Source organism: Numida meleagris, chromosome 1, assembly GCF_002078875.1.
Source record: "Numida meleagris isolate 19003 breed g44 Domestic line chromosome 1, NumMel1.0, whole genome shotgun sequence".
Lineage (NCBI taxonomy): Eukaryota > Metazoa > Chordata > Aves > Galliformes > Numididae > Numida > Numida meleagris.
This window is the reverse complement of record NC_034409.1, coordinates 192,843,412-192,897,208: the sequence shown is the minus strand read 5'-3', so window position 1 is coordinate 192,897,208 and position 53,797 is coordinate 192,843,412. Positions and strand designations below refer to the sequence as shown.

Below are 53,797 nucleotides of genomic sequence, written 5' to 3'. Positions count from 1 at the left end.
CCTTCCTTCCTTCCTTCCTTCCTTCCTTCCTTCCTTCCTTCCTTCCTTCCTTCCTTCCTTCCTTCTTCATCTGTTGGACCATTTGTGGTAAAAGCAACCAAAGGAGTCTGAAGTGAGAGCATCATACACATCCTCTCCGATAAGCCTTAGGTGAGGGCAGCTGGAGAGGGCGGATGCCAGGAGAATCTTGCAGAGATGCAAATCCAGGTCTTGGGATGAGGGCGTGGATGCTGAAGCTGAGCAGAGCTTCTCTGCCCCTGTGTCCTTCAGCCCTGGGTCCTGGATCTGTTATAAGAACACAGGGAAGAGCAAAATATAAAACTCACAGACATAGAATCATAGAATCACAGAATGATGAAGGCTGGAAAGACCTCTATGACCCCCACGCCCAACCCCAGCCCACCCCACAGTGCCCACTGCCCATGTCCCTCAGTGCCACAACCCCATGGGTCTGGACACCTCCAGGGACGGTGACCCCTCACTCCCTGGGCAGCCTGTGCCAGTGCCGGGCTGCTCTTTGGGAGAATAAATGGTTCCTAATATTCAGCCTGAACCTCCACTGGCACCACTTGAGGCCACTGTCTCCCGTCCTAACGTGACCCATGAGCTGGGGAAGCCAAAGCACTTGGGTCAGCGTGGATTTCCAGCTCAATCTCACTGAGACAGCACCCTGATGGACAGGGCCACCAAGGCTTCCAGGGGGACAGATGGAGAGGACACAGCTCTGACTAGCAGGTGGCAGCTCGGTGCTCATCAGTGCTACCCAGACTCTGTGCAGCAGGCAGTGCTGGGCTTGGGTGGGATCTGCTGTGCCAAGTGATGCTTTGCTTGTGCGCAGACTTTTCTTCGCTTGTTCCCCTGCCAAAACACAGGGCATGAGGGAGGCAGGAGGTAGAGGACAAAGCTGAGTACTGACTGGAAACAACTCAGGAAGGTCTTTAATGACTTGGGAAAGTCCCAAGTTATTAATGACTTCGGGAACGAAATAGAGCGTGCCTATAAAATCTGTGATGACACCATGTCGGAAAGACTGAAAATCCTCTACTGGTCAGGATTAAAGTGAACCCAAGCAGAGGAGGAGAAGGTCCAGAATCAATAACAAAAAAAAAAAAAATCAATAAGGAGTAAAATTCTTCTATATGGGGAGATGAAAAATTAAAAATCATGGACGGTAATTCAAAATGAGGAAACAGAGAGGTCCATCGGCCTTGAGGGAAGAGGTGGACGTGGTGGTCCTTGGAGAAAGGGATGGTTCCCAGTGGTTGGGGTCAAGCTGCTCTCCGGGTTCCTGGGGCAGATGGGAAAGAAATCACTCGTTTGCATCCAAATTGCCCTCACTCTGATACAATAATCCTACAGTGAGCCCAGGGAAGGCTTGGGCTCCATCCCGTGGCTGCATAGAACAGGTCCCTCCAGGTGAGCTGTCCCCCTCCCACCGCCCTGACCGCTCACCACCTGGCTTTTCTCCCAGCACAGTGCTGCATAGCTGCTTTCATCGGCCTCCTCTTCACACGGTTTTGGCTGCTCAGCGTCCTCTACGCCACGTGGTGGTTCATAGACAGGGAAGCACCGCTCAGGGGTGGGCGACGGATCCACATCGTGCGGAACAGCGTGGTCTGGAGGCACATGAGGGACTACTTCCCCGTCACGGTAAGCATGCTTGGTCCCCTCCGCTCTTACATTGCAGGGATCATCCTGCTGAGGGCCAACCCCAGCACCTCAGCTGTGCAATGCTGAAGGCAGGATGGTCTTCCCAGCTCTTAGAATTACTGGGTGACCCAGTGTTTCCCCAACTCATCCTTTAATCATCTGCCTTATGGGCACCCATTGAACCTCACTGCATAGATAGGGCCACCTCCCCTTGCACATTTCCCATGATATGTTGCAATGCTCCTGCTCTTCTGGCTGCCTAGCATTAACCCGGTGAACACAGAGCCACATTTTAACCAAAAATCTAAGAGATTCTGTTTTCCTGCAAGGTCAGCATCCCTTTCCACTGGATGGGTAAAGCTGAGGGTGCTCAAGGCAGTCTCACAGAGATGCTGTTCCCCTGAGAAGGACTTTCGTGGCATTTCCTCTTTATTTTAATGCATGTGGCAGGCCTTTGCCCTTGATCTCTGTTTAGTTTCCTATTGGCTTGATGTGACTGCATGGACCAGTACAAAGACCCGCCTCAGAGCCATCACAGTTCCACGCAAATCTGAGCAATGCAGCAGGAGCATTCATGAGCCGTGCAGCAGAGTGATTTTCTAGGGTAGATGAAGCTGAGCATCACTCTGGGGATTTGCACACTCTTTAATGCACCCCAGGTCCCATTGGCCTTCTTGCCACAGGGCACCCTGCTGGCTCATGGTCACCTGTTGTCCACCAGGACTCCCAGGTGCTCCTCCGCAGAGCTCCTCTCCAGCAGCTCAGCATCAACCTGTACTGATGCTGAGGTTGTTCCTCCCCAGGTTCAGGACCGTACACTTGCTCACGTTAAACCTCATCAGGTTTCCCTCTGCCCAGCTCTCATCCTGCCCAGGTCTTGTTGAATGGCAGCACGGCCTTCTGGGCTGTCAGCCACTCCTCTTGGCTTTGTTCCATCAGCAAACTTATTTCGTGGCTAATTTCAGAGTTGGACTCTGTAGAAAGCTATTGAAAATGTGCTGAGCAAGCCATCCTTCACCTTTCTGGCTGCTCTCTTGCCTTGTCCAGAGCCTTTTGCAGTGATTTAAGGGCTCCTGGCCAACCTTCAAAGCAAGTCCCCCAAAATGTGTATCATAGTCTCCTGGGGAGGAATGGGAGCACAACCCAGGAGAGCTCCTGGTGGGTTTTACCGTAAGAGACAGATAATATTACATGAAATTCAACAGCAAACACCAGATGGATTCCCAAGTCATTATTCTCAAGGTTGCTGCAGAAAACACTAGAAATGGTCTGCACTGTTTATGTGACTGTAAAGATTATATGTCATATATGTTCTGTAATTTATGTCTGGCCATAAACCACAGCTTGAACAGTGTCAGACCGCTCTCTCAGCTAAAACATAGGTGCCAGCTAAGCCCAAAGACACCTCCTTGCCTGCCCCATGTGTACTCCCTCCTGAGCAGCACCCTGGGCTCTCCGTCTGTCCTGGAGATGGGTTGATGATGGTTGGGGATGGGTTGATGCTTGGGGATGGGTTGATGGTTGGACTAGATGGTCTCAGTGATCTTTTCCAACCTGATTGTATGATTCCCTCCCAGGTGGCACTGCCAGGCAGGAAGACCAGCAGAGGGAGCATAGCTACTGGTGTTGGTTGCAGCGTACTGGTACTGGGGTGCGCAGGGAGGGTTTGGTGCAGCCTTTGTCCTTGCTGGTCTGGGAGAAGTCATGCATTTCCCTTGCTTGAAAGGCTTTTCATTTCACATCCTTCGAGCACGGGCTCGAATAAATTATTGGGGAATGAGAAATTATTTGTTCCTAGCAGCGTAGATGTTAAGCACTGCAAATACTGCTTTTGCCATGCTGTAAGCTCACAACAAGCAGAGCTAAGCTGAGCTTTTGGTCTGAGCCACACACTCCTGCTTGCCCAAAATCCCAACCAGAATGGAGATAAATGGGGAGCGGGATCTGGGGGACATGGATCCAGCGCCACGGGCTGCATTTGTGTGTAGACTGAGTTCGTTCAGCCCCGGGGGATTAGTTATTCTGGGAAGATTAAATGTGGCTCCTAATCCTCCCAGATCCCTGCTGCAAACTTACTGTGGTCAAACGTCAGTGTTGGGAGGTGGGGAGGCAGCAAGAGCTGCCTGCACTGCTCTGCCCTCTAGTATTTCAGGAAAGGGATTTAAATGCTGCTGCTATGGGATCCCTGGGCATGTTTACTACACCAGGAGCAACGAGAGATTGGGATGAGCATCTGCTTTCCGGAGATCTGGGCAGAGTGAATTTGCACTTTGCTGCAGCGAGGATCTGCCATGCAGGAGCACTCGGGCTCCCAGCGTGTGCGAGGAGCACCCTCTGCTGATCCCAGTCGTGCAGAAGAATTGCTTTGCTCTTTGCTTCTGCCCTTATTTTAGTTAGGGGATTGCTAGGACCTGAGTGAGTTTGGGTGATTGTAAAAGGTGGATGAGCACTGGGATCCCAGGCATTTTCCCAGGAACATCTTTCCCAGGAATGTTTTTTTTTTTTCTGTATTTCACTCATATTCTCATCTTTATTTTTACATGACCATGATAGGCCTGCAAACTATGCTGAGTTCAGCTGTGCCTTAGAAGTGGGGAGAATATCCCCAAAAATGTACAGTGTATCTCTCTGGGCTGTCCGTGGTTGAGCAGATATCCCATGATGTCTGCTGGGGTTGATGATACCTCCAAGAGAGATTTTGGATACCGTGCATGTCTCTACCTAAGCTGTGTTCAATAAACAGTCAATAATTTGTTTGCCACTGCCAGATCTCTGCCCAAACTCTCATCTCTTTTCACACAGATCCTTCCCCACCAGAAGGAATATCTGTTATCATCATGGCATTAGCATTCCTCCATCGCTGATGGGTCAACAGTTGGAACTGATGATCTTGGTGGTCTTTTCCAACCTTTATGATTCTATGGTTCTATGAGTATTCTATGTGACCAAGAAATAGCACATCTCTACTGCTTTTCACCAGCCTTCCTCCTGCAGCCAAGGTGCTCTGGTAACCTCAGCTGAGGAGCACCACTGACATACATCAGTCAGAGCAGCCCAGTAGGCATCATCTCATCAGCTTTATTCAGGGCAACCTGAAAAATCTCTGTTCGTGTGGTGTCTGTGGTCCTCAAGGCACTGTTTTCCCCTCATGGAGAGCCACAGGACACTTTTTGCCATCCTTGGGGTTCTCTTTGAGGTCTCGATGGTTGGACTAGATGATCTTTGCTGTCTTTTCCAAACTTAATGATTCTATGGTTGTGTCAGTGCCAGTTGGATCTACAGCAGCTGGCAGAGTCCCAGCCTCTTTCATTGTGCTTGGGCTCTCGTTGGGATTCTTTTTGTTGTTGCTAGCATAACTAAGACGTGTCACTGGAGACGTAGTGGACCCCTAGGAGCTCATTCATTCTCACAATTGCATAAACCATGACGGGGGTTATTTGCGTGTGCTGCGGTTCTGGGTAAGCACAAGGCATTGCAGAGTGGAGTGGTCCAAGTGTGCGTGAACCAAGCCCTGCCAGGAATAATTTCTTACCTTTCACAGCCGAACGGTTCTGTTTGTAACTGGGGATCTTGTGCTTTGGCCCATGACGTTAAATATCATTTCTGGTTTCCAGTACTTCTGGCTATTCATTTTGCTTCCTCCTGTTGGCCAGAGGAGAGAAGAAGATTGTTCAGGCAAAAGCAGCACACAGCCCAGTGGCCCAAAGTCAACTCTCTCCCATTTTCTGAAGAGCTTCCTTGCCCTGTGACTTGGACCTCCCTTTTCTGCCCTCAAGTGACTTTGGTATTTTGGCACCTGGAGAAAACACCAGTGCCCAGAGGCATTTTCTCAAACTCCCTCCACTGCTGGGACTGGAACTCCTTTTTTTCTGAGGAGCTGCCGGCACTCGGATGTTTGCCTTTCCTTTAGTCTCCCATCACCCTCAGGTGATGTGCTGACTTCTTGGTACAGTTTCTCTTTCCTGGGGCTGGTTCCTCAGGTGCTGTCATCCCGTGGAGGACCTGGCTGCATGCTTCTTCCTGCGTGAGATGCTCTTTGGAGATGTCTGGGTGGAAAGCAAGGGACCTGAGGATTTGCTTAGGGTGAAACAGAGCAGAAGCTGATCCTATTGAAGAGCGGATTAATGATCATTGGAAGTGACTTTGGGGCCAGAGGGTGATAGAAATACAATCACAATTCAGTTTGGGAGACTAAATGAAGAAGGTGCAAGCTTTCTGACCAGCTCTCCTGACCAATCCCTGTCTCCCAGCACATGTTCCTCTGTCCCTTAGGATGTGATGACATGCAAGTCAGTGCACTCCCTGTCTGTCTGTCTGCTGGCACAGCAAACACTGTGCATTAACCAAGCTCATCTTATCTTGACTCCATCCAATTCCCCACTTAACTGCTATTAAATCCCTCCAGCCCTACAAACGAGGCTAGCTGGGGGCTGGGTGTTGCTTTGACCCCAGAATATGCTGATGTGAAACAGAATTTTGCTTTCTTTGAGCACATTTGCACCAGTTTTACATGGGGAATCACCCTTCCTCCCTTTTCCCATGGTTTGGGGTGAGATTGTCCAGCACACAGGTGATAACCAAAAACCCCAGCCACATCTCAAAGGGTGAATTAAAACTGCCTTATTAAACCAGTGCTGAAATCCTGTGCTGATACAGTCCCTTGGAAGCCCTAATTACCTTGATTCATTTGCAAAATGAAATGAAAAACAAAACAAATAACAAACGAAGGCCACTTTAATTCCAGCTAAGAGCATCTACTCGTGATGTTAATGTGGTTTAGCTAATCCAGTTTAAAATTAAATTTGCTTGAGATCCTCACCACTACATGGTCTCTTACTAGAGCCTCTAAAAGTCTGTGCATGCACTTCCCTAATGTGGCTGGTGACCATGCATGGAGCAAATCTTACCAGAGATCTGGGACATGGTTTTTCCCACGTCCTGGACCCACATTCAGGCAGACAGAGTAGGGGGAGGTTTCTGCTACCAAGAAGTCATTGGGAATGCTGAACATCTGCAGCGATGACATCCATGAAGAAGGATAAAGTAGACCCCATCCTTCAAATTCAGATTTATGAGCTGAGAGGGCCATGATAAGCCCAGATTTGGGATCCAGAGGGCTTTCTGCCCTGCTGCCAGGATTCACCACACACTGACGAGGGGTCAGGGCTGCTATGAGCAGTCAAGGCACAAGCCAGCATCCCAACCATGAGAAGGGGAAGCCCCACAAAGCCAGCACACCCATGGCTCAGCTTGGAGAGCATGGCCCCAAGCTAATAACAGCTCTTTGCTTTGGGGATGAAGGTCCTGTGCATTAATTTGTCACCCCTCTGACATGAGAAACTGGACTTGCCTTACCAAGAAAAACTTCAAGACAAGAATGTGTCTCTCTTAGCTGTTTACACACAGACCGGCTCGGCTGGACCCTCAAGTCCTTTGACAATGATTGATGTTCAGCTCACCCAGAAAGAGCAGAGCAGTAGATGCCATTCAGCAGGAGCAGAGGTGACAACCCAGCCAAGCCAGGAGGAATGAGATTCCCACCCCTTGCTCCTCAACCCCATTACACACTCTGGGGCTGGATTGCACAGAGCCTGGGCTGTGTGCTGCCAGGTGTTAGTTTTCCTGGCTGTCTGTGAAAGCTTTCTGTGCAGAGCTTCACCTCTGGCAGGAGGAGGGGAAGGAGACAACAAACAGTGGGGACGATCCAGATGGGTGGATCAAGTTGCTGTGTTAAAGTGTTTCCAGAAGGAGGAGGGTGGTTTAGCATCCAGGGACTGACCTATGGCTTAAGATACATTACCCAAGTCTCTCCTCTACTACAAATTTCCTTCCTGGTCAGCTCTTCGGTTTCTCTGTAGGCTCTGGCCAAATCATGAACCCTGTGAGAAAGACAGGGACCCTCTCTCCCTTCCTTTGCAAAACTGAAAGAGGCAATTACTTCAACAATGTCGTTAAGATGTGGTTGGTGCTGCAGGGGACAGCTCCACCTTGACCAGATCCATCAAACCTTGAGCATCAAGGCTCCTACCATCCAGTTATCCTCAGCTTGGAGCAGGGCTCTGGGTACTTAGCTCATGATTGAGCCACAAAACACATGAATGGTTCTAAAGGCCCAGTTCAGACCCAACTATGATTGGTAGGACTCCAGATTTTAGTGGCACTGAGGCCACTTGGAGATACAAGGAATCATGCATCAGAAGCAATTCCTCCTGTAAGCTCCACTGGACACTGATTTTCCATCCTCTTTCACTGAGGTGAGCAGCAAGCAGCATCTCCTAGGCAGCGTTTTTAGGGATGGGAGGTGTCCTAGCATGGCTTGTTGCAGATTGCAGGGCTGGGTGCTTGCCCAAGTCCAGTTTTCATTAGCAAGGAGGGTGGCACAACCTTGGGGTGCAGCCAGGTGCTGAGCCCGCTGCCACCCTCCCTTTTCACACAGCAGATTTAGTGGCTTGTGACGCATCCCAGCATCTCACCCTGCTTATAAATCACACAGAGATGAAAGGTTGTTTGGAAGCTGAAGATAAATGCAGGATACATTGATGCAAGCTGAGATTACTTAAAAGCGGAGCAAATCGTGGCAGGAGCTCAGCAATTCAGCCATCTGCCCCTCTTCCTGCACTGGGGTGGTGATGGGGACTTTGTTTGTCTCTTCCTCTCATTAGGAGCAGGCGCTTCAGTGGGCACATGTGTACAGTCAACAGTGCTTTAGGACAGATGGGAAATGAGCCATGATGTCAAAAAGTAAAATATAACTCAGGGCGCTGGGTGCTTCTAGGAAAACACATGCCCCATTAGCTGCTCCCTGCATATGGATAGAACCAGGGTACTCGAAGCACTGATGGGGTGAAGCACGGAGGGCTTTGTTTCTCCTTATACATAAGTGCTTTGAGCTGTCTGGAAATCCATGATGGCTTTGTAATAGGCAGCCCTGGGGCTGAGAGCATCCTCAGCACCGACCTAAGGGTTGCAAAGACATCAGCATTCGGCTTTTGGATGCTTCTGGCAGGGTTATGCACTGTCTGTACGGCACTGGGATTGCAGGATCTCCTCATTGGCACAGCTTAAGGCTGACTTGGTCCCACTGGTCCTTCCATCCCAGGTGGGCCATTGTGAGTGTAACCCACAGAAGCCAAATCTTGTTGGTTATCTATCTTTAATTGCCCCCTCTCCTGCTGGGCTGCCCATGCAGTGCTTCTCACTTTTCAAAACTGGCTGAGAATTTTGGCTTGCCCCTTAGCCAACCCTCAAGGGCCAAGCATGTGCTGCAGCCCACACTGTCCGTACCTGAAGGATGAACATGGTCAGTGGGCATGGTGGTGGTGGGCTGATTTTATGATTTCTCACTCCTGGTAAAATTGCAACAACCTTGGACAGACATCCATGGCTCCCCGATGAACCTGGAGGTTACTTTCGGTTACTAACACAGGCACAAGCTGCTGGGTTCTTGTAGGGTGGTCCACAATGTAAAGAAATCCACCATTTTTTTCCACTGGGGGTCTCACCTAATGATGCACAAAGCGTTCTTCAATTATTTGATGTGTTTCCGGACAGGGCAGTCACTACTGGGGTGGTTCTGGTTCTGGGGTGGTGATTATAAGGGGCTATATAGGGGGTTATCCCACTTTTTGTATTTTTTTTCCCATATTGTAAAATGTTCTGGAGGAGGTTTTAAATAGAGTTGGTTCCTAACAGCATCTAGGCCAGCTCAAAGCAATATGGACTTCGAGGAATGTGATCTAGTGGAAGGCGTCCCTGTCCACGGCAGCGGGGTTGGACTAGGTGATCTTTAAGGTCCCTTCCAACCCAACCCATTCTATGACTCTGTAAAGAACTATACCATTGGAAATGTCATTTTTGGGCCAAGAAATTGGGGGGAGATATAAAAACAGGCAATGAAATACATCTCAGTGAATGACGTTTGAGCTGCTCCAGTTGATCTTTCCCAGCAGAAGGTGGGATGGATGCAAGGGACCCCCTCCATTCTCCATAGCCGACGCTCCAGGCGCAGAGGTGATGGCATTAACTCCTGTCCCATCCCTTGTCCAGCTGGTGAAAACGACAGAGCTGGACCCCAGGCAGAACTACTTGGTGGGATTTCACCCCCACGGGGTCCTGGCGGTGGGAGCCTTCATCAATTTCGGCACAGAGGCGTCGGGGTTTTCCGAGATCTTCCCAGGCATCACCCCACACCTGATGATGCTCTCGTTATGGTTTCGTATCCCCTTCTTAAGGGACTACCTGATGAGTGGAGGTAAGCAGGATGGCAGCGCCGATGAGTGGTGGGATGAGTGGGTGAATTGGATGTTTTTTAGGGAGCAAAGAGGGAAAACAGGGAGGCCTGAGAAGGTGAAGGAGTCCTTTGGCCTTAATGTGTGGCATCTACAAGAGTTGGATGCGTCACCCAAAAACTCTCTGTAACAAAGCAGCTACCAATGGCAGCTCATGGTGTTGCACAATATGAGACAGGACATGAAGTAGAAAGGAAAAGGAGTAGGTAAAAATTAAGTGGAGAGAGGGGAAAGGGCTCCGGAGAGATTTTTAGAGACCTGGCCTCCATCCCTCATGGGTGGGCTTGGAGTACAGCCACTTCTCCAACTGAATCAGCTCGTGGGGTGGCTGGGGCTTAACTGCAGCTAGTGCAATGTGTTGTGATGCAGCAGAGCTCTGTGAAGGCCCCGCACCATCCTGAGGAGTTGGGCTGAGATTTCCAAAACATGGGAAAACTGATAATAAAATGTTGAGCACCTCTCTTGAGCTGGATGAAGAGGGAAAATGGGAATAAACCACAATGGTGCAGGTTTTACAGATGCTTAATGTTATTTCCTCTCTACCTCCCAGGCCTGGTGTCCTCTGATAAGGAGAGCGCGTACCATGTGCTGCAGAAGCCGGAGGGGGGGAATCTGTTGGCCATCATCGTTGGTGGGGCTCAGGAGGCTCTGGATGCCCGGCCAGGATCCTGCACCTTGCTGCTGAAGAATAGGAAGGGATTTGTCCGCGTGGCCATCGAGCGGGGGTAATGCAAAGGATGGGGCTACAGGGTGCTTGGGGAGGGATGCTCTGGTCTTCGGGTAGTCAATAGGATGTTCCTGGTGAATTTTGGAGGGTAGGGAGGGTGTTTCAGGGTTTTCCTTGCTAATCTTCGTGTCCACATGTTGGGTTCATCTCCCTGCAGCATCCCACTGGTCCCTGCCTTTTCCTTTGGGGAGAATGAGCTCTTTGACCAGGTGAGCAACCCCAAGGGCTCATGGCTGCGGTGGATCCAGCACCGGCTCCAGCAGATCATGGGCATCTCCCTTCCCCTCTTCCACGCGAGAGGCATCTTCCAGTACAGCTTCGGGCTGGTCCCCTACCGCCGGCCTATCAACACCGTGAGTAAGTCCCTCAGCAAAAGCCTGGCCAAAGCATGGTCAGGGATGGTCCCTGGGCCTTGTCTTCTTCCTGCTGAACCAAAGAGCATGAGCTGCCATGGGCTGGAAACTTGTTGGCAATGGAGCACCTCCCACTGCTCACCTGTCCCTCTCTTGGCCCTTTTTTTGCTTAAAAAAAAAAAGTTTTTTAAGAAGTCCTTGGTTCTGGGATAAGTTTCCCTAAGATAGCAAAATTACCCATCTGCAAAGAGAAAGAAAAACCTAAAAATGTAATTGGGCAAGTGTGCCTGAGTGCCCAGGCAGCCCTGGAAGCTGTGATGCGATGCACTCAGCTGAACGTGGTGTTGGAGCATCTTTGGGGCAAACAGGTGAGCACAGAGGAAGAATAACACAGGGTTCCCTGCATGCAACAGTCTGGGACTCTGGCTTGGTCATCCTGCAGAACCCAAGTGATCTGAACAGCACTGAGAAAGCCCCAGTGCAAATCTGCATGCTCCATTGCCTTCATGGGATGCATCCATCCTCAGTCCCACTACAACCAGGTTGTACAAACCCCTGTAATGGCATCAGGTTGAACTTCCAAGCCAATCCCACAAGCATAAGTAAGACAGGACCGACATGATTCGCCCAGCATCCCATGCAGATGCAGGCTCAACCCCAACCTATCTGTACATGAACAAGACAGGCTGGTTTAATTAGAGATCATGCATAAGGGAGACTGAATTTAAAGAAAGGTGTTGGTTGTGATGAAGTTCCACCTGGTTTCAACAGCTCCACGCTTGGCCCATCAGTACATCTGGTGGCCCGAATTAATGTAATTAAAAAGGCTGTTTGGAAAGGTCTGGGCTCACCCTGCTGATTAGGTTTGACAGCCAGCAATTACTTCTAATTGTTTTACAGCCTGTTTGGATTGACTCAATGGTTTTACAAGCAGCACAGTATCAGAAGGGCTCCTCATTAGTTCGATGAGGAACAGCGTTACACAATGATGAAGCTTGACAAACACAATTAGAGTCAGCGGACAGAGCAAGAGAAGTGTCCTACTGCTGGTGGCTCTGAGATAGGGAAGGGGCTGGAATCAAATTATGTAGTTTGTCCTTTCAAAGAACATCTGAGATATTAGGAGCAGCTGTAGAAGCTGCACTGGGCTGGACCTCCACCTCCCCACCTCCTTCGCTGAGCTGTATCCCAGACCCCAGAACATGACTGGTCACATCAATATGTCCTTCACCTCCTTGGAAAGGTGGGACTCTACCTCTGTGCTAACACGTGCAAAGTGTCCAGAGAGACCTGACCTAATGGTTGCTCTTGTTTTCCAGTTGGGAAGCCAATTCCTGTGCCGAAGAAGCACAAGCCGTCAGAGGAAGAAGTTGATCGAGTCCATCAGAAATACTTAGAAGAGCTGAGCAAGCTCTTTGAGGAACACAAAGCTAAATATAATGTCCCAGAAGACAGTCACCTCGAATTTATATAGAGCTCCTCGTGGAAGTTGGAACCATGGACATCAAGCTCCAGGTTTAGCTCTGTCCCTGGGACTGTTTCACTTCAGTTGTGGGTAATTCATAGCCCCATACAGGGTGGGGAGAAGGACTTGGTTTTCCCGGCGTTTTCATTACTCCTCCTTGTAGGACACATAGAAGATAATAAGCAAACAAAATCCCATCTGACCAACCCTGCACCACTGAAACTCCCCAGCATAAAGCTCCCACCTCCCACCTGGCTGCCATGCTGGTAGTTCAAGATATCTCCAGGCAGAGATGCATTATTGTTTGCTTTGTATTTAGTTCAAGTTTCATTTTCCCAGGCTAGCTGCATAAAGTTTGTGCTGGAAAAAAGTCGATTCCTCAAAGATATCTGGAAAGATATAAAGGCTTTTCCTGGAAAAAATCACTTCTCATGTGAGGAGCCCTGCTTATAACGAACCTTGGACCCCTCCAGTGGGAATGCCACAGCAGCACCAGTAGCGAGCACTTCATGTCCCAAAGGACAGCATTTCCTAAGGAGAGGGCATGGCCAGGAGATGGGAGAAGTGATTTGGGACAGGAAATATGGCTCACAAAGCCATGTTTGGCAAGTGCTCAAGGCTTTAAATAGCTGCTGCTCCTTGATATCCAGAACTTTATTAAACTCTGCGCTTAATGGGATTTTGCAGCGTGGAAGTTTTAGGTGGCAGGAAGCCATCTGCTCAGATCAGCTTTATTATACCCTTAGAGAGCCCTTATACAATTACATTCCCTCTCTCCCTTCATTTCTTTCCCTCCTTCCCATTGCAAGGAGCTGCCAGAAATCCCAGGATTTTTGTTATTGTAAGACCTGCATTGAACAAGATGAACATATAGACCTGCTCCTAAACCAGTGCTGGCAGGGCCATCACTGTGGGATTTCTGATTTTCACCTTCCCCCTGCTTCAGTCTATGTGAAGTTACTCCACCTGAATGACTGCACATCCCTCCTATTCCCAGAAAACCAGCAGCAATAGGAAAAAATTCTAGGGAGCCCTTATTGACATCTCTAACCACTCCTGTAATCCCCCACTTAATCCAGTCAAATAAAGCAGGTCACCTGTAGTGATTTCTTGCTTGTTTTCTATAAATAGACTTTTTCTTTTGTCCTTAATTAAGGGCAGAAGTGCCTGAGCAGGAGGAAAATTTATGCGCTAGGGAAAGAGCAGTAATTATCTCCCACCTTTTTCTTTTGCTGTTCACCAGCACCCAAGTGCTGTTGTTCTTTCCTGTCCTTTTCTCTGCCTTCCCTTGTGCTGGTTCTGCTATCAGCAATGCCGCTGTGACCTCCTGCAAGCAGCCTGGCAGGGGTCGGTGCTGGAGGAGAGTGCTGGGGATGACCCTGAGGATACAGATGGGGTGCTATGGGTATGGGAGAGGGCTCCAGAGGCAGGGACAAGGAGCTGGGATCTTGATGCAGTGGGAAAAGAAAAGGGGCGGAAATTACCTGTACTTGAGGGATCTGGGGAGATGCTGGATGGATGGTGGGAATGGATTGGGTGATGGTTGGATTTGGGGGATGCTGGGTGGGTGGTTGGAATGGGTTGGGTGATGGTTGGATTTGGGGGGATGCTGGGTGGGTGGTTGGAATGGGTTGGGTGATTGCTGGATTTGAGGAGATGCTGGATGGTGATATTGTGGAGATGGATTATATGGGGTGTGAGGTCTTGTTCATGGCATGGACAAGGATCACAGGTATGGGTACAGACAGAAAGGAATCTGTAGGAGCAGCATGACTTTGCCCCAGCCTGATGGAAGAGTCATATTAAAGGATGAGATCCCCAACTGTCCATCTCTTTCCCTCTGTGGATCCACCTATGTGATGCCTCTGATGCCAGAGAAGCACCTATCTGAGAGATGGGATGGTCCAGCACCTTCCCAGCCATTTATACCACCCCTGGAAATAGAAAAGGCAGAACATGGATAATCGGGAAAATATCCCAGGAGGAAATGGGGAAAAGGACACTAGAGCTGTCTGAGAGTTTGTGGGGCAGTTGGAGACACGTGAGACCCCAAGCCAGAAAACCATGGAGCTAGAGGAGAGGGGTCAGAGAAGGGCAGTGGCTATATATAATTGGCTTCGCTTGAGGTCAGTTTTATCTCCAAGGCTGGAACGTGTCCTTGATTCCTCAGGGACCTGTATAACCCAGGAGAGGCCAGTGGCCGGGGCTTGTGTTAAATATAACATGAAGAATAATAATTCACAGGCGTCCTTGCTGCTGGGAGCTGCCCTGGGGGCTCAGAGCAGTGCAGGGTCTCGACTTCTTGAGGGACCAGAGCCGCCTCTGAGCAAAATGCCGTAAGACAAGAAGCTTTTGTGCTATTTTGGCACATGTCTGGAGGATTAAAACTCTTCCAACACAACACAAGACAAGATAAACACCAAGGAAAGCCAAGAGCTCGGGTCAGTCAGAGCCCTCCCAGACTGCAGCTATGTTCAAGTTTGGGCTCTGCTGCTCAGTTTGAGGCACAAAGGGTCACCCAAGCTGTCACCCCAAAATAACCCCAAAGCAACATAGCACGTTTAAGTGCAATATTTCCACTCCCTCTTCCTGCTTTGATTTGAGAAATGAGCCCAAGGAGAAGGGCCAAACCCAGTGCCTCCCTTGCAGATTGAATAAGGTCGGAGTAATAAATTTCAGCCTTCTGGGACTTCTATGGAAATCCTGAATTCAAAAATATGGTGATATTTAGGAGTGCAGTGGCTTGGTGTTCCTCACCTGCCTCCATCCAACTCCCTTCTGATCTCTCCAGCATTTCTGTTGCGAGAGGCTCTAATCTGGATTTGCCTTACTTAGCGGGTTCAGATCACGAGGCTCAAAAAGAAAACCTCTGACAAGTGATGAATACGAAATACAGGCTAATTCCCCAAGAGGAGGAAAGCCAAGCAAAACACGGCTTGTCCTTCTGCAGCTCTTCCACTCTGACCCCACAGTAGGGCTGGGAGGTTGCTTGGTGTTGAAGAAAAAAATGGGGAAGATGGTGGTTTTACGCTCACTGAAAGACTTCCTGCCTTCAGCTCCAAATGTGGTGTGTTAAACATGCCCCCCCTCCACCACACAGCACTTCCTTTCCACAAAGAGAAATAAAATTGCAAAGGCATTTGAAACCCATCACTTTGCTTTCTAAACTAATTAAAGCACTTAGAGACCAGCCAAAAGGCGGCAGCAGGAGGAGGGAGTGGAAATGCCGCAGTTGAACACGCGATGCTGTTTTAGCTTTAAATGCACCTCATCCTGGGGTGACAGCTTGGGTGACCGTTGGGGTCCCTTTTGGGTAGGGTCCATCTAAGACAGGGTTTTGGCAGACTGCCTCGTTCAGGTTTTAAGAAATCGCCATCAGAGAAATAATCTGCAGTGACCCACGTGCTGCATGCAGGAATACTGGGAACATCTGATTCGTTTTTTAAGCCCGTGCCTACTCCTGGCCCTGCCCATTCCACAGAATCATTGATTCATTGAATCATTAAGGCTGGAAAAGACCCCTAAGATCCCCAAATCCAACCCCAACCCATCCCACCATGCCCACTCTTAGAATCGTAGGATCACAGAATCACAAAGGTTGGAAAAAACCTCCAAGATCGAGTGCAACCATCAATCCACCCCCACCACGTCCACTCATAGAATCATACAGGCTGGAAAAAGACCGTCAAGATCATCAAGTCCAACCGTCAACCCATCGCCACCATTCCCACTCATAGAATCATAGAGATATTAAGGTTGGAAATGACCCCTCAGTCCCCCACGTCCAACCCCACCCCACCCCACCGTGCCCACTGACCACAGCCCTCAGTGCCACATTCCCACGGCTCTGGAACACCCCCAGGGATGGTGACACCCCCCCAATTCCTTGGGGAGCCTGTGCCAGTGCCTGACTGCTCTTTGGAGAAGGAACTGTTCTTAATTCCCGACCTGAAACCTGGAAATGTCCAGCCCCAGCTGGCTCTGAATGGCTCGGAGGCACTGAGCCATCAAATTGCACACTAGCAACCTGCTAAAGCAGCACATCTCCAGGGTGTGCAGGGGTCCCATGCTTCAGATCGCACAAGACCTTCAATAGGAAGCATATGTTCATCAGTGGGAGAAAGTTCTGTAACAGCAGCTCGTCACAAGCCAGCATTTTGGACCTGGAGTACAAAGCAATGGCTCTGAGCTACACGGATTTGTGGTTTGTTGGACTGGGTGAGGTTGATATATGGGACTGAAAGCAGACACAGTGTTTGTGATGAGCAGCTCAGTACGAACTGGGACTTACAGACTAAAAGCACTATGGGAATGGCTTGGAAGCACTGTGGGAATGGTTTGAAAGCACTTGGATTCATGAAAGGATCGCAGAAAATGCACGTGCTAAAAACACTTTTGCAGAAAATTGTGCATGAGCAGAAAATCACGCATGCACAGAAAATATATATATATTCACCCAGGAAAAAATGCATGCACAAAAATGCAAGCATGGCAGGGAAGGCAGTCCTCTGGGCTGTTTTCATCACCTGGAATCCAAGAGGAACAAATGCAAGCAAGCAGTACTTTTATCTTCACCTCCATCGGGGTACTTGCAAGGACAGGACGCGGTGGCTGGCTGCAAGCAGACCCACGGCCAAGGGTACGTGTGGGCGCTGGAGGAATTCAGCTCCACATCACGGAGTACTTTGAACTCAGAGAACAGCCCCGTGCTGCCAGGAGCACGTAAACACAGACATAGGATCCTTCCAGCGGGGAGATACGTGAGCTCAGGATTCTCAGAAGTGTTTACGAAGTGCTTATCTTCCCCCTTCTAAAAAGCAGATCCCTTGAGCTAAGCACCTCGTTTTACTCAGATCTCCAGCGGAGAGACCCACTCTCAGCACGTGCTCCCTCACCCAAGCCACCCTGAGTCCCTCAGGTGAGGGAATGAGGGCTAAGGTTTTTCCCAGGCTGTGTTTTATACCAGGCTGTGGCATTACCTACAAATCCCACTGTACTCCTTGCTTCCAAGAGCTGCCGAGCACTTTACATGTAAATGTGACACGTCATCCCCGGAGCAGCAGCGCAGGAGCTCCTGTAACCCCAATGATGATGCTCTGAGCCTGAGCCTGCAAGCATCACAGCAGCACCACGGCCCAAATCCCTGTGTGTCAACACCCCGTCCATCTTCCCCAGGTCACAGCAACCCAGCAGCACGGGAGGAGACCTCAGGAGAATGGGATGGAAATAACAGCAACCCCAGGGATGTTCTACAGGAAGATGAGAATGGGTTTGGCATCCAAATACATGAAGAAAAGAAGCAGAGAAGTGTCCTGTGTGCCTTGATGGTCCTTTCCTGACCACATTCCCACCTGCCACCTGCACTTCTACGTTGCAGGTCTCTCCAGGGGTCAGCCACGTGGGAAGAAAATGGACCAGTGCTATGGGAATGCCAAAGAACTTGGGGCGTAAGGGAAGAGATGGACGTGTTCCTATCACAGCCCAGCTCCCAACAGCTCCTTTCTGTTGGAAGCACGCTCAGACTCATGGCAGCCCTAGTAACAGGCTGTGTTGGTAATCAAAATATAGATGCATACGTACATGTATCACAGAGGCACTGAGTAGCTTGAGTTGGGAGGGATCCCTAAAGGCCATCTGGTCCCACATAAATGTGCTATATCTGCAGAAGTGTGCATTTGGAAGTAATAATAGTGGGTAGTTGCAGAGAAGGGAATCATCTTGTGTTCACGTCCACAGTGGATGGGGGAAAAAGCAATGGGCGTGATTACCACCAGGAATCTGGTTTGGAACAGACTGGTTGGAAAGGCTGTGGCATCTTCATCACAGAGGGCCTTTAAAAGCATGTTGGCACCCTACCTGCAGGTGACACATGGCACGGGTGTATCTGAACTTCTCTTTTAAACAGAGGGAGCAGCCCTGCTGATCCCCTTAACATCCCTTCCCAGTCCTGTTGCTCTCTGTTGGCAGTCCTGGGAATGGTAACATCATCTGCATTCTCACCTCCACTGCTCTAAGAGGATTTCCCCCAGGATGTGCCTTATCTAATAGGCTTCAACAGATCTTTTGTGGGGCCAGCTTTAGCATGACCTGCTAGGAAGTGATCAATGCCCCTTCCTTCCTTCTGACACCAACACCCAACATCTTCCCCATTACTGGGTTTTGTTGCTTCTCTTGTTCTTTACTCTGACCAATATATGAGAAGCAGAAGGGGTAAGAGCCCTCCTGACCAAAATGAACCTCTCGGTGAAGATTTGTGGTTTATTTATGGATTGAGGTCCTGAATGCAGGCTCTCAGTGTGGGAGATGAAGGCACCTGGCTTCGAGGACTTGCTGCTGTCATTGGTTCTCCAGCTCTTGCCCCATGGTTTGGGTCTGTCTCAGGGTTTCTGAAGATGTGTCCTGGGCTCCGGGACTCAGCGCTGTGGGGAACTGGCTGCTGCCCAGAGCTCTTTTCTTCCTACACTGACAAGCTGCAGATGGGCCACACTGACTTATGTGCTCCTTCTCCAACACATGCAGAGCATTTCCAGCCCCAGCTCCGTCTTCACAAATCTCCTCCCAGCCACGGGTTAAAAACATGGAATAGTTTTCTATGTGTGATACCAGTAGAATTGCATCGGTTTAAGTTCTCCATTTCACAGAATTATGGAATCATGAAGGTTGGAAAAGCCCTCCAAGACCACCAAGTCCAACCCCAGCCCACCCCACCATGCCCACCGCCCATGTCCCTCAGTGTCACGTCCCCATGGTTCTAGAACACCTCCAGGGACGGTGACCCCCCCCACTCCCTGGGCAGCCTGTGCCAGTGCATTAACACTTTCTGAGAATAAATTGTTCCTAATATCCAGCCTGAACCATCTGTTTTCCCTCTTACACATGCAAGAGCAAATAGCTTCTATACGTATACTTGGCTGCAAATTGGTAGCCTGAAATCCTCCCTCAGTAATGAGAAATGGAGAAGTAGCCAAAGAAAAGTTTAATTTCCCATAGCAGAGCAAAGGGGAAAGAAGGTACCTGGGAAACAGAGGAAATCCATAGGTTTTCTGATCTTCCATATCTCACAGGCTTTCACCTTCCAACCAATTGCCCCTGGATTTAAATGTATAACGTGTATTTGTCTCTGAAGACCTTCCAGAAAGGTTTGGGAATCCCAGGAGAAAGCCACTCCCTCTGAGAACTTGGGCAGGTGGTTCCCCCTGTGACTGGATACTGGTTGAGCTGTCTGCTGGGATCCAGTAGAAAGCAGTGGGAAGCCCTAGGTCAGACTGGAGACGGTGTCCTTTCTGGGTTACCATGAAGGAGGGCATTTTCCGAGTGCGAGGGAGAGCAAACCATGGGCAGGGTGCAGAGGGAAGGCTGTGGTGGTGGGCGAGGAAAGGAGCTGAGGAGAAAAGTCCTTTCTACTAACCCAGCAGGGACTAGACCTGGGCTGAGACACAATGCTGGCTGCACTCATCCCTGTTTTATTGCTGTGCTGCTTCTCCCGCTGTTGCCTTGGCCATGCCCAGCCCTGAAGTCTGACAGTGCAGATCCATCAGTGTGGTGGGCCAGGGCAGCGCTGACCTCTGCCCTGCACAGATGATCTGAGCTAGACGTGAAATCCATCCTGCCTCAGTCCTGGTCTGGCAGATGTGGATATCCCAGACACGAGGAGCGCTGATACAACAGGACTGCAAGTTTTTACAAGGGAGCCAATGCCAACTAGTCCTGCCAATTAAAAAAAACAACAGGGGAAACAGAGGCTAACTGAGGTGACCATCACAAGAGGAAATGAAGCCATAGGGACTACAGAGCGACAGGGCTAACATGGAGAGGCCTGTTGCTTTATCCTTGTAAATATCTGTTAAATCTGGACGTCATCTCTTTATTTTTCTTTTTTAAATGAGAACATAGCAATTCTGCTTCCTTGATTTAAAATAACCAGTAATTTCAACTTGTTGACTTGTTCCTTACTAGACTGATACTCTTCTTTCTCCCTCTTCCTATATACCTATGCTTCTTCAGCCTGGTACTTGGGTTGGCCCCAAAGCAGTCTGAATGTTGGAATTGATGGTTTATGAAACTGAAACTATACTCTTCTCTTCTCTTCTCTTCTCTTCTCTTCTCTTCTCTTCTCTTCTCTTCTCTTCTCTTCTCTTCTCTTCTCTTCTCTTTCTCTTTCTCTTTCTCTTTCTCTTTCTCTTCTCTACTCTACTCAATTCTACCCTATCCTATCCTATCCTATCCTATCCTATCCTATCCTATCCTATCCTATCCTATCCTATCCTATCCTATCCTATCCTATCCTATCCCATCCTCTCCACTTTCTTAGACACCCCGGTATCACCCCAGTATCATCTCAGGATGAGACAAAGTGCCATTTAGAGGCTGCACAGGCAGTACAGAAAATCAAGACTGACCTGATCAAGTTGAGACCTCCAGCTTGCAAATGCCTGTTTTAAGAGCAATGAGTACCACTCTTTCACTAAATTTCCTGGCATGATGGTGCAACCCTGGGGTGCACAGAGATCATTTGCAGAAGCGTTCTTGCTGCAGTGAATGGGACTCCCTGGGAAAGTAAAGGGTTGCAGAATTGGGTTTCTCTGGTGTCTGCTGCCCACTTGCATCTGTGGAACAACTCCGCTGGGACCTGCAGGGGTTGTGAAATCGGGCTGGAACCTTTTCCTTGCAGACTTTGTTAATTCTGACTTGTTCTATATTTGGCAGTGATACAGCCCCCGCACTTAATACTGAGAGGGACTGCAGTCAGCCCTTCAGTCTGTAGACTTGTCCCACGCCACATGCCCTGGAATTGCAGGACTATCAGAACCATTGCAAAAATGATGTGCTTCTAATAGCACATAATTTGCAAGCTATTCAACACCACAGGAAGGCTCAGGTCATTGTTTAGATGGGCTGAGCTAGGAGCAACCAAAAACCAGCGTCCTGTGGGATGTCCACCAACCCCTTCTGCCATACAACTTGCAGAGTGCCATAGGGACAGGTTGCCCAAGGAGGTTGTGGATGCCCGATCCCCGGAGGCATTCAAGGCCAGGTTGGACGTGGCTCTGGGCAGCCTGGGCTGGTGGTTGGCGACCCTGCATACAGCAGAGGGGTTGAAACTCGATGATCTTTGAGGTCCTTTTCAACCCAGGCCATTCTAGGATTCTATGATTCATTCACCAGAAGGAGGAATTTTCAACCATGCAAGACTCAAAAAAAATGAGTACAATCAGTACAATGCTGCCTTGAAGCTGATAACAGAAGTTGCAGCCAGACTTACTCAAGTGGGAAAATCTGAAAATATAGAGAAAATATCAGATCTTTGTTAGAATTTGTGAAATTTGCTCGCATTCCAAGCCAGATCTCCAACATTCTGGGCGCTGCATGCACGAGCATCCTCGGGAAGGAGCCCTGCTGGGGCTGAGAGCCACCTGAGTCCCTGGCTGTTCCACAGCCTCTCAATGGCAGACACCATTTGGTTCAAGACCTTTGGGGGCAGCTCAGACAAACTAACCTGAAAGATCTTCTGAGATCGTCCTGAGATCCATGCTCTCTGCACCCACTGGCTGAGTATAGCCCGAGATAACTCAGGCTCGAGGAAGTGCCAGCTGTGAAATTTCTGGGCTGGGATCCCAGCACCCTCAGGAACTCCATCTTGCTGTTTCCCTTTGAGAGCCACGTGCTTGGGGTCATAGCATCATAGAATCACAGAATGGTTTGAGCTGGAGGGGACCCCTAAAGGCCATCCGGTCCCACTCCCTGCAATGCACAGGGAGACCCACAGCTCCATCCGTGCTCACAGCCCTGTGCCCTGACCTTGGGTGTCCCCAGGGACAGGGCACCACCACCTCACAAGGCAGACCTGGTCATTGACGTGTAGTTTCCATCTCCCCTCCTCTCATGGAGACAAATCCCTGGATGTGGATGTGGAAATGATCTTAACATCAAGGCCACGCCTGTTGTCCCCAAACTGTCATCTCCCCAGCATCTCTGCAGGGGTGGAGCTCTAGGGGAGGACAGCAGCAGGCTGGGGTTGAGGGAGGGTTTGCCCAGCTTTCCTCTGTGCCCACAGCACATGGCTGCGCCTCTCTGATGTTCCCAAAAGGCCTGATGGTAGCTGGCAAAATACTTCAGGGATGGAAAGCACCAGAAACGGGCCAATCCCAAGGAATGGCTCTTGGCTATGTCCATGTAAGTTCTGGCCATAGGGCCAATGTCTCCTTTTAATTAATCCATTTTTTCTTGTTATCTTGGGATGACGGATCCCACGAAGGATTCAGGGGTGGAGCAGTGGTGGCTGGGGCAATGCTGAGCCCTGGAGGGGCTGGCAAGGAGGTCAGTGCGGGGCAGGCAGCCTTGGCTAATAGCATTACAGGGACAAGCCCTGGGGACAGAAGGAATAAGAAGCTTTCATCAGGGATTCTCCCGGTGTTGAATCACATGGTGGAGGAGGCAGGAAGGCGAGCAGGAGCCCTGCTGCCCTCGGTGTGGAGCTCTCCCATCTCTCAGCAATGGGACATGCTATTTTTTCCCCACTGCATTTAACCAGATTGCCATGCCTAATGCCTCCCTAATAAAATAAGCAAATACAGTTGCAAAAAGCACCAATCCTCCCTATTTCTTGTGTGCCTGATGTGGTTCTGAAAAAGACCCTCCCAGCTGCAATGCGTTTCAAGCGGAGCCGGTTCGCTGTCTGTCACTAATTCTCCAGTGCTCATTCAGCGCAGGGACCAAAGTTCTTTAGCCTTACAGCTAATTTTTAGGTGCTCTAATTTTAGACTGTAGCTAGGCAGCTAGACCCTGACTCGCTGCCAGCATCCAAAATCTGGCTTTGCTCAGTGACGTGCATAAATCTTCCTGTCTTGCGGGGAGAAGCAAGGGTGCGGTGAGGTTTTATTATTTTTCATGCCCTTTTTTTTTTAATGCCCTCCAGCACACACTCACTAGGAAGGATCTCTTGCAGTCCAGGCCCAAACTTTGCTTCCCCTTGTGAAAAAGAGGCAGAGCACAGCTTCGGGGGTGAAGCCTCTCCTCATTTCTTTCCCTTTTTCCTGGGATCACGGATGAAAACGCCCAGGAATGAGCCTGCACATGCCCGAGGTGCCCACGTTACCTTCAGAAACCACTCCAGAGAAAAGGTTTTGCAAAGCCCTGCTATGCAAACATCCCCTTCCCAGGCAAATTCTTTGAGGGACAAACCTGATAAATACCTGTGAGATAACAGTGGGACACGGAGGTCTGGGGGAGGGTGTAAAGCACAGCTCCAGATGAAAACCAAGCCTGTGGGCTGGGGCCTGGGCAAGTCTCAGGCTGCTTGGGTGCATTCTGCTCCAGATGCAAAGGTCAACCTGTGCAATGACCTGTGCAACGACCGTGGCGGTGCTGAGACGTGTGGGTGAGGGAGGTGCTGCTCTGTGCTCACTCAGCTCTTTCTGGCTCCGGACGTGGTGCTGATGCCTTTGAACCCCGGTAAAACCTGGGATTGCTGAACTGTGCAGATGGACTTGGCCAGAGCAACTGGATGCCCCGTCCCTGGAGGTGTTCAAGGCCAGGCTGGACGTGGCTTTGGGCAGCCTGGTCTGGTGGTTGGCGACCCTGCACTCAGCAGGGGGGTTGAAACTCGATGATCTTTGAGGTCCTGCTCAACCCAGGCCATTCTATGATGCGCCCGCTCCATCATGAGCCAGAGAGGGAGTGGACAATCCGTGGTTGTTTGTGCTGCTGGTGCAGGGAGGGGTGGGATGTGCAGAGTTTGCTGGTGGGGTCAGAAACGCCCTGGATGCCACATAATGGAAATGTGGGTGGCTTCTGCCCATATGAAAAGAGCTCTCCGAGGATGGAGCATCGGGAAGGACCAGCCCAGGCTCCTGAGATCATAACATCCTCCTCAAAAGCACCCCCAGCACTGGTAATCTGGGCACTGCCATGCATCCAAGGTGACAAATTACTTCCCAACACAGATTAACAAACAGGTTCTACAGGATCACACCTTCCTCACTGTGGCTTGATCAGGTGTGATCAAGCCACAGTGAGGAAGCACAAGAGACCACGGAGAGCATTGTAGCTGATGCACTTAAGACTAAGAAAAGGGATGAAGGATAGGTGTGGAATTCCTACAGCCATCTGAATTGGCAGTACTGTCTCCAAAAGGATATGGTATGGGATATGGGATTGGTCCCACAGCTGACTGTGCCTCGGCTTACATCTCCATACACAGCATTTATGCCTCCATGCTGAGGTCTTACACAGCTTTTGCCTTTTATCTGAAGCTCTGCAGAAGCAGCTGACGTGTGTGGGTTTGGGAACGCACCTCTTCTCCCCAGCCCGGCTGTCACCCTTGGCTCAAAGTTCACGTTCATCGCTCGGGCAATGTATGAGCCAACGTCACCCTCCCGTAAGCATCACCTGGACTGCGAACTGTCGCCATCAAGGCAGGAGGAAGGATGGAGGCAAAGATAAACCCTCTCACCTGGAGGCTCAGGTTACGCCTCGGGCTGATGTCAGAAGTTCCTGGGCTCCCGTGCCCACATTTACCAGTAAAGGAAAAAGACATGAGGTCTGGAAGGGAGAGCCCAGCCCTCATGCATGACAGGTGGAAAAACAACCACTGTGAGACTTAGAAGGGTCTTTTTGCTGTTTTGTCGGCTTGGAAAGTTGATGAAGTCAACCCTCCTGCCTGGGCGACTCGGGTTCAAACTCCTCGTTAAATCCCAAATCTTATCACCTGGTTCGTCGCTCATTATGAGACTTCCACTGGCACAGGCTGCCCGGGGAGGGGGGGTCACCGTCCCTGGGGGTGCTCAGACCCATGGGTATGTGGCACTGAGGGGCATGGTCAGAGGGCACGGTGGGGTGGGCTGGGGTTGGGGATCTTAGAAGTCTTTTCCAACCTTAATCCCACTACATCCTTGTTATGAAACTTAATGACTCTATGATCCTATTTAGGGACAGGGTTTAGAGGGGATGGTGGGGATGGGTTGGGCTTGGGGATCTTTTCCAACATTAATAATTCTATGATTTGGCTGCACATCTAGTCCATACGTACAACAAAGCCCTGCTCAACACCAGGCTTTCCCTTTCCATGCACCACTCCTGAAATTCTGCAACAAGACCTGGGGAAGCCCCTTATTCCCAACCCAAACCCACTGCACTGTAGACATCAGAAAAAATACAGACCAGGCTGGACATGATCGTGGTGCCTGAGCCATGGTAGTGGTCTCAGAAGTGAACCTGAGGTCTTTTTCAGATGCTGTGGTTGAAGCCTGTGAAGGGGAAAGGGAGGCAGATCAATGGGGAAACCCTGGCAGCTATAAACCCTCCGTGTTTAACCACAGAACCAGAGAATACCCTGAGTTGGAAGGGACCCACAGCGATCACTGAGCCCAACCCCAGCCCCACACAGCACACCCAGACCCCGACCCCGTGGCAGAGCTGTGTCCCAGTGCTCCCTGAGCTCTGGCAGCTCGGGGCCGTGCCCACCACCCTGGGAGTGAGAAAGAAGAAATTAGAAATAAGAGTGTCTGGAAAGAGAGAATTTAAAAATCTGTGAGCAGAGGGCTGCCACAGCCAGGGAAATGACTCTACACTGCAAGTCAGAGAAGGAAAATTACTAAGATAGAGAAGCCCAACTTGAGCACGTGCCAAATACAGGCAGTGTCACACATACACCCAAGCATGTGGCCTTTGGATGAGGACTGAACTCTGAACCTCGCTAGGCTTTGAAAATAGGACATTTTCTGCTCCATAAGCCCATAGTAACAATGCTGCAGCAGTGTGCAGCAGCACCTGGCTCCAAGCACCGAGACCCACTCCACACCTTGCATCCCCTTCCCAAGCCCCCAGATAGAACTGGGGAGAGAAAAACAACTAGCACCCTCAAAACTTTTCCATAGGCATAACCCTAAACCAACGTGCATTACAAATGTGACTGCAAAAGGGTGCATTGCTGCTTTGCTGTGAGGTTCAGGTGCTGCTAAGCAGAAGCAGGAATAAAGGAATCCAAGGGTATTGTGAATCGTTGCTTTGTGCATGGAGCTGCCCGTGTTACTTGGTACGCAGCCCGTGTTTTTCAGGTGCAGGAGAAGCAGGGTATTTGATAGGATGTTATTGTTGAAGAGCAATCTTGCCAGACACGCGGGTTAATGGCAGACAGGGTCGCCTGCCTGCTCTGCCAAGGGAGGAATGTAAGCACCGAGCAAAACAAACCACGGGCATTTGCAAAAACAACCTTTGAACGAGCGCCGCGGTGCGCGTCTTCCCGGTGGGAAAACTTATCCCTGTGGGGAACGGAGCCAAGACGCTTCTCATCCTTCAGGATGGCTTTCTGATTTTCCCTGACCTCAAGGGGAGTGGGGAAATAAAGTCACGGGGTTCATAGCGGTGAGACGAGAGCCTGCAGGTGGCGGGGAGGCAGCCGCCGTCCCAGGGCTCGGCTGTGTCCCCATGGATCCAGGCTCGACTTCTCCTTCCTCCCAAGGACGGCGGTGTTGAAATGTGCACCTGCAAGTCACGCACCGGGCTGCTGCCCAGCCTGCTGGTAGGGATGGTGTTCCCGTGAGTCCCGCTGCTCTGAGCACTGAGGGTTTTGTCATTGCCCTTCATTGAGGTGTATTTGTGAGCTTTCCTCTGTCGTGGCCCCATTGGGATGTGGATACGTGGGTATGGATACGGAGCAAGGCAGCTATCGGGATCCATAACCTCTGTACCCCAGCTGTGCAGCAGGGTGGGTGTCCATCAGGAGAACGTTGCGGACCACCCCTCACCTTCATGACAGACAGTGGTCTCAGCACACCAGCAGCAAACCAACCCTTACCCACTGCCCCGCGCTACCACCACCCCGCAGCCTGGATTTCTGCCTGCTTTTATCTTGGTTACGATAGGAAAAGCACCACGGCCCCTGCTTTGCTCGGGGGGGACTCCAAGCCAACAGAAGACATGGACGTGCAGAGGTCGTCCCCCTTTCGCTCAGCGGTATTTCAGTGGTAATTATTTCTATTCTGGGCTCTCCTTTGGAGCTCTTATCCAAGAGCTGTTGGGCAAGACCCCTTTCTTCAGACAGGCTCTCGTAATTTTCCATTTTTATACGGGTTTCTCCAGGCTGCTCCAACTGCTGGGAGGCGCTCAGTGGCCCAATGGGAGCCCTGGTGCCAGCTCGGCTCCGAAAGAGGGGACTGAAAAAAAGAAAAATACAAAACTCTTTCACCTCCGGATCTGCAATTCGAGCTCTCCCCAGCTGAGAGCTGGCCAAAAAGGGCGACTTTTTGCGAAACACTGGTGGATTTGTTTCTTTGGGACGGCAAAAGTGGCTGTGTTGCAGCAGCAACACGGCAAGCTGCTGCCTCAGCAAGGCACGGCCCCATTCCCACCCCAAAAGCCAGGCCAAAGTTAAAGTATTTCTGAGGTGTTAGGTGGCTGTCACTGGTACAGGGAGGCCCCAGATGCTCACTGTTTTCAATAGGTTTTCCTTGTAGGATCTCAAAGCACTTCTCTGCAGACAAGATGGGACTGAGGCAGGTCAACAGCCTGCTCCTGCTCCCCCTCCAACAGCAGGGCCAGGCGTGACCCTAGTGTAAAGAATTTGAGTTGATGTCCGGGAGCTGGGACAGACCAACCCGTCCCCATCTGCAGAGATGTACAGAAACCTCTTGGCCAGCTCAGCCGTGCTCAAACCTTGAGGCAAAGCTGAATGACACCGGGATGGTTCTAGTGCTACAGGAACTCTCTGAAACTCTCGTGAGGAGAAAAAAATTGAGGACGAACGCGGTGCTGAGGGACACTGGGGTCAGTGGGCAGTGCTGGCAGGAGGTGCACGGTTGGGCTGGATGATCCCAGGGCTCTTTTCCAACCTGAGAGGTTCTGTGATTCTATGAGGTTTTGTGGGTGGTTCGGGCAAACCTGCGGTCTGGCTCCCGCTGAACGAAGCCAGGAAGGGAATCGCATTCCTCGGATTTTCTCCTTTGTGTTAGTTTCATGCAGCTTCCAGGGACCCAGACCTCCCCAGTCCTGCTGGGGCACCGAGAGCCAGCACGGAGCCGAGCGGGGAGGGCGCTGGGGCGAGAAGGGAAGCGCGATATCCTACCCAGCACTTTGCTAACAGGGATTTCCCCCCGCACCCTGCAAACCTCGGGCGTGGGGCACCCCGTGATGCAAACGGCACGGCCAGGACCAAGAGCCCCCGCTGGGGCGGAGGGACCGGGAGTGCCGCCCCGCCTCTCCCCGCCCTCGCCCTCCTCCTCCTCCTCCTCCTCCTCTTCCTCCTCCTCCTCCTGGGCTATATAGGGACGCGCTCTCGCCGCCCGCCTCGCACACCCACAGCACCGGGGCCGTACAGCCGTGACCCCTCACCCCGAGCCCCCATCCCTGCATCCCGCGGGCTTGGCCGGGCCGGGCCCCCGCATCCCCTCCGCCATGAAAACCATCATCGCCGCGTACTCGGGGGTGCTGCGAGGTACGGGGGGCGGCGGGGCCGGGGGATGCTGCGCCCGGGGGGGCGGGGCGGGGCGGCCCCGCGGGGCTTCAGTTGCGGTCTGAAGCGTGCGCCCGCATCTTCGTCCCGCGTGGGGAAGAGGAGGAGAGGACGGGGAAAGCGCGGGGCGGCGGCGGGGCTTTGCCGCAGCGTTTTTCGGGGTGCGGAGCCGCAGCTTTCCGCGCAGGGTTTCGCTTCGCAGCGAGCTGAGAGCTTTCCTGCCGCAGGCGGGTCTGGTGCGTCGCGGTGGCAAACGTGGGCGTGTGGCGTTGGCTTAAAAATGAGCTTTTTCTCGTTTATTTTGGGGGTTTTTCCCCCCTCCCCCCTTTCTGGGGGTAGGAAGCGTTATCAGCGTGCCGACAGAATTCAGCTTGCGGCTGTGGGTTCGGCTCGGCTCTGCGATGCCGTATTCCCCACCCTTTACAGCAACAGGTTAAACGCCTAAGAGAAAAAAAAAAAAAAAAAAAAAAACAATATGTGGCTGTTTCTTATTGCTTTACAGCGGGGGAGTGGAAGGCTCCTCTCGATTCGAAACCCAGGTTTGCGTCGCAAAGTGCAAGCCAGCGTTTGCTTCTGCAGCCCTGCGCCTTGCCAAGGGACTTCCTGGGCGAGCAGAGCAAGTTGGGTGACCGCAGTGACACCGTGCAGCCGCCACCGCTTCCTGCTGCGGGGCGGGTGGAGATGCTGGAGGGAGCTTGCAGGAGATGTGTAGGAAGCAGAGCCCGCAGCTCCAGGCGTCTCGCAGGAGGGCATGCAATGCTCCCGAGCAGTTGCATGGTGGAGGCTTGCAGCCCCGCTGCTGCTGTTGCGGATGTGTCGGGTGGTCTTGCAAACGGAGCCCTCTGCGGAGGAGTGCACCCGCAGGACGCTGACCCCGTGCCTTCCTTGGGAAGGGCCTGGAGCAGTGGCTGCGCCTGTGCTGCCGAAGGCTTCCTGCCCCCAAAAGAGCAGGCTGATAATTCCTCCTGGGCTGAAAAGATGGGAAGTGGCTTGGCTTGTTGATTAAGTGACTCATTAGCAGAGCTAAGAGGAGCTGAACCTGGTGAATTAACCCCTGCGCTCTCGCTTCTGCCCAGATCCGTGCGTAAATCTCCGCCAAGGATGCGGTGCCCGCGGGTGCGTGCGGTGGGGCCGGCAGATCTCCCTTCCCAGCCAGCTCACAGCTGACCCCACACAGATCTGCCCGTGCCCCCCATGCCCAGCTCCAGCCCTTAAGGCAGCTTGAATGCAACGAGCAGAGGCCAAGCGATGTTTGGAGATCGGATGGGTCACTCGAATTAAGAGCACGCGAGCTGTTAAACCAGGAGTTAGCTGCGAGCCAAGCGCCGAGAATAAATCATTCAGGAGACCTATAAAATATGTAGGGCTGACCCCAGGCCTCAGCGGCCGCCCCGTTGCTGCTGGCATGTTAGCGATGGATCTAGGACACGTGCATAATTCGAAATGGAGTGTGGGTGAGGGACAGTGATTGGCCTCATCTCTAGATAATCCTGCTTAGTGGCGGAAAGCTCTTTACTCTCCTTGGGCCAGTTTTGCTCTGAGGCGGCTCACGGGGGTCCTGCAGTGATATTTGGGTGGCTTTACCTGTTTTTGCGTGCTGCACACGGCTGGAGATCGGAGGCATTGCCCTGGCAGACGCAGCGTCCTGCAGCAGTCATGCAGTTCTGTCACCTGGCAATACAACACAGGGCTGCTTTGAAAACCTGCTCGAGGTGAGCAGCAGGCTCCTGCCAGAGCTGGCTTGGGGATTTCAGGTGGGATCCTGCAGCTCAAAGAAGGGCCGAGGCGAAGCGGTGCAGCGCTCCGTGCATGGGAGCTCCAGTGCTGCTTGGTCGTGTCTCTCCAGTGCCTGGGGTACACAGTTCAGTTGGCATGCCCTGCTTCCCAGACTGTCTGTCCCAAGTGTCTTGCCTGTGTGGTGTGGGATTCGGAAGGACCCTGCTGCCCTCGGGCTCCAGCCCTCCTGCTGCTCCAGCCCTGGCCTTGCCCCATGACGGACACCACTGATCTGTCCCCACCTGGCTGGATGTGGCTGAGTGTGGCAGCCAGGTGAGCCTTCCTTAAAACAAAACAGGGGAAGGCAGCCCCTCCCCCCAGCCAACAACAAAACAAACAGAACAGCACAATAAAACCCTGGGTGATGGCATCTCCCCGCCTATCCATCCCGTGTGTATGTGTGCAGAGGAATGTTCTCAGACCCCGAACCGTGGGGATGTGGAGGAGACCTCACTGCAGCCTTCCAGTATTGAAAAGGGGACTACAAGGGTAGGCAGTGATAGGACAAGAGGGAATGGTTTTAAGCTCAAGGAGGGAAGGTTTAGGGGGAAGTTCTTTACAGACAGAGCGGTGAGGTGCTGGAGCAGGCTGCCCAGAGAGGCTGTGGATGCTCCATCCCTGGAGGTGTTCAAGGCCAGGTTGGATGGAGCCTGGCCTAATGCCAGATCTGGAGGTTGTAGCCCTGAGTGCAGCAGGGGGGTTGGAACTCCATGATCCTTGGGGTCTCTTCCAATCCAAACCATTGTAGGATTCTATGTGGTACTGAGGGACATGGGCACTGGGCATGTGGGGTGGGTTGGGGGGTGCTGGAGGATCTTGGAGGGCTTTTCCAACCTGAAAGATTCAATGAGGGATTGTTGTCTTATCTTGACCTGACCCACTTTGGCCATAAGCTGCTGAGGTGCTGCCTTGCTTCTCTGGCACAGCAGCAGGGAGGATGCTGGTGTCAAAGCATTAGAGGTCATCCTGCTTTGTAGTTTCCTTCCTTATCCCATTTCATCTTGCAGAAGTTCCTTTGCTCCTCCGCTTTGGCTGAACTGCGGCTAAGAGCTTCAGCTGGGACTGAACTTTAGCAGTATGGAACCATGGTGTAGAACACTGGGGTGGGGAAGGCAGTTCTGCTCTGCTGTACCTCAGAGTTGCTCCTACCATGCACCTGGGGTCTGGCAGACCTCATTCTGCTGTGGAGGGGCCCTCCATTCCTTCCCCCCCCAGGCACGCTGGGGTGCAGCAGGAGGATCCCCCCTCTCTCCTGCAGCCGTTAAGTCTGGAGAACCTAACACATGCCGCTGTGTTGGCTGTGTAGGGCAGCTGGTTTCCCCCCCCAGTGACCTACCCTCACCCCATTACAGCTGTGACTTGAGACTGAAAGCCACGTCCAGCACTGCGAGCAAGCGCAGATCCACGGCGGGACATGTATCATAACAAATGCATTTATCTACTGCATGGAATCCCGGCTCCCTTATGCTGTTGACCTCCAGTCAGAAGCATGACTGACTGCAGCTCATGCAGGATTATTAAGGAGTCTCCCAGGGCATCAGCAAACCGCTGTACAGCTGCATACGGGGCAGGATGACTGCACCCCACACTGCCAGTCTGTCCCTGTGCAGCAAATGGTGGTGGTGGTAGTGGCAGAGAACCATCAGGGCTGGACGTGCAGAAGGGGCATCTCAGCCAGCCTGGGCTTGGAGCAGCTCGAGGGACCTCTAAGGTCATCCTCCAGTCCAGCTGTGGACCCAGCATCACCGTGCCCACCAACCGGCACCGCATCCTTCATCTACATCAGCTTGAGTTTTCATCTAAGGAAGCTGCGCGGTGAAGCGTAGTTCTTGGCAGACAGTTAATATGTTAATTGTCTTGTGAATGCACTAGTTAAAGCCTGGCTTTAGCAAGCTTCCAGCTTGTAACTATCTGTAACATTTGTACTTCCTCACGGCTCATTTATTTGGCTGCTATTTACGTGCTGTAGACTCAGCTTTCTGGTGCCCAAGCATGACGTCCTGTTTATTTCTTCTCCTGGAGCCTTTGGGGCTGCCTCCCTGCCTAGATAAACCACAGTAAACCCAGATAAACCTGAAACAAACAGTGCTGGAAGAACACCAGGTGCTGTTCCCAGCTGCGACCCTATTGCAGGTGGGAGTCAGCTGCCTCCTCAAACTCTTCAGGAGCTCCAGGAGCTCCTTGGTGCCATCTCCTGCGCTCAGCTCTGGCTGCTGGAATGAAGTGTGTGAAGCCACAAAGCTTGGAGATGTTGAGCTGCCATCACTGAGCCTCCCTGGGAGGAGGCGGGTGGCTGCGTCGCTCAGCAGCAGCAAGGTCCCCCCTGGAGAAGTCGCTTTTATGGCCAAGTCGCCAAGTAGAATCCTTCTGAGCCACATATGGCTTCATCTCCTATCAGCCCTCCAAGGAATCACGGAACCGTTAAGGTTGGAGAAGACCTCCAGGACCCCCAGCCCACCCCACCGTGCCCACTGCCCACGTCCCTCAGTGCCACATCCCCACGGTTCCTGAACACCCCCAGGGATGGTGACACCCCCCCCCCCCACTCCCTGGGCAGCCTGTGGCAGACCACTCTCTGCGGGAAGAAATGTGCTTAATATCCAACTTGATAGCTATGAAATGAGTTAAGGGGCTCAGTGTCTCACGTAAGACCAGGGAATTCATCGGAATCTCTATGCACAGGAGTGGGTTGCTATGGGTATGACCCCAAACAGCCAGGCTGTTCAGTTCTGGAACCGGTGGCCATAAGGACACTGGAAAACACTCTGGGGTGAACAGAGTGGCCAGCATGTAGGCAACTGTCAGCAGCAGAAAATGGGGGGTCCGTGCTTCTGCACAATTAAACATCTTCCTTTGGGAAAAGACTGATGCAAATGGATGGCAGAGGCTGGGGTGTACGGAGTCTGTCCTCCTCAACCATCATCGTGGGTACGTCTGATAGGCCTTACAAACCTGGCCATAGGGCTGAAGCTATTAAGGGGCATCCAGAGGAGGGCTGCAGGGATCGGGAAGGGTCTGGAAGGGTAAAGGTGTGAGAAGTAGCTCAGGTCCCTTGGGTTGTTCAGCCCAGAGCAGAGGAGGCAGGGAGGAGGCTCATGGCGGCCCTACATCCCCTCATGATGGCCCTACATCCCCTCATGATGGCCCTACATCCCCTCATGATGGCCCTACAGCTCCTCATGATGGACCTACAGCTCTTTATGATGGCCCTACAGCTCCTCATGGCCCTACAGTATGGGAGGGCTGGGGGGATGAGGGGAAGGCTGTGCCCCAGAGGGTGGTGGGCATGGCCCCAAGCTGCTGGAGCTCAGGGAGCACTGAGACACCGCTCTGATGTAGGGTGGGGGTTTGGAGGTGCTGTGATGGGCCAGGGTATGGGCTTGGTGACCCCTGTAGGTCCCTGCCAACTTGAGGTGTTCTGTTATTTTTTCCTCTGGGTCTTTAAGAGGTGAGCATTGCTGGGTGTAGGTCTGTAGGTGAGCCCTGGGGAGGATGGGAGTTTCTTCTAAAGAGCTGAACCCAAGCGTTGGACTCAGGCACAGCAGGATAACCCCAAAACCACATTTCTGATAGCTTATCAAAACTCTTCTGCTCTGCATCGCCAGTAACCTTGTGTTGTGGAGCACCAAGTACTTTCCCCACGGGTTGGTGCTCTGTGGGATGGCTCAGGTTGTGCAACTTGGCGCCTGTCTGCAGGGCTGGCAACGCTTGCTGTTTGCTGAGCATCTAATCCAAGGGCGAAGCAGTTTTTTGCTCCGGGGAAGAGGATGGATTTATCTGATCTGGGCCTGCAGTGTTGAGTTCCTTGATCCGTGGATGTTTCAGCATTGTAATTGCGGGTGCCTGAAGGGTGAACGAGGTGGGGCTGTGCTCCTGCGATGGATCACAAGCCAACCCTGGCACTCTGGGCTGATTCTGAGAACACAGCGGTGTCCCTGACCGTATCCCTACTGCTGACAGCGTGCTGTAAGCTGCCATCTAGGAGGCCCATCCACATGTGCTGCTGTAAATGACCCTCCTGGGGCCACCTCTGTTGCAGCTCCAGGAGCACGCTGCCGCTGGCTGTTGCCCCTCTGCAGCACTGATAGCTCGCTATGGAAATGGGGTGGAGCTTGTCACGCTCCCAGATTTGGGGATTTGTGGCCCAACGTGAACTGCTGCGGGAATTGAGCCTTCCTGCTTAGGTGCTGTGCTGTCTGAAGTGAGCGCCCGATGGCAGCGTAACTCACCAGCGCCCTTCCCTGCCGGGGCTGGCTCTCATTTGGGCTGCCGTCTCCCATGTAGGAGGGACCCCCCACCTGCTGGGGTCCTTTACAAGCAGAAGATGCTCAGGACGGTGTGCAGCTCAGTTCTGGGGACCCTGTGAGGCTTCAGGCCGGGTGCCAGTGAAGGGGAGCTGCAGAACCGCAGTGCGTTAATCCTGCTGCCAGCGAGGGCAGCGGTCAGCAAACATGGCAGAGAAGCTTTGCGTGTTTCAAGCACGCATTAGTGAACCTTGCTCTGAAGAAAATACCAAAATTTCAGAGGCTCATCTCCTTCACATTCCTCCGGCGTGAGCTCTTGCTGTGCTATCCACCTCCAGCAGCAGCGTGTGTTGTTAGCCAGGGCTGAACCCATCCAGCATAATAGCTGCTTAGCAGCATCGCATCCCTTCTAATAACAGGCCGATCCTTAAAAAGAAAGGGAAGCATGTCAGCACACCTCCTCATCTGCTCCCGGGCCAGCAGCTTGATTTGCATTTTAGCCAGCAATTACAGATAGTAAACGTAATGAAGAGACACGGGGGAAAACCTAGGTGCGGGTGCTGCTTGCTGGAGGTCTTTGAGCATGGCAGCAAAGCCCAGCGGGTGGCTCCTCGTGGAAATCGAGTCTTTGGGTTCTGCTTTTTGACTGGAATGGCTGGAAACTCTGCAAGTGGCTTTCACCTCCTCCTCCTCCGCGCTGTAGGAAAGCAGCATCGTTTCCCTTGCTGCGGCGCTGTGGGTGCCCGGGTTGCGTGGTCAGCCCAGGCTGCCCCGGAGCTTGGTGTGTGGTGCAGGGCTGGAACACGCAGCACTGTGCAATGGGTGGGTGAGCAATAGTTCAGAGCACAGCCCGGCATGTGCCCGCCTGCGGTCTGCGGCGGCTGATCTCTATCTCACTGGGCTGCCCCGGTGCCAGGTGCTGCTCTCAGGAGCTGGCAGTTGGAAGCCAGGCCGTGTGTTAGTGCTGCTCCCCTCGAAAAGTAAAAGTCTGGAGGTGCCTGAGGCCTGGGTGGGCCTGGGCAGCCCGAGCAGGGAGTACCCAGCCCATAGTGGGAGTTGGAGCTCCACGATCTTTGAGCCCATTCCAGCGGCACGCAATGTGATTTGCTTTGTGTTGTCCTTAGGCACGGGATCGAGCATCCTTTCTGCTCTGCAGGACTTGTTCTGGCTGTCTAAATCCAAAGTAGAAAAACAACTGCAGATCATCTCCGTGCTGCAATGGGTCCTCACTTTCCTCGTCATGGGTAAGTTAACGCCCTTCAGCCCGGAGCAAGGCTTTTCAGCTTTTCAGTTCTTGAACAATGTTAGTGCATACGACGTGAATTTTACATAAGCATTGGTATGGGATGCACGCTGCTGCAGGACAGGGTTGGTGTAGAGCACCCTCAGGTTCGTTTGTTGGCAAGAATGACTTTACCCGGCTCTGGGAAAACCACGGGAGCTGTGGGGAGACTGCTGGTGGTTAGCTCTCATCCATGATGCTGTCTGCCACCCAAGCAAGGCTAAAGCAATTTCAGATCTCTTCCCTGACTCATTGGCCAAGCCCGCTGAATAGATGTCACAGGAGCAGCTTGGGACTGATGCAGCCGATGCAATGGTAGTGCCTCCCTCCTGGCTCGGCTTGGGAAGGAAGCTTCTGCCTCAGGGCAGCAGGGCAGCAGGGAGTGCTGCTCTCCAGGCACTGCTGCAGTGCAGACCCGGGCTCTCCTCAGCAGGATTAGCAATGATCCAGGTGCAGAACCTGCTGACTGCAGTGGGTGCAGCGAGCCTGGCTGCTCCTTCCCAGCTTAAGTGTGAGAACAGCACAGCGTTGTGGGATGGCCGGTGTCAGGACTGGTAACCAGCAGCACGGCTGCGTGCCTGGGGATAGTGCACGGCCACAAAGAGCTCCTGGTGTTGCTGGAGCTCCGGCACGCAGCTGGTGAAGCAGCCATCCCGCTATTACAGCAGGTACCTGCTTCGGGGGAAGCTGTCTCAGTCCCAGATCGTGATTTTTTGGGGGTAAATCCAATCTGATCAAGGATTAATGACATCAGGTTGAGCCTGAGACTTTGGCATGGAAGGGTCAGAAGGCAAGGGGCTCTTAGTGCAAGCAGGAACGCCCTCTGCAGACCACGGCCTGACACCTCCTTGTTTCCTTCTTCAATGCACGCAGGTATCGCTTGCACTCTGATCCTCATGTACATCCTGTGCACAGATTGCTGGGCGATCGCTGCTCTGTATTTAGCCTGGCTGGTGTTCGACTGGAACACACCAAAGAAAGGTAAAGAACGCCGACTTGCCCCCTGATGTCTGTGTCCTTGCCTGCCCGTTTGGACAGCGCTGCCCTTCCTTGTGATGGGTGCCTTCGCTTCATCGTGGGGCTCGGCTCCTTCTGAAAGCACTGCTCTGACAAATGCACAGAGGTCAGCCCCCAGAGTAAGCAGCGGTTACAGGCTCCTGTTGGTAATGCAGCCCCAGTTATGCTGTTGCTGGTTTGTGGCAATGGATGTAGGAGGTTTAGAGCCTAACCGTGTACTGGAAATCTCTACACTGAGATTCAGTAGCCTGCTGTCCTCTGCAGCTTTTGCACAGATGTGGCTCTGCCACGGGGTCTGTATTGCTGCAAATACAGGAGGAAACTTTATTTCAGAGGAGACCCTGCAGAAACCAGCTCTGAGACCCACTATGGCAATGGCAGTGAGCTCTGGCAGCTCTTCTCAGGGCCAGGTTAGCACTTCCACTGCGGCTTCGGGGCTGCTGAAATCATCCAGGATTTCTGCCTTCCTCAGAAGTTAACCCGGAATAGGTTCTAGCTTGAATCATCCCATACCCAGCTCCAACAGCATCCCACGGCTGATCCTGCCCTGAATTTTCCAACTAGCCTTACCCTGCTCGTTGAAGTACCTTGCAGCCCCAAGCACTGATTTGCAGTGAGCGATGCAGGTGCCGCACTCCCTGGAAGGGATGCCCTTGTTGGTTTCTCTGGTGGGATCGGCTCCTGTCTGCAGCCCCATAGGATTCCTGGGGAGCACCTGCCTGGAAATGGCTTTAATAACACGGCTTTTTCTCTTTAGGCGGAAGAAGATCCCAGTGGGTGAGAAACTGGGCTATATGGAGGTACTTCAGGGATTATTTTCCAATAAGAGTGAGTAACGGCTTAACTCTGTGCACTGGGACTTACTGGTTTAGACTTAGTGGTAATATCCTCAGTGGGGATGACTTTGGGCATGCGGTTCCGTCCGTGGCATTGACCTGCAAGCAGGACGTTGCAGTGGAGCTGCTTGCAGCAGCCGTGCTGGTGAGATCAGCCATGAATAGCTCGTGGCAGTACGATTTGCAGGGATGCTTCTGATGCTTTAACCACCAGACTTGTAGCAGCCGGGCTCCCTGCTCATCCCTCCCGCTTCTCTCCTGTGCTGCAGCGGTCTTGCTTTGTGCCTGGCTCCATTTCTGCTCCCTGCTCGTAAATCTCCCTCTGTTCTGGTCTGTTTTCCAGTTATTCCTGTTTGACAGCAATATAACGGGGATGGATAACTGGGAACGCCATGCGCCATGCTTCACTGGGAGCACTGGCATTAGCTCCAATATCCGTCTGCTTTGGGGCAGTGGGAACTGCTCCTGTTCTCTGCTTGTGCTCTTCCCCTGGTAGCTGAGGCGTGCTGCAGACAGAGGCCAGGCTGTGGGGCTGCTCTGGAGGTGCAGTGTTACCCAAAGGGCTTGGGAGTGAGCAGAGGGTGAATGGAGCCAGGAGGGAGCTGGGTGCTCTTTGGAAAGGCACGCAGGTGGAAGGACAGTGACATCAGGCTGTTGGCAAGTGCTCGTTCAGGCTGAGCAAAAGGGAGGCACCGTGGCATGGCTTGTTAATGCACCACCCAGCTCCGGCAGTCCCACCTCAGGAGGCAGAGGATGCAGTTCCATGGGAAACCAAAGCAGCACGGGCTGGATTCCTCCCTCCCAAAGCCACCTGAACTCCCAGATGAAGGAACGTGCTGCTGGTGAGCAAACCTTGCTGCTGCTGCTGGGTAATTCTTGGCGATTTAGGCGTGCATGGAAAATATTCCAACTGCCCAGGCTGCCAATGATGGCCAACTCAGGTCTTGTAGTCATGGAGTTGCTCTTTTGAGCATGCTGTGATGTAGGAGATGGGGCTTAAATGCATTGCCCAGTATTGCAGCAAGGCCTGCCTCCTTGGTATAGCTGAAGGTTCAAGAGAGCTGTTTTGTCCTGGGGATTTGATTCGAAGGGGCCACCAGTAATGGCACATCTCCTCGTCTGAGCACACAGCTGGGTTGCTGAAATGTGTTTAGAACTGAGATGGGGCAGATAAACTGAACTTCTGCTGTGAGATAAACACATGCTTGCTCACAAGGCTGCAATTCTTTTGTCGCTATGGGGGTAGAGTTGTGCAAGCTCCCAGAACGCGCTGCTAAGCGTAATGCAGAGGGCAGAACTTGAGAGGTGAGAGCTGTGGGGTAGCTCTTGCATCTGCTGTGGGGAAACTGCATGCTTGCTGCCAGGGTTGTGGGGCTGGGAGGTGCTGGAGGTGCATGTCTGCAATTATGGGACTGCTCCTACAGGATGAAGCGTCCCTATAATTGGTTGTAGGGAGTGGTACCACCCACCTGAACAGCTTGTGTTCAAGCTTGTGAAGGGCACAGGGGTTCCTTGGATAACCTACTTATCCCTCTCCCATTAGGAGAGAGGCTGCTCCAGAGGCAGATGTGGTGTGGGAATGCGGTGCCAACTGCGTGCTGCGGGCAGGGGACCACAAGCTCAGGTGTAACCCATCTTCCAGGGGACAAATAGGAAGCGGCCCTGCAGCTCATCCCCCCCAGCGAGGGCCAGCTCCCAGGAGCAGGGAACCAGCACCCAGTGGGCGGCAGCTGCAGCAGCGAGCCCTGCATGCAGAGCGAGGCCTCGGCATCCCATCCTTGCTGGCTATGGGAACAGCCAAGCCGTGCTGCTGCCAGGCTGCCCTGAGCTCAGCCCTGAGGGTGCAGGTGGGAATCTGAAACGTCTCCAGCGTCAATGTGACACCTCTGTGTGCTGTGGCTTAGGGCTAGGTGTGCTGCAACCCTCTGTGAGTGGATTTTTGGAGCAGCCTCTTGGGAAGCAGGCTCTGGTGTCTCTTTCTGAGGATTGGGGTTGGTCCCCACCTGTGTCAACAGTGTCTCCCATCCTGAAACACCATGAGGCTGTCAGATGGGTATGTGGCTGTACCCAGGCCATGTTTTATAGTACCAGGTAGGTTTGGAAATGGCCTGAGTTTGCAAGAGCTTGCCCACGTTCACTGGGGCTTCACGCAGCTGCTCTGACCATAATAAGCTGTGATAGGGCACGAGAAGCTTCACTTTGTCTGCCGCTCAGCGGCTGGCCTTGCAAATCATGCTTTAAGCTAAGGAGGAAGCTTGCAGGAGCTAAATCCCTGTGCTGAAGTGCCGGGGGAGACGTGGGCATGGTTCCATGTGCGTGAATGGGTTGGGTGCTGGTGGGGCAGGCAGGTCCTGGCAGCTCCATGAACCACTGTCATGTGGCAGCTCCGTGAACCACTGTCATGTGGCAGCTCCGTGACCTGGAGGCTGGGGCTGGTTGCAAGATAGGGATGTATTTGCAGCACTGGTCTTGCACTCGGCGGCTTGGCTGGCTTCCTGGAACAGCCTTTGCCGGGTGGTTTAGAGTTAGGGCAGTATGGTTGGGTTGCGGTTGGACTCGATGATCTTTAAGGTCTTTTCCAACCTGAGCAATGCTATGATTCTCTGATTCGATGTGGTTGTTGTGATGGCCTACTGCATGGAGCTGGAGGCTTTAGCTCTCCAGGTGGGGTGTAGCACGTTGCTGGTATGGAGAGCCTGGAGAGGTCACAGCGCCCATCTGCATTGCTGGGTAGCTGAGTAACTTCTGCAGTGCAGCTGGATGCGGTGCAGCTAACCACAATCATCCCGTCCTTCTGCAAGCTTATATGCAGATCCCGTCAGAGCAGCTCTGATTTTCTGCTTCCTGCATGCTCCAGTGATCTCTGCTCGGCTTTGCAGGCGGGCAGGGTGCAGGAGGAGCAGCACCCAACCTCTCCCCTTCACTCTGCTCTTTGCTCCTGGTGCTGAGCAGCAGCGTGTCTGCCAGCTCTTTCTCCACACTTGCATGTGTCACTGACTTTTCCTGTTCCCACAAATAAAACTGGCGCTGCCGTTCTCCGAACGTATTTGGCACTCCAATATATTTAACAATAGGGTGTTTTTTCTTAACCTTGATTGCCCTTACTTTACTGCTTCAGTGGGCAGGCCTGGATCTGTTTAAGGAAATTTGCCTGTGTTAACGGTGGAGCGGACGGATGGACCTTTGCTCCTGGGGAGATGTGCTCTGTCCCGGGCTGGTTCAGCTGTGTTAGCAGAGCAGGGTGAAGGTCCAGCTGCAGTCCCAGCGCTGCCATCAACTGGGTGGGATGCAGCAGGGATGCGCTGCCTTTGTCTCACCATGGGAGCACTGAGGCTGTGGGGAACTGGGGCTGAGTGGGGCTGGAGTAGACTTTAAGAGGCTTTTTTGAAGGCAGATGTAATCTACTAGGAACAATTTCTTCTCCAAAGAGCGGTTGGGCACTGGCACTGCTCAGGGAGTCAGGGGGTCACCATCCCTGGGGGTGTTCCAGAGCTGTGGGGATGTGGGCAGTGGGCACGGTGGGGTGGGGTTGGACTGGATGATCTTACTGGTCTTTTCCAGCCTTCATGACTCCATGGTAAGAACAGCTTGCAGATGCTGCACAGCCATATACAGTTGATGCCTGGTGGTGCTTGGGTGCTTGGATTCCGTGGGCAGGAGGAAGGTGCATTCTGCCGTGGGTTGGCCATAAGACATGCTCCCCAACCCACCAGGCAAGGGACAACCTGTGGAGGGCAGCAGCAATCCTGCGTGGGGCAAACTGCTGAGGAAAAGCCTATCTGACCAGCAGATATTTCCCTTGTCCTTATCACGGACGAGCTGGCTCCCTGCGTGCCTCCCGTCCCATCCCAGCCCTACTCAGGTACCCTTGCCAGGAGGAGTGTAACCCTACGCCTCTTGGAAGGAGTCGGGCTGCTGGGCTGTGGGCTGGCTGGGTGCACGCAGGGTATGGGAGCGAAGGGCTCTGCATGGGGAGGGTACATCCTTCACGTGGCTGAGGGGCCGGAGCTGAGTGCTGCCCAGGGCTGGCAGCAGCAGCACAGCGTGGTGGGGTGGGAGCCAACCCCAGCTTGGCCAAGCTCAGCTCGTGCTCCAGAGGGACAAGTGCAACCCCCGTGCTGCGGGCAGCTTCCTCTTAAAGCCACAGAGCTCGGTGCTGGCAGAGGACGGGCTCTCCTCCTCGCAGCCTCTGCCTTGTGAACAAGAGCTTTGGAGAAGACGAGGCTCTGCACTGGTCTAACCAAAGCTGTGTGCCTGGCTGCTGGATCCTGAGTCTCTCCTACCACTGAGCACAAATTGAGGATGGAGGGTGTCACTTGCTGCATCACTGCTTTCTTTCCTTCTGCTCTTTCAGTCTTGGAGCCCAAACTGGTCAAGCCAGAGGGAAGTCATCTGCTAATTAGGCAAAAAGGGAAAGGGGATAAAGGATGGATTGGTGTGACACAGACCACGGGGCTCTGTGGAGCTGCTGCTACAACCACAAGCGCCCCAGGCGACCTCCGAGCTAGGGGAAAGCATGGGGGGGGGGGGGGTCAGCTCGTTCAGCCACTGCCATGTCATGTCGTGCTGCAGCTGTGGTCTGAAATAGTGCAAGTGCGGCAGCGCAAGGAAGGAATCCGATTTCTGGGCACTGGACCAGCGTGTTGCAATTGGACTTCAGCTCCATGATTCAGCAGCACGGACTTGGCTGCTGCCAAAGGGCTTCTTGGCCAAGACAGCGATGTGAGATCGCAGAAAGCTGCGCCTGTCCCAGTGGGAGCTGACACGGCGGGACCTGTGCATGCCCCATCTGGGGGCTGCAGTGCAGCTGGTCAGCTCGTGGTACTGGAGGTGCAGCCGGGTCGTCTGGGTGCTTGCCCCAGTCTGAGAGCTGCAAAAACAGTCATAAATGCAACCTGAAAAGAACAAAATGGATCCCTACTCCTGTATTAGCGGAGGAAAGGGGGTTAGCAACTTGTTTCTCTGGGCTTTAGGGTGCAGGGCGATGCAGCAGTCCGGCTGCATGCTTAGACTGCTTGCACGCAGCCGCAGGAAGACGCTGTGATGCACAGGATGCTGCTGTTGCTTGTAGTGCAAAACAAACCCCAAATCCGCCGGCATTAGTGGGACGAAGGCATGGGTTGCACTGTGCGTGGCTAAGGACGCTTCGGGGTGCCCGCGGTGTGGAAGCAGACCTCAGACGTTAAGCAAAGCTTCCTGTGCTACAGGATGGGACGCTGATCTTTCGTTCTGTAGCGGGGCGTGAGCTGCTAACGCGCCGAGGGGGCTGGGAGGGAGGCGTAGCTGCGGTTAGAGCGCGGCCAGGAACTCGGTTGGTTTGAGCTGCAGGCTGACAAGAACACCTTTGGGAGGGGTGGAAGAACAGAGGGCGCAGGATGCTGCAGGCTGCCTCCGCTCCTGCCCGGCTGTCTGCCCTGCTGATGGAGATCAGCCTGTTTGTTCTGCTTCCGCTGTCTCACAGACTGCAGTCTTAAGTTGCAGCCCTCAGTGTAAGCCGAAATCCGGAGCAGCCCATCCTCGTGCTGCTCCTGGGGGGAAGGGAAACAAAAGCAGCGGGGTTGTACTGGGGGCTTCCTGATGCTCGTTTCTTTTGTTTTTTTTTTAACTACTCGCTCTTTCTTCCCCAGCTGGTGAAAACCCACAACCTGCTGACCACCAGGAACTACATTTTCGGTTACCATCCGCACGGCATCATGGGCTTGGGGGCCTTCTGCAACTTCAGCACAGAGGCCACAGGAGTCAGCCAGAAATTCCCGGGGATCCGGCCGTACCTCGCAACCCTGGCCGGGAACTTCAGGATGCCCATCCTGAGGGACTATTTAATGTCTGGCGGTAAGTGCAAGAGCCCCGTGCTTCTCCTGGCTCAGCCCCCCAGAGGTCTGCGTCTCCTCCAGATGTCCCTGCAGGTGGCAGGGGGTTGGATCTGGACAGCCTTTCGGTTCCCTTCCAACCCCAAACCGTTCTGTGATTCGAGGGAGAAATTGTGGCAGAAAACTGCAGTGCCACCACAGCAACATTGCTCTCACGGAGCTGCCAGGAGGAAACAGCGAGTAAATGGGACCAGTGCAGGCTGCTGCTTCTCTGCACTCCACAGATCATCAAGTCCAGCCCCCGGACTTGCTGAATTAATAGGCCTGGTGCCTTTTAGGCTTGGTGTTTTTCATGGATGCCACTGTTTCAGAGATGAAGGGTTCGTAAGCTGTGGCTGGGCAGAGGATATCGCATCCATTACCTCCAGGAAAGGCTTCTGCTTGGCCTGAGCTTCCCTTTCAGAGTAAGGATGCTCAGGAGTTACAAAGAGACGAGGGAGCACAGTTTGAAAGGCCGTGAACCGAATGGCAAAGTCATCTGTTTGCTGCTCCTGGAGCAATTAATACATAAACAATACCACTTGCCACCAACAACTGTCTTTTGGAACAAGTCTCTTAATGCAGCCTTCCGGCCGAGGCTTAGCTCATGGCTGGGAGGAGTGAGGCAGCAGCATCTGGCTGTGCCTTGTCTGGGTCTGGCTGTTCTCTGTGCTACTGCCTTAATTTGGTGAGGGAAAGGAAGCCTACGGGGACGTGGTGTGGAGGAGGTGTGTGCCCTGCCCAGAACGGTGTGAAATCCTGCTCCCTCTGTTCCTGCTGGGTTTAAGGAAGATGGTAGGTGTGATCTCTTGGGGAAAATTACCTTTCTGAAAGGCGCTGCTTGTCTTTACTCATCCTGTACCGTGTTACGGTCTGATTTTTGGGTGCTCCTGTCTGGAGCCAGGAGTTGGACTCTTTGATCCTTATGGGTCCCTTCCAACCCGGGACACCCTATGGTTCAGTACCAAACCTGGGGGGGTGTCACTGCAAAGACATCAGTGCCACTTGGGACGTGCTGGTAGTTCCCCGAATCCTCTGTGCTGCGGGGGAAGCACTTGGAGTGCACTCAGCATAGCTCACACTGAGCGGAGGGGAATGTAAATGATGTGATTTTGTTTCTCCCTGGTCAAACATGTGAGGCAGGAGCATCCTCTGACAATAAGTGCAGGATAAAATGATGAATTTCAGGGGTAGAAGATCACACTTAGCAGTTTTAGAGCAATAGAGCAGAGGTCTCAGGGTCCCTCTCTTTTGGGTGGCTGGAGCTCTTTCGGGTGTGCTGCAGTGCAGTGGCTGGTAGTACAGCCCTGTCCCCAGCAGTGGGGAGCAGCTCCCCAGGCACTGCCCCTGGATCACAGACCCAGCTGGGCCCCCTGTGCCTCTTCCTCACTAAGAGGGCAGGGGATCGTGTTGGCCGTGCAAGACCTTGGGAAGTGATCTCAGAAAAGTGAGTTCCTTCTCAAATTAATCCAGGATGGATCCATCTCAGGAAGGTTTCTCAGTTGTTCCTCCTGTGATTTGACCATCCTCACAGGATGGCTTATTTTACCTTGTGCTCTTCTGAGAAACCTTCAGCCTTGTAGCCATCAAAATAACACAGCTGCTTTGCTTCCACCCCGGGGATAAGCCAGCTCCTACAACTTTCTGAGAGCTGCTGGTGGTGCAGTTTGTCCAGGACCAAATCTAGTGCTGCTCAGTTCAGTTAACAGCGCAGCCAAAGAACGGGGAACCTGACGATGCACCCAGCCCATCTCCATGACCATGGGGTCGTTGGGATTGCAGCTCAGTTTGCAGTTCAGGCACGAGCTTCCCACCACAGGTGCTGCTGGTGCCCACGGGGCCATCCAGGCAGGGTTTGGGCTGCGGCGTGACCCTTGTCTCTCCGCTGACTGTTGCAGGTATATGTCCCGTAAACCGTGACAGCATCGACTACATCTTGTCCAAGAACGGCAGCGGCAATGCCATCGTCATCGTGGTGGGAGGAGCAGCAGAATCCCTCAACTGCACCCCCGGGAAGAACTCGGTGACGCTGAAAAACCGGAAGGGATTTGTGAAACTGGCCCTCCAGCACGGGTAAGAGATGGCACGGAGGACAGAGCAGCCCCATTAGTGCGTGCAAGGGGCGGCCATCCCAACACAGCACGTGCCCTGAGTGGGTTCTCCTTCCTGCAGCCCTGCTGTGCTGCACGGCTCTGTGCCCAAAGCCTCAGGCACGTTGCCCTATCCTGTCTCTGAGCAAGGGGTGGGAGTAGGAAGCTGCCTGGGATAGCGGGATGTGCACGCAGTGATCAGGAAGGAGATTACACAGGGAGTACATTCCATACCTGGCTGGCTAGTGCTTCCCATGCCCATGGCCAGGACAGTTCTGTTCTTGCTTCTAGGCATATCTCAATGACTGCTGCATAGCTCGTCAGCCAGACTTTGACATGTCAGCACCGGAAGGGATTTGTGAAACTGGCTCTGTGTTGCAAACAGAACTCAGGCCGATAGCATCCCCAGCTGTGCAGCCTGACAAGCACCCAGCGGCCGTGGGGCTGCGGTATCGGCTGCAGCCTGGGGCATGCGGGGGCCAACACCTCTCTGTCTTTCTAGCGCCGACCTGGTTCCTGTCTACTCTTTTGGGGAGAATGAAGTGTACAAGCAGGTGATCTTTGAGGAGGGATCCTGGGGAAGATGGGTTCAGAAGAAGTTTCAGAAGCACATAGGCTTTGCTCCATGTATCTTCCATGGCCGCGGGCTCTTCTCATCGAACACGTGGGGCTTGCTGCCGTACTCCAAGCCCATCACCACTGTCGGTAAGGTCTTTGGATAAATATACCATGTGCTTCTCTTGGTAGCAGCGTAACTGAATCCGTGCCATACCCTTGCTCTAGCTTGGTTGTGGGGTCTTGACTATACAAGTCCATTTTCCTTCCATATGAAACCTTCCAGCTCAGCCGAGAGTGAGCTACCATAGCTTCCAGGGTCTGCAAGACCCCTGTCATACTCTGCTCCTGGCCACTCTACCAAATTCAAGGCCAGGCTGGACATGGCTCTGGGCAGCCTGGGCTGGTGGTTGGCGACCCTGCACTCAGCAGGGGGGTTGAAACTCAATGATCTCTGAGGTCCTGTTCAACCCAGGCCATTCCATGATTCTATGATTCTATGAAATGAGCTCATCTTGGACAAAATTCTGTGGCTGCTCCCTTCCCTGGTTCCAGACAGCCCAAATCAGATGCAGCCTGCCCTGCCACGTTCCTAGGACTGGCAACATGATGCAGTCTCATAACTGAGTCTTAAAGCCAACCCTAAAATGTGCCTTTGAGTCTTCCATGCCAAAGCCACGAGACTTGTAGAGATAAAAAGGTGTTTCTTCCCCGCTGTCCATAGGGGAGCGTACGAGGGCTGCAGCTTTGGCTCCTGGTTCTGTGAATTGTGGGGGGCTGTAGAGCAGAGGGTAATGCTGTGAGCCCCTCCACAGCAGCAAGCTGTGCTGTGCCAGCGTGGCCGTGCTGAGCTGACATCGGTAGCACAAGAGGACGGATCTCCATGGAAGCATTCATCCTAACGTGTGGATCTTTCCTTTCTCCTTTTTCAATCAGTGGGCGAGCCCATCACCATTCCAAAAATCGATAACCCATCTCAGAAGGAAGTGGACTTCTACCACAGCCTGTACGTGGACTCCCTGATCAAACTCTTTGACAAGTACAAAAGCAGGTTTGGTTTGCCAGAGACGGAGGTCTTGGAAGTCAACTGAAGGGACCGGCTCATCAGCAGCTCCTTCTCTCAGATCAGCACATCTTCTCCGGGAATCCAAATTGTCATCGTGTATTTGAAAGCATGTGTGGGTGTCTGTGTCTTTTTAAAGGAAGCGTTTCAAGTATTGCTAGACCACGTGTAAAAACTGATATAAAAAAGAAAAGCTTTACTTTGGATAAATCCCATGACAAACCTCTTTCTATCCAGAAGAGCACAACTCCCCATTGCTGTGAGGATTCGGATGGGGGAAATGATTGCCTTTGTCATCTGCTGTATAATGCTGCTGGATTGCCAGAGATGGATTAGAAGCGTTCCTGCATCTACTGTGCAAGCTGTTTTGGGGGGAGAGCAGCATCTCTTGGGTCTGGGGGGAAAGCAGCATCTGTCTGGTTTCCAGCCAGCAAGCAGCGCGGTGCTTGGGTCACGAACGCAGTATTCCCGGCGTGTTGCACAAGAGCCGTGCTGAGTCACGCTCACACAGCACGGGAGCTTTTCTGCTTTGGGAAAGCCCCTCCGCAAGCTCCAGCTGGTTGCCAGAACCCCAGGGGTGAGGTGCAAGAATCCCAAGGACGTGAGAGCCCGGGGGGGCCTCGGTCCACACCGTGTGGGATGCTTTGGTGGCTGGCACTTCACCACTTGTATTTGGAATGTCACTTTAGGAGCAGGCCTGTCCCGAGTGCTGCTTGCACAGTGGCATACCGCAGGAGGAATGGGACTCCTGCATAGCCACAGGGCTCCAGGGACAAGCTCCAGGAGCAGTGGGGTGGTGCAATGGCGTGGCCGAGCACTGCGGAGCCATGGGGAAGCCGGTCGGGGTAAATGCCGTGGGGCTGCTGGTGGTTTGGAACCTCAGAGCATTTGGGGAGAGCTAGGAGTCACTTCTGCCCAAAGACGGCTTTTAAATGTTCTGTCCAGTGAATGTAAAGGAGTAGCCTTCTCACGCATAGGATCTGAAGTGAGTGGATTTTAAAGTGTTCCTCTGATGTTTACATGGATGCTAATGCTGCTTGTAGTGAGATTTCTTCGGAGTACAGCGTGTTTGTGTGTAAAGCTGAAACATTGCACTACTTGCATGTCCGTTCTGCCTTCTCAACGCTGCCGCTGTGTTCCAAGCTCTGAAATGTGCCTTTCTTCCTCGCGAGCGGACGGTACTTCACATTCCTGGGACCTCGCCTCCGACAAATGGTCACCTGTCATATCTGATCGACTGTTATCTTACCGAGTTCCCATTTTTGTACAGATTTCTAGAAATAAACTTGGGCAAAACCAATGGGCTGCTTCGGCGTTGTGGCGGTGCGTGGCTAAGTTCGTGTTACAGCAATTGTTGACGTCATTGCAGCCATGCTTTCTGTGGGGAGGAAACAGTCCAAACCCAGAGCCGCGCTGATCGCCGTGGTCCCTGCGCGGGACCCCCAGGCGGGATAAGCAGATCCTTGCAGTTTAAGATCTTGTGCGTGTGTGTGAGGAGCTGAGGCCGCCTGCACCATCTCCAGACCTACTCACCGAGCAGACCAACCCATGCCCTGGTGCTCCTTCCAGCCAATGGCTCCGGTGCTGCATCCCCAGCTCCTGGCTGTGGAGGTCCCCCCAGCCGTCCTCCCCGGAGATGCAAAGCGCTCCAGAAATAGCACGCGTGGCTGTAAAGTTCACGTGCTCTTTTTAGTAACAAGCGAGGGCTTAACCTGTTGGCTGCGGGTGCACCGTGAGCCACAGAAGTGGTCTGTCACTGGTGGCTGACTGTCACAGCTCACGGTGGGGACAGCCAGACATACGTGCCCTGCTCCATGGGCTTTGCAAGCACTCGGGGTGGCAAGACAAGCCTGGCTGCTCAGCAGCCCTTCTCCTCACCCCTATTAAAATCCATTTGGCGCTGCTTCCTGCTAGCAAAAGGACCCCCAGGGCTGTGTGGGATGGGAAGGGAAGCCCTGGTGCTGGGAGCAGTCACCCGGGGGAGGTCAGATCTCAGGGCTTTCCCACAGCTGTGTGCTCGCTTATCAAGTTTTATATCAAAGCACAGCTCTGCCGCACACCAATTGCCTTGAGCGGAAGAAAGAGCGAGCTGTTCCAAACAAGCCCCCACTGCTGCACGGGGCTGTGCTAATGAACGTGGTGTAATTGTCTGTTCTGGAAGGTAGGGCCAGCTCTGCCCACAGCTGCTGGCTCTGCTGGAAGGGGACACCCTGCTCCTGCGAATTCAGTTCTAACATGAAACCAGCGCTGAGAGTCCTTCTTTTCTAACTGCCCACCCCCACTTTGTAAAAGGGCTCTTTCCTTTCCTTTTGTGCCCAAGGCACCGGCTCAGGACGTGCTGGTCTCACGAGTTTCAAGTGCCATTTTGAGCTAGCACATCACTGCCTCCAACTTGGTTTTGTCTTCACTTGGTTCTCCAAGTTCGAGCTGCTGCTCCTGACTCAGTGGGGACACACTGCAGGTTGCTGGGAGCATGGGGACAGTGCGAAGTGGCACTGCTGGGCTCTGACCTTCCTGTTGTCTGGGCATCCTCTGTGGCTTTAACCAGGGCTGGGCTTCTGCTGGCCATAGACTCGCTCAGATAGAGCTGTTCTTACAGCCCTCGAGAAATGGGCACCTTTGCTTTCTGCTCAATCCATCCGCTTTAGCTGAGCAACCTTCCCTTCCGCTGCTGCTGTTTAGAACCATGAAGGCTGGAAAATCCCTCCATGATCCCCAAGCCCAACCCCAGCCCACCCCACCGTGCCCACTGCCCACGTCCCTCAGTGCCACATCCCTATGGGTCCGGAACACCCCCCAGGGATGGTGACCCCCCCCTCCCTGGACAGTGCCAGTGCCTGACTGCTCTTTGGAGAAGGAATTTTCCCTAACACCCAACCTGACCCTCCCCTGGTGCAATGTGAAGCCATCACCTCTCATCCTTTGATCCTTATGGGATCAAAGAGGGGAATTTTCCCTGTCACCTCTTCTTCCTTGGGCATTTAATTAACTTGTGCCCTATTTCATCCTCTCCGTCTCAAATCAGAGCTCTCCCTCTAATGAATGGAGCTGGAGCAAAAGGGCGGATGCGCAACATTATGGAAAAAGCCTGAGAAGAGGACATGGCCACCTACAGTGCTCCTGCCTGGACCCATGTTACCTGGCTTTACCTCCTGCTGATTTCTCCCTGCCTGCAAAGCAGGATGGTGACATTTCTTCCAGCACCAGCACACGAAGAGGAGAAACATCAGGCTGCCCCAGCCCCCTCTGAGACCCCCCGAAGTAACATCTGGCTAAGCAGAGGGCATTGGCAGTGCACGGCCACTTGGACTGAACCTCCTTTTCGTTCTGTCTGAAGGCAGAGCAGGCTGCACGGCAGACGTGGGGAAAAACAGGAGTGGACGTGCTGCCCTCGCCAGGCGCCTGCCGGGAACTCCAAGGTAAGGACCCGTGTCTGGGGAAGCGTGGGGTGGTGTAAGAGATGATCCCTTTTGCTGCGCCTTTGTCTCAAAGCTTGCTGTATGACACAGATGGACAAGTCCAGGCAAGGCCCGGTCGAAGCTGGAGAAATCCTTTGTCTGAAGATTTGCAAGGAGAGAGAGATGAGCAGCAGCTCATGTGCGTGGGCTCGTCTCGAGGGAGACAAGCATACCTGCGTGCTCACGGGGTGCTGCACATGACTCTTACCTAAGTGCCCAGGAATGCCATACTGGCAAAAGAAGAGAATCAGAAGAGGGACCTACAACCAAGAGAGGATTGTGTCTGACACCAGACGCCTCGTGGTGTGATACCTGCCTGCTGCCAGGCTCTCCAGGGCCTGCTACCTCCTTGCTGCCTAAGGCCAGCCACTCTGCTGCTGCTTTCTCCTGTGCTCTTGCTCCTGTATCAGCTTCGGGCCATGGGAACAGTGTGCAACGAGATGCTGCTGGATCTTTGGTGGTGACTACCCCTGCTTCACGTCAGTCTTGCTCCTTTCCTATCTTTCCTATTGCCCGCTTTCCCTTCCCCATCGCCCTAATTCGTAATAACCGGTGGCCTTCCCTTCCCCATCTCCCTGATTGCCTGGCATTTGTCCTGAACTGGTCAGACCAACATTTGGACCCCTGTTTCTTAGTCTCACATCAGGTATACATATATCCACGAACCTCCTGTCGCTCTGACAACTGGAGCGAGACAGATGGTAACACAGAGCAGCACCAGGCAGACACAAGAGCATCACCTCCGGATGGGCTCGGTGTCGTTTTGCCCAAGCAGCACTAACACGTGGAATAACAAACAATTCTCTGCAGTGCAAAGCTTCAAAATGGTCCTTGGGAAACGGCTGGTGGGCAGCAGGTTCCCCGCAAAGGGAAAATCCCAGTGTCACCGAAGCTGGAAAGTTCCCATGCAGGGTTTGGGGTCATCATCTGCGGATGAAAGGGGATGGAGTGAAAAGGCTGACGCAGAGATCGCACTTAGGCAGGGCAGGATGACCCTATTTTGTATCAGCAAGCTGAACAGTGGCCCCTGAGCCAAGGCCTCATCTTCCTTGTGTGTGCTGTCCCCAGAATTCTTGTCCTGCATTCCTTAATCCAAACGCCACGTCCAGCCTGGCCTTCAATGCCTCCAGGGATGGGGCATCCACAACCTCCCTGGGCAACCTGTTCCAGTGCCTCACCACCCTCTGAGTGAAAAGCTTCCTCCTAATATCTAACCTAAACTTCCCCTGTCTCAGTTTAAAATCATTCCCCCTTGTCCTATCGCTATCTACCCTCTCAAACAATCGTCCCCCTCCTGTTTATACGCTCCCTCCAAGTATTGGAAGGCCACAATGAGGTCTCCCCGGAGCCTTCTCTTCTCCAAGCTAAACAAGCCCACTTCCCTCAACCTTTCTTCCTAGGAGAGGTGCTCCAGCCTCTGCTCATCTTGGTGGCCTCCTCTGAACTCCTTCCAAGAGCTCTGTGTCTTTCTTGTGCTGGGGGCCCCAGGCCTGGACGCAGTGCTGCAGATGGGGCCTCACAAGAGCCCAGTAGTGGGGGACAATCCCCTCCCCTCCCATGTGCCTTGACATGTCTTCTAGGAGGATCTGCTCCATGATCTTCCCAGGCACAGAGGTGAGGCTCACCGGCCTGTAGTTCACCAGGTCATCCTTTCTCCCTTTCTTAAAAATGGGAGTCATGTTTCCCTTTCTCCAGTCACCAGGGACTTCACTGGACAGCCATGATTTTTCAAATATGATGGAGAGCAGCTCGGTGACCACCTCAGCCATCTCGCTCAGGACCCTGGGATGGATATCATCCAGCCCCATGGACTTCTATACATTCAGTTTCATGAGGAGGTCTCGAACTTGTTCCACTGTTACAGTGGGACGGAATCCTCTCCTCTCACCCACACCTCGAGGCTCAGGGTCCTGGCAGACACGGGGAGCCTGACCACCAGTGAAGACCAAGGCAAAGCACTTACTGAGCACCTCAGCTTTTTCCATGTCTGAGGAAGCCACTTCTCCATCCTCATTTATCACAGGGGGAACACTCTCCTTGACCTGTCTCCTCCTGCCTATGTACCTGTAGAACCCCTTCTTGTTATTTTTCACATCCCTAGCCAAGTTTAGCTCTGCCTGTGCCTTGGCTTTCCTGATCCTATCTCTACACAGGCGGACAACAGCCCTATATTCCTCCCAGGCTACACAACCCTGCTTCCACTTTGCATACATTTCTCTCTTTTCCCTCAGTTGAAGCTGCAGGTCCTTGCTCAGCCATGCCGGTAGCCCACCTCATCTGCTTGATTTCTTTAGCTGGGGAATGGAGAGCTTTTGTGTTCTCAGGAGGGTGTCCTTAAAGAGCTGCCAGTTCTGTTCTATACCCATGCCCTTAAGGACAGTTACCCAGGAGATCTCACCCAGCAGTTCGTTGAGCAGCCGGAATATTGCTCTCCTGAAGTTCAGGGTCCTGACTCTGCTTTTCGCCAGGTCTGCATTCCTCCAGATCACAAACTCCACCAGGGCATGATCACTACAGCCCAGGCTGCCTCCAATCTTGACCCCTCTAATGCTCTCCTCTGCATTGGTGAGCACCAGGTCCAGTAAGGCTTCACCTCAGGTCGGTCCATCTAATACCTGGACCAGGAAGTTATCCTCAACAGACTCCAGGCATCTCCTGGATTGTCTGCCGCCCACCGTGCCGCTATCCCAGCCGATA

General features: G+C 52.9%; 2 protein-coding genes and 1 long non-coding RNA gene across 6 annotated transcripts in view; 2 read left to right on the top strand and 1 right to left on the bottom strand.

Annotated features, from left to right (window-relative positions):
- The window catches only part of MOGAT2 (monoacylglycerol O-acyltransferase 2), a 17,967-nt gene extending 4,378 nt beyond the window's left edge, over positions 1-13,589 (top strand). Inside the window, exons 2-6 of one of the 2 annotated variants that reach the window (XM_021384096.1) lie at positions 1,472-1,650; positions 9,697-9,901; positions 10,489-10,663; positions 10,823-11,018; positions 12,338-13,589. In XM_021384096.1, the coding sequence (XP_021239771.1) occupies positions 1,472-1,650; positions 9,697-9,901; positions 10,489-10,663; positions 10,823-11,018; positions 12,338-12,415 (833 nt within the window). In that variant the 3' untranslated portion in view covers positions 12,416-13,589. Of the gene's footprint in view, positions 1-1,471; positions 1,651-9,696; positions 9,902-10,488; positions 10,664-10,822; positions 11,023-12,337 lie in introns of both variants that reach the window. The other variant, XM_021384095.1, reaches the window with a different exon arrangement.
- DGAT2 (diacylglycerol O-acyltransferase 2) lies at positions 28,731-48,942 on the top strand. Of its 2 annotated transcripts, none has more exons than XM_021384091.1 (8): positions 28,731-28,912; positions 36,075-36,194; positions 37,106-37,213; positions 38,007-38,077; positions 43,713-43,917; positions 45,833-46,007; positions 46,527-46,729; positions 47,516-48,942. In XM_021384091.1, exons 1-8 carry the CDS (start codon positions 28,873-28,875, stop codon positions 47,668-47,670), a joined length of 1,077 nt encoding a protein of 358 aa, XP_021239766.1. In that variant the 5' UTR covers positions 28,731-28,872; the 3' UTR covers positions 47,671-48,942. The 2 variants fall into 2 exon arrangements, with proteins under 2 accessions (XP_021239766.1, XP_021239765.1); XM_021384090.1 differs by lacking the exon at positions 28,731-28,912 and adding an exon at positions 33,455-33,634.
- On the bottom strand, positions 28,935-33,404 carry LOC110392122. Of its 2 annotated transcripts, none has more exons than XR_002434223.1 (3): positions 33,352-33,404; positions 30,515-30,601; positions 28,935-29,371 (listed from the first exon to the last, which is right to left on the bottom strand). It is a non-coding gene; the product is annotated as an uncharacterized LOC110392122 (long non-coding RNA). The 2 variants fall into 2 exon arrangements; XR_002434224.1 differs by lacking the exon at positions 28,935-29,371 and adding an exon at positions 29,380-29,900.

Bases quoted from the DNA above. Each gene is read 5' to 3' on its own strand.
- DGAT2 (XM_021384090.1), top strand. From the start codon at position 33,574: ATGCAAATGGATGGCAGAGGCTGGGGTGTACGGAGTCTGTCCTCCTCA. The intron at 37,214-38,006 runs GTAAAGAACGCC...TTTTCTCTTTAG, and splicing joins CTGGAACACACCAAAGAAAG to GCGGAAGAAGATCCCAGTGG. The intron at 43,918-45,832 runs GTAAGTGCAAGA...TGACTGTTGCAG, and splicing joins GGACTATTTAATGTCTGGCG to GTATATGTCCCGTAAACCGT.